This window comes from Camellia sinensis, chromosome 6, assembly GCF_055761805.1.
Source record: "Camellia sinensis isolate YWXY chromosome 6, ASM5576180v1, whole genome shotgun sequence".
NCBI classification, from domain to species: domain Eukaryota; kingdom Viridiplantae; phylum Streptophyta; class Magnoliopsida; order Ericales; family Theaceae; genus Camellia; species Camellia sinensis.
Window position 1 is genome coordinate 90,122,303 of NC_138966.1, and position 72,089 is coordinate 90,194,391.

Sequence of the window (72,089 nt, forward strand, 5' to 3'; positions counted from 1 at the left end):
GAGCATAAAAAGAATCAAGTGAACTAGAAACAAAAGAACCGAATAGATTAAGAACCGATTGAGTGATTAGACTATGATTGAATGTGTTATGCCTGAATGTGCTTCTGTAGGTCAGACGCTGCACCCTAGCTATGTGATCTATGAGCCAACTGTGAGTAACAACCTTGTAAAGATATGTTCAATTATAAGTATTTTCTGAATTATAAAATGTTCTGTTTCTGAAATGATACTTTCTGACTGATTGAATGATTGTCTTGTTTTATGAACTGTATTTGTGGCATCCATAGCATCTGTTACTACTACTGTTACTGTTATTGTTACAGAAATCTCTGTCAGTTCCAATTCTTGGAACTTCTATTTACTGCATTAATGGTACGTCCATCAATTCTGACTGTTCGGTTTTCATAACCGTTTTTACTATTTTTCTATTGGGTGTACCACGTATGACTGCTATGTTTTCTATATGAAATATGGACCTGCTATGCAAATGATTCTGATTTTCTATTTACTGCTATAATAGACCGATTTGGATTACAGTAAGGACATCATTCATAACCTCTTTACACTGTTGTTATTCATTGGGCTCTCGCTCATGTTTTATATATGTATGTAGGTGATCGAGTGTAAGAGGGGACATAGTGGCGTCAACCTAGCCTCCGTTTTGTCAAGACAACTTTTGTGCCTCATCGTGAGGTTCCTACTGATCAAGTGTCACAGCTTCTGGGTGGTTCGGGACCTGTCCTTTTGAGATTGGCTCTAATGATATGAATGTTTTCTTGACTTTTGTGCATCTTCTGTTAGTAGATCCAATGTTATATGTTTTGAGATGCAAGCTTGTCATGGACTAATGTACATATGTGTATATATAAAAGTTCTTTTCGTCCCATTTAAGTCTTCACAGCTCGTTGGAAGTTTTATTTTCTTATTAATCGGCTTCTGCCAGCCCCGTTACTGTATTACTGTTAAGTAGGCTTTTAGTAATCATTGATTACTGGCCAGTTACGACAGTAAACCTATAGGGGCAAGTTTGGGTCGTGATAGTCTGCAAGGGGTACATTACCTCCTTGCGTACCACCTGCACATCCACCCTTATCTCAAAACCAAATACCGATAAGGGTTCAAATAAGTCTCATGCCATTTAGGGTTTCACAACACAATTATGTAAAAATTATCAAAAACCAGGGCTCACCCTGAACTACCGGTATTAATCCTTAATCGTTAATTTTTTACGTGCCATTAATCATTTTAGTTAGTTTTTATATTAATCACAAATAATTACAAATTTCAATCACCATAAGTGTTAATTAAAATTCCCAACATAAAATATTACACGTATGTTATACAATAATCAATCAATGTACAAAATTATAATAAACGGTTAAATTAAACCATGGTATGAAATAATAATTTTAGATACTTAAAAGTGAACCACAACCACACACATGCATGGACTACTAATTTACAGGATTTAATTAATTGGACCAGCACAATATTTATTTTTAGTCCTAACAAATAATTAAGGTAATAATCTTGGTTTCTTCTCAATTTGCCCAAAAAATTTTAGAACATACTTTTCATAATTAAAATTATAAATAAATTATTTATACAATTCTAAAATTCATGGAATTACATAGAATATTCAACAAACATGTTATGGTCATTTTCCAAAAAAAAAAAATTCTCAAAAATAAGTTATAAATAATTCTATAAAATTTCAAGAAATTCCATGACACAAATTCATCACATTCTCGACAATTAAATTTATGAAATTCCATAATCTAAAAATTTATTATGAAATTAGAATTTTCAAATTTCATTTTTTATTTAAAAATTTCCAAATTTGGTTTAATATAGGATTTTTAGTGATTTTTCAAACATGTAGTAAAATCTGTCCATAGCTTCAGATCTAATTAAAAATTTGTATAAATTCGTACAAAACTAGAATAATTGTTACAAAAATTCCTAGATGAACTAGACATCATTCTTAACAACTTTGGAGAGAAATCATCTCAAAAATTTGAGTATAAAATTGTCTAAAAATTCGTACAAGTTTCTGGTAGATTCAAGAGTCATATAACCAAATCAAATAAAATCTCTAATCATCTCTTTAATGGCACAAACTACACATGCAAGTCTAAATTCCAAAATTTTACGATGATTTTAAGGCTACTAATAACCTTCAAATATTTGATATATAAATCACAAAATTTACATACAACTATAAATAAAATTCTATCTACAATCATATGAACACAAATCTAAAAATTAAAAAAAAAATAAAATGAAAGGGTTGAACATATTTTTTTTGCTCATAGAATTCTTTTTTTAAATTCTTCTCCGATCAATTGAGAAGAGAATCGCAAGCCATATATATATATATATATATAGCAATTTCATCAAAACACCTGAGGCTCTCTCTCTCTCTCTCTCTCTCTCTCTCTCTCTCTCTCTCTCATCATTTTATTACATCCCATCAAATTTTCTAAATCCAAGACTAATCATAATCGTACTAGTTATTGAATAACCATATGTTTCTAAATAAAACACCCTTCCATTCATCTGATTTGATTATACAAAAAGGTAACACATGCAGTTTTACATTCATAAGCCCTAACCCTATATCTATAACATGTCTTATAAGCAAAGATATGAAGTAAGAGTAAAACAAATATAAAAATACCCTAGTGGCTACATCTTTCCAAGGCAATGCTTGGTTACAACAAAAATGGACTTAAATCCAATACAGTTTAAGCCCTTTGCTTGTACAAAATAAAATACAACACTACTAAAAAAGAAGCCTTCAGCTCCATGTTCCTTCCAAGCTATGATCTTGGTGGAGTCATATCATCAGCACTTGAAAATGGTTTCCATATAGGGTGAGCCAAAGCCTAGTAGAGATAATTCAACACAGTATATGAATCTTAACAAAGATATAAGGTGAATGCATATGCAATGCTCGTGCCAAAACATTTTCATTTTGTAGCTTGCTTTTCGTGCTCCTTAGAGGGGTTTAGTCTCCTCAGATACGATGGCCCTAAAGTTTGGACTCCCGCGGTTCTGAATCTGGTTTCACAAGTGCAATATGAAACAGAAAGAACATAAATGAGTCCAAATCCTGCAAATCTTTTGAAAATCCATTTATCATCGAAGATGTCGAAAATAGATTGCATTGCTAGATTTCAAAGTCGTCACCTAAATATTTTTGAGAAATTTAGAAAACCCATGACTCATACCAAAGGCCACTTGTCCGTCATCACCAAAGTGTCTCGGTTCGGGAACTTAAGTATAAGAGGGGAAGGTCATGGATTGAGCACCCCACTCACCTGATTAAAGATCGACCTCTACTAATCATGATATGATTTTATGTACATTAATACTCTTGTTCTAATTATTAATGCTAATTTACTATGTGAAGCACACAAGTATAAACTATTTCACTCACTTTGGAATGCTTTGATTTCAAGGTGTTTGTTTTGAATATGTACCACTTGAAAAAGTGAACTCATATGTACATTAATCAAATCATTCAAACTTAAGCAAAATAGCCTTCATCCATAACCACTCAAGAGATATATCAAATAAGCACTTAGCCTCATGGTAACATACTTAATTATGGCAACACAAACATACATGCAATATGCTAAAGCGAAAACGCTCACCTAGTACTCAACCGAGGCAAGCCAAAATAGAATAAACTAGTTAGAAAAATGCATGTCCTAATATGCAAATGACTAATGCAACACACACAAAATGCAACTACTAGGTTCGGTTTATTACATGGCATATGGCTCAATTCAAAGCATACGTTTAGCGCACATATTTAAGTTAGTAAGAAATGGTAAAAATGTTAGAATGATGAACCGAACCCTATGCATGCAAAAAATGGATACAAGACATGGTAATGATATGAAAATATAAAACGTGATGCTACCATTATAAGCATATAAATAAAAAGGAGAAAGAAATGGGGGTTGGAAGACATACACAATATTACAAATGTGCCCTCATACAAGAGGGTCTGAATGTCCAAGTATCCGAATTAACTACTTATTACAAATCCAAATGAATACTATCTAATTTATTACAACAATTACAACAATAATATGTAAAGAATGAATAAGGATCCCACACGCGCGGACGAAGACAACCCTCAGAAATTGCTCTATCTGCCTCCTGGGAAACTATTCTATTTCACCCTCGGCCACTGCTGTCTGTTTCAACAAAAGTGCTCTGTTTACCAAACTTTGGAGCCTAGCCAGCCCACAATGAGGCCCAGCCTGGTCTAAACAAATCCGGCCATGCGGTTTTTTTTGTAAAAGACTGTTTGTGTGCTCTGAGGTGAAAACAATGCAAACAGAGTGTTCCTAAGCCATGTTTGTCCTTTCTTCCCTTCTCTATCATAGAGATGTTCAAGAGAGAAGTAGATTCGGGTCTCAAACCATCAAGTATCGCAAGTTGATTGCGTGATGATTTGAGAAGCAACCGGACAAGAATTTACTAAAAACTAAAAGACTAACAGTACCTCCCTCCTATCATGAAGTCGATTTCAAGAAAGGAGGTAGACACGCCTTAAGAACCATTAAACATCACGAAATTAGTATGCGATGACTCTAGAAGTGACGGATTCAGTATAATGTCCGACCGAATCCAACCAATTTTATTAGTTCTTTATGCTAGTTTCAATCCAAGTTTTAAGCCAATTTTTTCTTACATCTCCATTTCTTATCTTTTATTCCATTTTGTCCAAAAGTGATATTTATATCCACTAAGTCCAAAAGCAATAAAGATGAACAAGCATAGCTTAACCCGAGAAATGAACTTTTCAAGCCCTTTTCTACAGGGGAAATCACAAAGAAGAAATCAAACTTATTCGCGAGCGATAATGGACTCTGAGTCAAACCTGAGAAGGGCGATAATGACCTCAAATCCAAACTCAATGACAAGCTATAATGAAACTTTTCTTTGAGATTTCCAAGGGTCTAAGTTAAAAACTAGTCCCTTAGAAACAATGCACCGGCGATTAAGAGGAGTATCAAACAAGGGATCGTTCTCAACATAAGAGAGATGTAATGCCATAGCAATGAATCTCTGAAGAGATTAAACCATTTAGCACATATGGGGTCTCTTTCTTATACTTTGAACGGTAATCTCGTGTCAGATATAACTCTTAGTCAGAAAAAGCAAAGAAAAGAGGGAGGTTGTAAAGATGATTATGCGAAGTTGATTATTGCAAAAGTGAGATTGTTTACTTGAAAACTAAGTAAACAAGACTATCAACTCAAATGGATTGGTGTCCAAGGCCTAAACAACCAAATCCATGAGGACTTACAACACTACAAACATGATATTCAAAGCATAAACTAATTAAGCAAATTAAACAGCCCCTAAAACCAAAAAAAAAATATTTAAAACACTTCAAAAAGGGTAGAAAAAGTAAATGAAAATAAGGGAGGACAAGCTAGGCAAGCAAGCCTAAGGAGGGGTGGCTAACCCCTCCACTTGTTGTGAATTAAATCACATATTTCAGCCTTTGAAAGTAGCTTCCAACAGTGCACAAACTCAAAGAAAATGAAGAAAATGATTATTATAAATAAAGGAAAGAGATGGCAAGAGTTATACCTCTTTAAAGAGGATGTATTGTTGCAAATTAAACTTGACCCAAAGCACTCTCAAGCCTTTGAATTATGGTGTCAAAGTCTGTGACAACCGCCTCCTTAATTAAGTAAATTAATTATAATAATTATGTGCTTAGTGTTAATTGTGACTTAGGTGCCATGTATGACATGCATCGTCTTGATTGGTACCATATGTTATTGTGAGTAGACACGTATAGGTGTGACTTAAACCTGTCTGATTCGTTAATTTTAACAAGTAAGAATTAAGACATTGGATATGAATTAGAGCCTAATTCACCTTAGTATATTTTAATTTAGTGTAATTCAGATCATAAAATGATGAGAATTAATTTAAGTGAGTGAATTTAATTTACATTAATTAATGTGATTTATTATTAGCTTAAGTTCACTTTGAAGAATAAGATGATATATATATATATATATATAAAGAAATGAATAATAAATAAATCCCACTCATCAATGGACTAAAGCAGAGAACTTGTGGGGCTTCTTGTGCAATACATGTAGAGAGAGAAAGGGAGAGTAAACATTTAAGAGTTCAAAAAAGATTAGAAGAAGAAGAAGAAGAAAAAGAAATTGAAAAAAGGGTTAGGGAAAAACATTCAACATAACTCAATTGTTCACTCTAGGTAAGAACTCCTCTCTTTAATCTTATGGAATTGAAGTGAGGTACTCACATCTTAGGAAATTCAAAAACGCTTAAAGAATTCATAAGTTTATTTAAGATTTGTTGATATAGATAGGAATTGATACATGCATGGCAAGATTCTTAATTATTCTTTATCATACATTCATGTACTTGCATAAACCTTCAAAGTAAAGAGAAAACTCCACGGGAATTGAGAATTTGAAGCTTAATATGGCAAGGTTTATGATTATATATGACAAGTCTTGAAGTAAAATTAGAGGTGAGAATATATGAGCATAGAAATAAGAAATTAGATGAATTAATTTTAAACCTTACCATGCATGGCATAATTCTTGAATTTAATGATCATTAATGTATTTTCTTGTATGAGTTTTCAAAATTGAAGGGAATTATTTTTATGGGATTTGAAGATTGAAGCTCTAAGATGGAAAATTGTATGAAGTAGCATGAGAATTCAAGCCTTGAACTCTTACATGGGAATTTGAGTTTCATTCAAAGTTGTGATGAACATTTGTTATTGTAAAATAAGGTTTGAGTTGTGTTTCATGATCAAGGCTCAAGGTCTAATATGTTTATATGAGTTTTGAGAGAGAATTGGATGTTATTGTGATTGAAATTTTGCAAAAAGTGCACTGCCATAATAGAGCAATTTTTGGACTGGTTTTGTAGTAGCCCCGCACTTGCAGAAAATAGGGCAGTGTGAGTGAGCAGTCTGCTTAAATTGCACCTGCGGGAGCAGGTGTGGTGGTGGTCACCGCACGTATGGCTTTTTTTGGGCAGACTTGGTTTATTTTTTGCTTATCTGTTCCACCTTCCAGGCCTCCGTTTGCATGATTTTAAAGTGTTTTTATGTGCATATGCATCTCATGAACACGAGTGAATTAAAGAACAAAAGTGTACCCAAACGGTTAGCAACGGATAGGAACCGAAATAGTGAACATCAAATAGAAACCGAATAAATAAAGAACACATAGAACCGATTAAATGATTGACTGTTTATTGAGTAGTATTGTAAGAATGTGATTGTAATCGTGTTATGCTTGACTTTATTTGTTTAGGTCGGGCATCGAACTGTTAGTACGTGTATCAAGAAGCCCACTGTGATTAATGCTGTTGTAAAGATATGTTCAATCGTATTTATTTTCTGATTGATAAACTATATTATTTTCTGAAATGATACTTTGTATCGATTGAATAATGATCCTATAAACTGTATTCTTGGCATCCTTAGCATATTGCTATTGATATTGATATTGTTATCGCTATTGTTATAGAGATCTCTGTTAGTTCCAATTCTTGAAACTATTGTCTATTATTTGATGGCCATCAATTGATTGTTCGGTCTTTAAGACCTATTGTATTGTTGCTATTGGATGTACCACGTATGACCTATACGAATATGATTGATTGGATTGAACGATTGAACGATTGATTGACAAAAAGATATAGATTGAAAATGTTCTATTGATAATTGATTGTTTCAAATATTGTAAGGACATCATTTTTAACCTCTTTACACAGCTGTTATTCACTGGGCTCTAGCTCACTGTTTACTACATATATGTAGGTGATCGAGCACCGGATCAAAGCTAGTGGCGACGACCCAAACCCTTGTTTTGTCAAGCTAGCCATTGTGCCTCATTGCGAGGTTCCGAACCATCATGTGTCAAGGCTGGGGGTGGTTCAAATTCACCATTTTGATATTGCTAAGTGAAAAGAATGTTTTATGACTTTATTATTACTGTTTTTGATAATGGGATTTAATTCCCTAGCTTGCGTTTTGTTTTGTATATATGTGTTTTATAGACATAAGTGCTTGTGGATATAGCTATGTATATGAAAGTTTATTTCCATTCAGGTCCTCACAGCTCATTAGACAATGTATGTTCTTATTGATTGGCTTCCGCCAACCCTTTATATTGTATTATTGCCATTATTGTTAATTAGGCCTTCGGTAATCACGGATTACTGGCCGGTTTTGACACTAAATCTATAGGGGCGGGTTTAGGTCGTGACAGAGTGGTATCAGAGCACGAGTTATACCGTACATACGTGTCCAAATGAGCTATAAGATGTCCTAGAAAAGCAAGTAGGGCATTGAATGAGCATAAATTAGTGTGTGTGGACATGTTATGTGTGTATGTGCTAACATGAATAAGTAAACCATCTTTCCTATATTTATTATTCCCGTGTTTCATATAGTGCAATGGAGAATGAAAGAAATACAAATGAAACAGAATCATCCAAAGCAATAATTGCAAGATTGGAAAAAATGGTTGAACTCTTGACTGAAGCTCTGAGACACCAACAAAACCAACAGCTCCCATCTCCTCCTCCGCCGCTAGTACAACCTGAACCCAATGCCAATGATGATGTTATTGCTTTAACACAAAAGTTTACAAAATGAAGCCACCGACATTCCATGGTGGACTAGAACCACTGAAAGCTGAGGCATGGATCCTAGAAATTGAAAATTTGTTTGAAGTGTTTCCGTGTTTAGAGGCCCTGAAAGTGTTGTTGGCCACTTTTACTTTACAAGAAGAGGCAAGACGATGGTGGATGCTTGTGCTTGAAAGTAATAATACTATGGTTTAGGCTCAATTCAAGGAAGCATTTTATGATAAATACTTTCCTCAATGTGTCCGTGACTGCAAAGTATCTGAGTTTGGGGAATTAAAGCAGGGTACCTTGTCTGTGGCTGAGTATGAAGCAAAATTTACTGAGCTTGCATGTTATGCACCACACATGGTAAAAAGGCTTAAAAATTTGAGGGAGGACTTAATGTGGAGATACTTGACTGGATCAGCATTTTGAAATTACCCAAATATGTCAATATCTTTGACTGAGCTATCATGGTCGAGGCAAACATTGCAGCCTTGAAGCAGGCTAAGATGCCGGTGATTGAATGGCGGGGTAAGAGACAAAGTTCTAATTACAAAAAGGGCTGGAATAACTCACTGAGTAAGAAATAGAATACGGAGTCAACAAGTAGTTCCAGCCAAGGGAACAATTCCATATTGCCTTGTCCAGAATGTGGCAAAAGACACAAAGGGGTTTATTATAAAATCTCCGGGACATGTTATAAGTGTGGTAAGGTGGGCCATATAGTGAAAGACTGTCCTGTAGACACACCATTTTTGACCGCCCTTAAGACTTGGGTGCCACTGATTGATCACTTGATAATGAAAGTTGTGTTGTACAAATATTCGATTTCTTTAGCAAGAAGAGCTTCTAAATTCCAACCTTACACCCTATTTTGGATTGAAACTTTTTTTTAGACCTTAAAACCCTCTCTTTCAAAATATTTTTGAAAAGCTTCTACGATGTTCCAAGGCTCGAATTTCATTTAAAAGTTACACTTTGCGGTAAACCGGGCAAGGACAAAGTAGAAATTGTAATAACCCCGATCTGTAATTAGCTACTAATCCATATTTAAGGATGTTAATGAGAGGATTAAAATAAATTATGTGTTCGTTCCGTAGTTTGCATGATTTTGGCTTTCTATCTGTTACTTGTAAAAATATCTGTTTGGAATTCCGCTTTAATATGAAAATTGAAAGCCTTATCGGCATCCGAAACCGAAATTGATTACATCAATGTGTTATTTGGAATTTTTAGAATGCTATGGAAAATTTTATTAAAGATCGATTCAGAACGATTAATTAAGTTGTGTTTGGTTGGACCAATGTTCTAAGTGTTGTATTATTTAGCATTTCAACTATAAGTGGGCTTTAGACTCATTCTTGAACTCACACATATTTTATTTGAGTGGAAAATTCTGAGACTACATTTTAGAGAGAGAGAGAGAGTTCACCTTTAGAGTGAGAGAGTATAGAAATTGAAGAGAATTAAAGGCTTTGGCTTGAACTCATCAAGATTGTGCAAGGATCTAGTTAATTCAAGACTAGAGGTATGAATTCAACCCCTAATTTATGAACCTAAGTCATCAACATGAAGATTATGAGTTTAAATGTGCACATTGAGCTTAGAATAAAGATTTGAGTTACAATTCATACATACATGCCCATGTAGGTGTTAATTTACCATGTTAGTTTTGTATTTCACCAATTGTGTTGAATATGGAGGTTGAATCGTTACATGCATGCATATTTCATCAAGTTTTGTAAGTCAATCCCATGTTTTTGAAGTCTTGAAAGAGAATTTGGAAGAGAAATCCACATGCATGCATGAATATATGGAGTTTTGGTATGTTAAGTTTGATTTTAAGCATCTAAGTTATATTAGTAAGTTATTTGGTGCTTGCATGTTAGAATTGCCATGTTAATCACCTAAGTTCATGTTTTGCAAGAGAATTTCTTACATGCATGGGGCTTATGAGCTCAACTTGATAGTTTCTTGAGTTTTGAAGAAAAAGGTTTGAAAGATTTTACATGCATGCTTTGTTTCTTAAATTTCAAGATGAAATGTGAGCTTTTGACAAAACCTTGGGTCATGATTTTACGAAATGATCCTAAATTCTTCATGTTTTACAAGTTTATTATGTTATCTCAAGTTTTGGGGCCCAAGAGATGTGTCTTGGAAGATTGAATTCGAGTTTTGAGCTTGGTGATCAAATCTGAAAATTCCAGAATCTGCATCCACGCTCGAGCGTGGGAGTTCACGCTCGAGCGACCACTCTGAGTGCGTGCACTCCGCTCGAGCGACCAAAAGTCTGCTCGAGCGTGAATTGCAAGCTCCCAGAAGTTTCATGTCTTTTACAGATCGCTCGAGCGAGGGAATGTGCGCTCGAGTGACCCCTCTCATTTTGCATGTCCGCTCGAGCGTGGAAAGCTACGCTCGAGCGTGGACCTTATTTTTAGAAATTTTGCCTAAGTGTTCCAAGGCATGTTTTGGCATTCTCATTGCATCTTAGGCATTCCTAAGACCTAATTAAGCTTTGATAATGAAGTTATGGATTAAAAACACACTAAGTGAAGAATGTATTAAGTTATGAGATTCAAGAGTGTGTTTTGAGCAATGTTTTAAGCAAGAAACCTATGTAATAAGAAAGCTAAGCCGTGTTGGCCACATGAATGTGTAATGATAAGACATGCTTGTGTTATGTATTTTGTGATTGTAGGTCAAGACTCGAGGATTGATTGACCGCTTACTGGAACCACTGTGAGTAACGTTATCGTAAAGATACGTTTATATGAAATTATGTTCCAAATGAAATATGATAAGCTATGATTTCCAAAATGATATCTGTTTTCGTGAATGAATAGTCCATGTTTGAAATTTATTATGGCATCCATAGATAGTCCCAAGTCATGGGGGACGGCATGAAAATGCGGGTCCATGACATACAAGTAATTACGAGATCTCGTTAGCCACTTCATTGTGGTGATATGTGTTAAATCGATATCCGGAACTGATTACTCTAGTCGGAAGATGTTCTGTGATGTGTTCTATGGGATGTACCATTATTATGCTCTGATATGAGAATGATTATGCTCTGGTTTGTTTTCTGCTTATGATATATTCGGATTTCGTTCACTAAACTCTTTACCTTAATGTTATTCATTGGGCTTTAGCTCATTGTGTGTATATATATGTATAGGTGAGCATTCTGGAGCCCGAGCCTGAAGACTTTTGTCTGGATCTGTGTTCTGTTGTCAGCCAACCATTGTGCCTCACGTGGAGGTTCCCGAAGCGTCCAGTGTTTAAGATCTGTCGTTTCTGTATATATAAGACTTGATTTGATGTCGTTGGCTGTACTTAAAATACTGTAATGTGTGTGGGTATAATGTATGAATGATATTTGAATATGTATATAAAGTTTTAAATATTCTGTTCATATAAGTCAGCACTACTCATTGGACAACTATATTTATGTATTTGCTTCCGCTAGCCCCTTAATCTTGTTAATCTGTTCAGAGGCCTTCGGTAATCTAAGGATTACTGGCCGGTTACGATGCTAAACCTATAGGGGTGGGTTTGGGTTATGATAGAGTGGTATTAGAGCACGAGTTATACCGCACACACGTGTCCATATGAGCTATAGGATGTCTTAGAAATGAAATAGGGACATTGCATTATCGTGTGTAAGTATGTGAGCTATTATGACCATGTCCTTATTGAAAATACATTGAAATGAAACCTTTGTGCATGATCAAAGAAGTTAAGTGGAATAACATGTAATGTTAATTTCAATATCGAATGTGGAATCTATGTGAATATGAATTTATAAAAGTAAGGGATTATGTGACTGTATCTGAATTGAAATGAAAGTATAAACACATTTGATATGAAATGAAATGTGGAATCAATGAGAGTTTTCCTTATATTAATAAGCACCCTGTTTATGTGCAGCCCATGGAAAAGACAAGGAATATAGACAAATCTGAATCTTCTGACGCTAGAATTAGCCGGTTAGAAAGAATGGTCGAAGCCTTAACCGAAAATATGAAACAGCAGCAATAAGGGCAAATACACGTACCTGAACCAGCTAATTATGATATGATAACACTGACACAGAAATACAATAAGATTAAACCACCAGAATTTCAGGGGGGTATTGAACCGTTGAAAGCTGAGGCTTGGGTCTTAGAAACTGAGAAAATATTTGAGGTATTTCCGTGTACTGAGACACAGAAAGTTTTGTTGGCAACATTCACGCTTAAATAATAAGCTAGGAGATAGTGGATGTTAGTACGAAATGATAATGAAGGTGTGACATGGGATAGGTTTAAAGAAATTTTCTTCGAAAAATACTTTCCCCAATGCATCCGAGATAGAAAAGTATTTGAGTTTGAACAACTTAAACAAGGAAAAATGACTGTGGCTGAATACGAAACAAAATTTACTGAGTTAGCCCGTTACGTACCCCACATGATAGACACTGACTACAAAAGGGCTAGGAAATTTGAAGGTGGGCTTCACTTAGATGTGTTTGATCGAGTTGGTATCTTAAAATTGCCAAAATACGTGGATGTTCTTGATAGGGCCTTAATGTCCGAGGCAAACATAGCAGCCTTGAAAATGTCAAAACCAACATCATCAACTGAATCAGAAAGAATGAAACACAAGAAACAGAAAGTCGACATGACTAGTAATTCGATAACTTCTGCGAATGAAAAATCTAGGGCGAAAATTGTGAACAAAGAAAGCCGGGGAAGCAATGTGAACAATGGTATACCTACTTGTAAAGAATGTGGGAAACAACATAGGGGCATTTGTCGCCGCCTATCAGGGGCTTGTTTTAGATGTGGTCAGAAAGGGCACTTGGCTAAATCTTGCTCACGAACTCATCCGAACAACACCTAGAGGCAAGGAAGGGTTTACACCCTAGTTCCAGAAAATGCTCGGAATACTGAAAAAACTGACGCATGTATTACCTTAATTATGTGCAATTGTTTATATGGGAATTTGTGTGGAAAGTGTACATTCCTTAACTTGATATAGATTGTGGACATGTTAATTGAACCAATTAACTTATTAGAATTATGAGTCCCTAGTTATTAACTGTCTCGAAAACTTGTTAATTTTATGTGAGATGCTCGAAGCCCTATAACGAATTATCTGTGCTATGAGAATTGTTGGGACTTGTGAACGACGAGAATTTGCTGGATTAGATCTTTGTACCGTAGTGCAGCAATTCAATGTGAACTATTAGGTTTGACTTTTGGACTATGCTAGAACTATTGAACATAGGAATACGTTATGATTGACTATAATTGAGAACCTATGTTAGTTTGGAAGAACGAACTTTTGCTTGTGAATTGTGAACGAATGCCTAAATGATAATTGATTCTAGACTCGTATCCGTACACATGTGACCTTGCTTGTACACTTTGAGACCTACTGCCTGATGTGAACTATATGTGTGACACCTTAGACTCTTTTGTGTAACAACTACCTATGCTATGGAGAATGTTTGGACTTGTATATGATTATACCTTTGCTTGGGATGTTGATTGATTCAAACTTGACACGCTCTTTGTATCCAGACGGAGTGGACTTGCCTTAACTATCGTATTTGGAGAAATTGTTTTGTGTTCATCTGTACATTGAACTCGTGAATTCGTATTAGGAATGTTATTAGATTCTAAACATGCACCTATATGACTGTACCTTTGCTCGGAATGATCGATATGTTATTAGTTTTGATAACTTGACCATTGGGATTATGACTCTAAAATTGTGTGATTGAGTAAAGACCCCGAGCGACAAACTCTAAATTGTGAACTATGATTGTTGCAACTTGATAAGACTGTTGACTCGACTAGTGAGCCTATACTTTAGCGACTGTACGACCGATTTGAAACTTTTGTATAACGATCTGCTATTGTGTATCACCGAGAAACTTTATGTGATACACCGTTGTGTACCTTATGCTTACATGAAAACTCATTTGGGAACTTGTTATATTGACTGTGATGCTTACCTCGTGATATGAACAATTACATACCTGTGCACCCACATGTGAACTTACTTGGAGAATGTAACATTGTATATGACCTGAACTCTTCGATATGAACTATTGTGATACATAACTCTGATGTGATTTGAGAACCGAGGAACTTAGAACAACTGTAGAACTACTGACTATGCACGTAAGCGAATGGAGTATGAACTATAGAACCTAATGTGCTTCGCTTGGAAATAGTAAGGATAGAACTTTCACCCGATCTAACCTGATAGAACCGTGGTTTGATGAGACCTTTGTTTAACTGATGGAACTTCTGTTTGATGACTCATGTTTGAACTTTTATTTGATATGACTGGGTGGAACTTTCATCTGATATGACCTGATTGAACTTTTATTGATTTGATCTGAGGAGACCCTTATTGAGAGCTACTATCTAATTTGATTACATTATGGGGGGTTGTGAATTGCTTATGATCGAATAACAGGGCCGTGTTGCTAAGGAACTAACCGAATGAGAATTAGAATCAATCTTGAACCCCTAGGAAGAATGTGAACCGTCAACAGCAGACTATGTGATTACGAATAGTTTCTTACTATATACCTATAACCGATTAGGGAAAACACGTGAATGAGATTATGAAATTTGGTAACTTGTGCTTGGGGATATGGGAATACCGTATACATGACACGTGGTTAATTACTCCAGTATTTCCATTACTACCATGAACTTGGTTGACTAGAGCATGATTGTTTTGGTGTTACTGTACTCCAAAACCGATAGGATTTGTGGCAACAGACTGGTTGATTATAAACTCTGACCAACTGGGGGTATATGTAATCAGTATGACTGCTTCGGTGTTGACACATAGTACGATTGAATCTGTGAAAACTGAGGCTGGTGAATAGTATATGAATGATTACTTCGGAGTTTCGTTTACTGCTATGGGGTTAATGTACGAAATTGCCTTGTATTTCTGCTATACTTTGGGTGACCTGGACTAACTGTAATGGATTACCGAATTGAAAACCAAGTTGAACAAAGACTAGATGAATGACTCGAAAATGAATAATCAAATCTTTATAACTTAACGGGGGAAATTGCTTATGAAAATGGAAACAGTGTGAATCTATGACCCCGATAAGTACTTGATATAAGTAATGTGATTAATAACGTAGTAAAGTTGTGTTCAACTGTATTTGTTTCTTGTATGTCTAAAGGGGATCTGTTTTCTGAAATATTATGTGTTGTGCAATGAATAATTGTCTAACCTCTGATATGTATTCGTGTGACTCTTGGTATTATGTGATATCTGTTAGCTGTTACCCGGTATCGGAAGTTCCTTTATGGAACTTATTTCTGTCTGCACTTTATTACCCGTACCGGAGGCCCTGTCACAGGGGCTCAACTTCTGTTCTGTTCTGTTACCCGAATTCAGAGGTTCCTTTATGAAACTGGTTATTTATGACCATCACGTGTCTGTATCTATTCTGTATCTGCTATGTCTACATCTATTCTATATCTGCTCTGTTGTGCTAATAAACGCACCACGTATGTTTAAGCAAAACTTGTGACATCTGTGTATGATCTGGACAAGAATATGAATATGAACACGTATCTGAATCTGTTCTTGACTAAAATCTAGATGTGTATAAGACTCTGTTTTGTTACGAACCCTAATCTCTGTATATGATTTATGATTCTGTTTCTGTACGAAGCTAAGGTCGAGATTAGGTCATGAATATGGTTATGCTTCTGTTTTGTAGAGTTAAAGTTATATTTTTGTTGGACATCATTTCTTTGATATAAGATAACTCGAGTTTGGAGGACCAAACTTCTTAAGGTGGGGAGACTGTAATAACCCTGATTCGTAATTAGCTACTAATCCGTATTTAAGGATGTTAACGAGAGGATTAAAATAAATTATGTGTTCGTTCCGTAGTTTGCATGATTTTGGCTTTCTATCTGTTACTTATAAAAATATCTGTTTGGAATTCCGCTTTAATATGAAAATTGAAAGCCTTATCGGCATCCCAAACTGAAATTGATTACATCAATGTGTTATTTGGAATTTTTAGAACGTTATGGAAAATTTTATTAAAGATCGATTCAGAACGATTAATTAAGTTGTGTTTGGTTGGACCAATGCTCTAAGTGTTGTATTATTTAGCATTTCAATTATAAGTGGGCTTTAGACTCATTCTTGAACTCACACATATTTTCTTTGAGTGGAAAATTCTGAGACTACATTTTAGAGAGAGAGAGAGAGAGAGTTCGTCTTTAGAGTGACAGAGTGTAGAAATTGAAGAGAATTGAAGGCTTTGGCATGAACTCATCAAGATTGTGCAAGGATCTAGTTAATTCAAGACTATAGGTATGAATTCAACCCCTAATTTATGAATCTAAGTCATCAACATGAAGATTATAAGTTTAAATGTGCACATTGAGCTTAGAATAAGGATTTGAGTTACAATTCATACATACATGCCCATGTAGGTGTTAATTTACCATGTTAGTTTTGTGTTTCACCAATTGTGTTGAATATGGAGGTTGAATGGTACATGCATGCATATTTCATCAAGCTTTGTAAGTCAATCCCATGTTTTTGAAGTCTTGAAAGAGAATTTGGAAGAGAAATCCATATGCATGCATGAATATATGGAGTTTTGGCATGTTAAGTTTGATTTTAAGCATCTAAGTTATATTAGTAAGTTATTTGGTGCTTGCATGTTAGAATTGCCATGTTAATCACTTAAGTTCATGTTTTGCAAGAGAATTTCTTACATGCATGGGACTTATGAGCTCAACTTGATAGTTTCTTGAGTTTTGAAGAAAAAGGTTTGAAAGAGTTTACATGCATGCTTTGTTTCTTAAATTTCAAGATGAAATGTGAGCTTTTGACAAAACCTTGGGTCATGATTTTACGAAATGATCCTAAATTCTTCATGTTTTACAAGTTTATTATGTTATCTCAAGTTTTGGGGCCCAAGAGATGTGTTTTGGAAGATTGAATTCGAGTTTTGAGCTTGGTGATCAAATCTGAAAATTCCAGAATCTGCATCCACGCTCGAGCGTGGGAGTTCACGCTCGAGCGACCACTCTGAAATGTGAGCATTCTAGAGCCCGAGCCTGAAGGCTTTTTTCTGGATCTATGTTCTGTTGTCAGCCAACCATTGTGCCTCACATGGAGGTTCCCGAAGCGTCCAGTGTTTAAGATCTGTCGTTTCTGTATATATAAGACTTGATTTGATGTCGTTGGCTATACTTAAAATACTGTAATGTGTGTGGGTATAATGTATGAATGATATTTGAATAAGTATATAAAGTTTTAAATATTCTGTTCATATAAGTCAGTACAGCTCATTGGACAACTATATTTATGTATTTTCTTCCGCTAGCCCCTTAATCTTGTTAATTTGTTCAGAGGCTTTCGGTAATCCAAGGATTACTGGCCGATTACGATGCTAAACCTATAGGGGCGGGTTTGGGTTGTGACAGAAATAAAGGTAGAGAGGTGAACTCTTTAAAAAAATCTTTTTAAACCTCTTATTTTTAGGTTTGGAGTTGAAGAAACTTGGAGGAGAGGGAAAAAAACTAGTTGGGAAGAAGTTGGGTATGAAACCGTTAAGAGAGAGCTGAGCAGCCTTCACTAAATTAGGCCTATCTCTTTCTACACTTAGACTTTAGTTGTGAGGCCACCGCCATTGGAAAGTGGACTTCAGGGGCTTCATTTTAGACCTAAGAATCTCCTAAAGTCGAGTCTGGATGAGGGAGATATGACTGTTTGAAGTTAGGCATCAATTCGATTAAGCCAAAACTGAGCAACCTTCACTAAAATAAGAACGTATCTTTGCACACTTAGAATTTAGATGTGAGGCTACCACCATTGGAAGCTAGACTTTCAATGCTTCAATTTAGACTTAAGAATGACCTGAAACCGAGTCCGGATGAGGGAGATATGCCCATTTGAAGTCGAACCTGGAAGTAGTTTTTTCTTGTGGTCGGCAGGTAGCCGACAATCACCATTTGTGGACAGTCGGCCACCACTTTTGGCCTGCCAGCCACTAGTGTCCAAGCCGGCCACAAACCGACCACTAGTGGCCAAAAATAGATTTTTTGCAGATATTTCCTCAAGCTATGTCCACACTACTCCAACTATTTTTGAATAGATATTTTCGACCTAAGGCTCATGTTTTCTATAAATACATGGCCTATCTCTCATTTTTCAAGGTTAGAAAAACTTTGGGAGCAAAAATATCCTCTCTCTACAATTTTTTCTCTCTATAATTCTCTCTCTCTTGCAACTTGCATAGCTTATACCCAAACACTCTAAACCAAACCTAGAGGACTTGCTGAGATGATTAGAGCTTGAATTTGAGCTTTTGAAACACTTGAGAGTGTGAAATTGGTGGTTTTTGACTTAGGGGTTCATTCCTCTCCAAGAGGTATACCTTCTCTTGCTTTTGTACCATCTCTACACCACTTCTTTTCTATCTTTTGTTGCTGATTTTGAAGTGTTTTTCAACTATTTTTTTGGGCTAAATCTTGGGTTTTAAGGCCATTAAAGGTTGAGGGGTGATCCACCCTTCTTTGTACCTTGTTTTGGAGGCTTTTACCCTTGTGTTTCCCACCCTTGCATTATCTTTTTATGAGCTTTTAAATACTGATTTTTAGAGCTATTTTAGTGGCTAAAATCATGTTTTGAAGTCCAAAATTGGAGGGGTTAGCCTTCCCTCCTCGTGTCTTGCTTACTAGCCTAATTTGTGCCATGTTTTAGCATATTAATCTAGCTATTTTTAGCTCAATTCCAGTATGTTTTAGGGCTTACTTTAGATTGTTTTAGCACTATTTTGGATTGTTGTTTACATTTAAGCTTTGTTTTGCATGCTTATAGTGTAATTGTCCTTATGAGTTTGGTGTTTTAGGCCTTAGACACTATCTCATTTGAGTTGATAGCATTTATTTATGCAGCACTAATAATTTATGCAACCTCCCTCCTTTCTTGGTTTTTGTTTTGCTTTGAGAGATGTTTCAAGCCTCTTGTTCTTTTAAGCATAAGATTGAGGTTGTCATACTTAATGATTTAATCCCTTTTAGGGGTTCATTATCAACGGCATGGCATCTCTTTCATGTCTTAAGTTAACTCTTGGTTTGGTACTTCACTCCATTAGAGGACTTAAATTCATTATTGGGCTTAATGAATTAAAGGATTGAAAGGTAACTAAAATGGAGTAACTAAAAGTGGAACTAAAATGGTACAAGATAATAATTTGGTTGTGTTCAATCAGACGTTAATTGATCACATGGAACTTGGACCATTTCATACTTGCTAGTGATGAAATGATCCAAGTCTCCAAGGTCAACCGCTTCCCTTGATCTTTCATGAAAGGGAGGAGGTTTGTGTCTTTTTTTCTTACATTTATTGAACTTGCACTCTTGGGTTCATAAGCCATCATGCAATGAAATTGTTTGAATTGGTGGTTTGTGGCTTAGGTTCACCACTCCTTGGATTTGTTCATGAAAATGAGGGGTGAGTTGTGTAGACAATCCTTGAAAATACCCTGTATATGCTCTTTTTGTCCTCTGTTGCAGCAAGATGAACCTGGGCATCAGTGGCCAGCAGACCACTTTCCATGGCCGGCAGACCACGTCCATAGCCAGCTGGTGGCCGAAAACCTTCATCTTTGGTTGGCTGGCTACTGATGCAAATTTCAGCAGAGTGTTGGTAAGATGGGGCAACGTTGTTTTGGAAATGTTCAACTGTGCAAACAGAGGCATTCGGGAGCAAAACAGTGGTCTTTTCGAGTGGAATCCGAGCATGTGCATGCACATCCCTCGTTTTCCGAGGCAAAGTAGTTAGTTGCTTAGTTTAATTGCCTATTTTTAATTACACTTTTGTTGTAATTATGTAATTAATTAGTTTTAACTAGTTAGTTAATTCAAGTGTTGTAATAACTAGTTAAGTAGTCTAGCTAGTTTATTAGTTTTGGTTTGTAATAGTTAGCCTAATTAGCTTAGCTTAATTAGTTGCTAGTTAGCTTAGTTTATTCATTCGGACTCTCCTTCGTGAGAACATAATGTAATAATGTGTATGTCTTCCAACCGCACGTCTTTCTCCCGTCTTTCTCCCTTTTATTTACTAGCTTACGATGGTTAGTTTAGGGACATCACGTTTTCTTTAGCATACTCCATGTTTGCATCCATTTGTATCGCATGCACCGAGGCTCGGCGCATCATTCTAACTGCATTGTTGTTTAAACACATTCTTTGAATACGTGCTTAGACCGCATGTCTTGAATTGAGTCATATGCTATATTAGTAGCCGAGCCTATTAATTGCATATCGCATGTGTTGCATTAGACATTTCACATAGTTAGGAATCATGCATTTTTCTAACTAGTTTCTTTTTTGGCTTGGAGTACTAAGTGAGTTTTTAGTGCTTTAGCATACTTGCATGAGTGTGAGTGATTTCCATGACTAGCATGCTTGCCATGAGGCTAAGTGCTTAATTGATAAACTGTTTGAGTGCCTGTAGATGAAGGCTTGTCGCTTGAATTAGAATGATTCAATGAATGTACATTTAAGCCCACTTTATCAAGTGGCAAATTTACAAAACTTTAAACCTACTTTGTTAAGTGGCAAAATCAAACCCTTTTCGAAAAACAAACATGAAATTGAATTGTTCCAATTCGGGCAAACTAGTCTATACTTTGTGTGCACGCATCACATAGTAAATGCTAGCCTAATAAACCGGAACAAGAGCATATAATGTTGATAAAAATCATATCATGATCAGTAGAGGCCGATCTCTGATCGGGCGAGCGGGGGTGCTCAATTCATGCCCTTCCCCTTTCGTACCCAAGTTCTCGAATCAAGGTAACTTTGGTGACGACGGACACGTGGCCTTTAGCACGAGTCATGGGTTTCCTAGATTTCTCAAAAATATTTAGGTGGCGATTTTGTATCTAGCAAAGCAATCTATTTTTTAGCGTTTTTTATTCAAAATCAATTTTTCAAACGATTTGCTGGATTTGGACTCTTTGGTGTTTATCAATTTCACATTGCACTTGTGAGATTAGATTCAGAACTGCGAGAATCCAAATTGTAGGGCTTCATTCAAACTTCTGAAAGGGGGTGCGAAAAAGCCGAGCTACATGTCCTCTCGCATCTCAAAACCTTACTAGACCCATTACAAGTGCTGCAGCATCGACCACTACACCAAAGCCCAATTCTAAAGCTACCGGGAGAGAAACCTTGAGGCAAGGCCTGGTGTTTGCACTTGTACCAGAGGATGTGCAAAATGCTGAGACAGTGGTATCAGGTATACTCCTTAGTTATGCTCAAAATGCTTATATTCTAATTGATTATGGGTCTACGCATTCATTTGTATCGCATGCTTTTTCGAGAAAATTATTTAGACCATTGGAACCCATGAATTATTTGTTAGTTGTATCTTCACCTACTGGGGGGTCCATGACTTGTGCTTATGTGTATCCTACATGTGAGATTATTATTGGGGATGTGATATTATATGTTGATTTATTACCTCTGAATCTTGATCACTTTAATGTAATTTTGGGGATGAAGTGGTTAACAAAATATCATGCCTTCATTGATTGCATAACAAAACAAGTCGTTTTTCATCCACTTGGGTTGCCTGAATTTATATTTAACGGAGTTGGTGTCGCACCTCCCCCGTACTTGATTTCAACTATGAAAGCATGCAAATTGATTAAAAAAGGGTGTAAAGGGTATTTGTGTTGTATAATGACTATGCCTGTTGATAATAAAGTTAATGTGGACAATATTCCTATAGTCAGAGAATTCTCGGATGTTTTTCTAGATGATTTGCCAGGGGATTTGATTGACAGGGAGATTAAGTTTACTATTGAGGTCATACTGGGGACACAACTAATTTCCAAAGCTCCGTACCAAATGACACCTACTGAATTGAAAGAATTAAAAATACAGTTGCAAGAGTTGTTGGACAAGAAATTTATCAGGCCTAGTACATCACTATGGGGCGCTCCAATTTTATTTGTGAAAAAGAAGGACGGTTCATTGAGGCTTTGCATAGACTACCATGAACTGAACAAAGTGATAGTAAAGAATAAGTATCCGTTGCCTCACATCGATGATTTATTTGACCAATTGCAAGGGGCCCAAGTATTTTCCAAGATTGGTCTTAGATCGGATACCACCAGGTAAAAGTCAAAGCCGAAGACGTAGAAAAGACTACCTTTCGAATAAGGTACTGACATTATGAATTTCTTGTTATGCCTTTCAGAGTTACTAATGCACCTACTGCATTTATGGATCTTATGAACAGAATTTTCAAGCCATTCCTCGATGACTTTGTGGTTGTTTTTATAGATGACATTTTAATTTATTTCGTAAGTAAAGAGGAACATGAACATCACTTGAGAATTGCTTTGCAAACCTTGAGAGAGAAGAAATTATATGCAAAACTGACAAAGTGTAACTTCTGGCTTGATAGTGTTTTGTTTTTGGGGCATGTAATTAATAAAGATGGCATTTCAGTTGACCTACAGAAAATTGAAGCGGTTGTGAATTGGCCTAGACCAACTAACGTTTCCGAAGTCTAACGTTTATTGGATTTGGCCGGATAGTACCGATGATTCGTGAAGGACTTCTCCAAAATTGCTTTGCCTTTGATTCAATTGACTCAGAAAGGGGTACCGTTTGATTGGACTGATTAGAGGGAATCAACCTTTCAAGAATTGAAGACTCAACTTGTGACTGCACCAATTCTCACCTTACCCTTAGCTACGGATGGATTTACTATTTTTAGTGGTGCTTCTTATAAGGGTTTGGGGTGTGTATTGATGCAGAATGGTAAAGTGATAGCATATGCTTCTCGATAACTAAGGCCACATGAAAAGAATTATCCAACTCATGATTTGGAGCTTGCCGCAGTCGTATTTGCATTGAAGATTTGGCGCCACTATTTGTATGGAGCAACATGTGAGGTTTATACAGACCACAAGAGCTTAAAATATTTCTTTACCTAGAAAGAGTTGAACATGAGACAAAAGAGATGGTTGGAATTGATAAAAGATTATGACTTGCAAATCTTATACTATCTGGGGAAAGCTAACACTGTTGTCGATGCACTTAGTCAGAAATCAATTGGGAATTTAGCTTGCTTACTTACTGGGCAAAGAGAATTGCTACATGACCTTGAGAAATTTGAAGTTGAAATTGTTTTGCCGGAACAAGGTGGGACATTAGCTGCTATTTTTGCTTAACCGGCAATTCTAGAAGAAATTAAAGAAAAACAGTAACAAGATGATTTTTTGAAGAAGATTATTGATGAACGGGATTCCAAGCTGAGGGGCAGATTTCTTTTTTGAAAATGGTGTATTGAAATTCCAAGGAAGATTGTGTGTACCAAATAATGTTGAGTTAAAACGACGAGTTTTGCACAAAGCTCACAATTTAAAACTTTCTATCCACCTAGGGAATACAAAAATGTATCAAGACTTGAAACTTAATTTCTGGTGGTCGGGAATGAAGAAAGAAATTGTCGAATTTGTGTCTAAATGTTTACAATGCCAACAAGTTAAAGCTGAGCATCAACGACCTACAGGATTGCTCCAACCACTGCTAATACCGGAGTGGAAATGAGAGCATATCACTATGGACTTTATTGTCGGACTACCTCGCTCCAATAGAGGTATGGATTCCATTTCGGTTATTGTTGACTGTTTGACTAAATCTGCTCATTTCTTACCTGTCAAGACAATTTATAATGCGGATAAGTTGGCTACAATTTACATTAATGAGATCGTTAGATTGCATGGAGTGCCTGTGTCAATTGTTTCTAATAGGGACTCGAAGTTGACATCAAGATTTTGGCAAAGTCTGTAAACAACATTGGAAATCGAGCTGAGATTGAGTAGTACTTATCATCCAAAAACCAATGGCCAGTCAGAAAGGACAATCCAAACTCTGGAGGATATGTTGCGTATGTGTGTGCTTGATTTTCAAGGGAATTGGGAAACTCACTTGCCTTTAGCCGAATTTGCCTACAATAACAGTTTCCATTCAAGCATTGGTATGGCGCCTTTCGAGGCTTTATATGGCAGAAAATGTCGGTCTCCTATTTGTTGGGCAGAAGTTGGAGATGGGCCTTTACTTAGGCCAGAGATTGTGCATGAAACAATGAAAAAAGTGAAGTTAATTCAACAAAGATTGAAAACCATGCAAAGCCGACGGAAAAGTTACGTGGATAGGGAATATAAAATGGGTGACCATGTTTTTATTAAAGTGACACCAATGAAAGGACAAACTCGCTTTGGAACCAAGGGCAAGTTAGCACCAAGGTATGTTGGGCTATATGAAATCATTGAAAAGATTAATCCAGTGGCATATCACGTAGCACTTCCTCCCAAAATGGAACATATGCATAATGCCTTTCATGTTTCAATGTTGTGGGATTACCTTCGGGATCCTTTTCATGTTATTGAGCCTACCCATGTGGTATTGAGTGATGAGTACACTTATGAAGAACAGCCTATTCAGATTGTAAACTAGCGAATCAAGAAGTTGAGAAATAAAGAAATTCCGTTAATGAAAGTGGATTGGCAAAATCATGGTGGTATTTATGCAACTTAGGAAAGGGAGAATGATATGAAGAAAAGATATCTGGACCTCTTCCCACTTGATCCTATGTTCTTTCCAGAGGAAGGTAATTGAGTTTGGAGGACCAAACATCGTAAATGGGAGATGATGTGACAACCGCCTCCTTAATTAAGTAAATTAATTATAATAATTATGTGCTCAGTGTTAATTGTGTGATTATGTGTTAATTGTGACTTAGGTGCCATGTATGACATGCATCATCTTGATTGGTGCCACATGTTGTTGTGAACAGATACGTATAGGTGTGACTTAAACCTGTTTGATTCGTTAATTTTAACAAGTAAAAATTAAGACATTGGATAGGAATTAGAGCCTAATTCACCTTAGTATATTTTAATTTAGTGTAATTCAGATCATAAAATGATGAGAATTAATTTATGTGAGAGAATTTGATTTACATTAATTTATGTGATTTATTATTAGCTTTAGTTCACTTTGAAGAATAAGCTAAGTATTGGAAATTAAAATAATTCAATTAGTCCATTTCATCTTCTTGAGCCACTTAAGCTTTTAATTTATATTTTCAAAATATCTCTTTTATAAAATTACATACGAATCAACACCAATATTGTTCATCAATTTCGTAATTAAATTAAAATAATAATTAATTAAAATCCAAATCACCTTGATTAATTAAATATAAAATATTATATGTGGCAGGCTCGTCACAATCTCTCCCCCCATAGAAAGTTTGGTCCTCCAAACTTAAGACACTTGTATTGCAAACAAATCATACAGCTTTGTTTCATTCCATTTTTTTTTGGTTCCCAAGTAACTTCCTTACCACTAAAATTCCATCGCAGGAGTTCAACTCATTATCATATAATTTGTAATAACTCGAATTGTGATTCGTCTCGTTTCATATTCATATTGTCGTGAAAAGTCATTCTGTAACATATAATAGACTTGAAGTCAACCTCATAATAATAAGCCACAAAACATATTAATCATGACATACTACTCTAATCAATCACATAACTCATATACTTTTATTTAGGTATTCACATATCTTGTAATAGTCCTTATATTTCCAATAATCCACATGTCTCCAAATAGTCGAGGATTAATCACAAATGATATTCATGATCTCACTTAGATTTAATAAGTCAAAGTACTCCTCTATTGACATCCCATATGAAGTCTTTGGAATAGGTTAGGTATGTGATACAACCTCAATAACGAATTCAAATCCACAATTTCTCTGACCACAATAACCTTATTAACAAATCAAATAGGGTGGGGATTTGTTCCATTAGTTCCAGAAGAAAGTCATTTACTTCTGAAAGTCAAAGACAATTCACTCAGGCATATGGCCAACGTTCACTTATCATACTCAACATTACATCCCAATAATCCATATCAAAAGCATTGAGTCAAATTCATAGTATAACATTTCCAAATAATATAGATCCTCTGGATTACGAAGAAACACTTATTATATAACATTAATCCCAATAATCAACTCATTTATAACCAAATGGGTCGAAATAAAAGAACAGGTTGTGAATCAATCATTATACAAACATTTGTTCACAACTAGTAAGGGTGCTCAATAGTGGTCTTGGCAAACCGAAGCATTCTCATCCCAATTGTTTCAACAACCTCAAATTAAGTAGATGAGTTCTAAATTTACCATAATCAATAAACAAACATAGGAATATCAATTATAACTCAAGACTTTTTGCATTTAGTAGACATTCTACCACAAAACTTCCGAACACATTCTTTGATTCCTTAGTTGGCTAGTACTATATTGGCATAGACAATCTACAATTCATTATTTCCATACTCATTCAAATTCTCATGAGCGTATACATATTAATTTATTTCAATCTTGAAGTGGCATTAAATATATCATCAAATTATTTTTAAAACTAAACTTTGACCTTCTCGATCTTTTGCAAATTAGTCAATTCAAATTCTTTTGTTCCAGGAGGTTCTTTAAGAAATATACATTAATAACTTTGACGAAGAATAGTATCTTGCTTTCTATTATGCATTAACTATTTTGACTAACACTAGAAGTGAACTTCATTTCCAACGTTAACAATGCAATCTTAGCTAATAGAATCGTTCTCCTTCTAACATTAAATAGGCCAATCTTCATTGGTTTAGAATAGGCCAATCTTCATTGGTTTAGCCCTTAGTCACATTTCATTAATTCTAGTAATTTCGATCAAGTTTTAAGTAAACAAATCCTAAATTTATCAAACTTTAGGTAGGAGAAATTCACATAACCAAAACATATATAATATAACTACTCAAAATTCCATACACATGCTTAAAGTACTCCTTCACTTAACAATTAGGTCAGGTACTAATCTTTAAACTGACTAGCTAACTTGAAATCTCCTTAAAACTTTATTATTCCCGAATAATCCTTCGTTTGTTGTTCTATCTCTCTATATTTGAAGTATGCTCTTAAAATTCGATAATATACCCGTTATAATATTTGCAACAAATCGAACGTTTGGGGAATGAACTTATATCTTGTTTAAAATTACTTATCTCTCCAAATTTTTCTTAACACATAACATTCTACTTCTTAGACATTATGTGATTCCTTCTTTGACTTAACACTTTACTTTTTCTTCTAATCTTGCGGTTTCCCATAGCATTGTTGCATAGTTTTCATCATATTTCTAGCACTTCTATTTTTCTCAATTACTCTAACAAGGACTCAACTTCTATTTCATTCTTAAGTCTCATCATTTTTTTTTTAAGTCACAAGACAAAGGTGGATAACACTTGGGATAATACTGGTTAGCTTAGAGCATAACATCAGAAATTCGACCATAAGTCAAACAATTATACAAGTAAATCCCACTCATCAATGGACTAAAGTAGGGAACATATGGGGCTTCTTGTGCAATACATGTAGAGCGAGCAAGGGAGAGTTAACATTTGAAAGTTCAACAAAGATTAGAAGAAGAAGAAGAAGAAGAAGAAGAAGAAGCAAAAGAAGAAATTGAAGAAAGGGTTAAGGAAAAACATTCAACACATCTCAAATTGTTCACTCTAGGTAAGAACTCCTCTCTTTAATCTTATGGAATTGAATTGAACTCTTACATGGGAATTTGCGTTTCATTCAAAGTTGTGATGAACATTTGCTATTGTAAAATAAGGTTTGAGTTGTGTTTCATGATCTAGGCTCAAGGTCTAATATTTTTATATGAGTTTTGAGAGAGAATTGCATGTAATTGTGATTGAAATTTTGCAAAAAGTGCACTGCCATAACAGAGTAGTTTTTGGACTGGTTTTGTAGCAGCCCCACACGTGTAGAAAATAGGGCAGTGTGAGTGAGCAGTCTGCTTAAATTACACCTGTAGGAGAAGGTGCAGTGGTGGTTACCGCACGTGTGGTTTTTTTTTTTTGGCAGACTCAGTTTGCTTTTAGCTTATCTTTTCCACCTTCCAGGCGTCCGTTTGCATGGTTTTAAAGTGTTTTCATGTGCATATGCATCTCATGAACACGAGTGAATTAAAGAACAAAATTTTACCCAAACAGTTAGCAACAGATAGGAACCAAAATAGTGAACATCGAATATAAAATCGAATAAATAAAGAACACATAGAACCGATCGAATGATTGACGATTTATTGAGTAGTATTGTAAGAATGTGATTGTAATTGTGTTATGCTTGACTTTATTTGTTTAGGTCGGACGTCGAACCATTAGTACTTGTATCAAGATGCCCACTGTGAGTAACACTGTTGTAAAGATATGTTCAATCGTATTTATTTCTGATTGATAAATTATATTGTTTTCTGAAATGATACTTTGTATCGATTGAATGATGATCCTATTTTCTGAATTGTATTCGTGGCATTTTTAGCATATTGCTATTGCTATTGATATTGTTATTGCTATTGTTACAGAGATCTCTGTCAGTTCCAATTCTTGAAACTATTGTCTATTGTTTGATGGCCATCAATTGATTGTTCGGTCTTTAAGACCTATTGTATTGTTGCTATTAGATGTACCACGTATGACCTATACGAATATGATTGATTGAATTGAACGATTGAACTGTAAGGACATCATTTTTAACCTCTTTACACAGCTGTTATTCACTGGGTTCTAGCTCACTGTTTACTATAGATATGTAGGTGATCGAGCAACGGATCAAAGCTAGTAGCGACGACCCAAACCCTTGTTTTGTCAAGCTAGCCATTGTGCCTCATTGCGAGGTTTCGAACCATCATGTGTCAAAGCTTTTGGGGTGGTTCAAATTCACCCTTTTGATATTGTTAAGTGAAAAGAATGTTTTATGACTTTTGTTATTACTGTTTTTTATAATGGGATTTAATTCCCTAACTTGTGTTTTGTTTTGTATATATGTGTTTTATAGACATAAGTGCTTGTGGATATAGCTATGTATATGAAAGTTTATTTCCATTCAGGTCCTCATAGCTCATTGGACAATGTATGTTCTTAGTGATTGGCTTCCGCCAACCCCTTTATATTGTATTATTGCCATTATTGTTAATTAGGCCTTCGGTAATCACGAATTATTGGTCAGTTATGACGCTAAACCTATAGGCCGGGTTTAGGTCATGACAAAGTCTCAACAAAAGCTCTAGGTCCAAGCTCTAATGGTGTATCTAATGTGTAAGTATAACTCAAAGGTGATACCAGAGCAAAGGATGCCTTGCAATGGAAGGAGGAGCTCTCAAATGCCTTTTAGGCTATTTGAAAATTCTCTAACTCTCAAAACAGAGGTGAGGCCTCGTATTTATAGAATTTGAGGCAAATAGGTCATAAATATCTTCAAAAAAGGACAACTAGCGGATTCTCGCCCAGACTCTGTTTGTCACCCAAAAGACCCGGCCGGGTCCAAATAGCCACAGCCGGGCCCTAATGAGACACAGCCGGGTCCCAAAGTGGCTCCCTTGGCTCCCTATTATGGGTTCAATGTAGGTTGGCACAATGTTCCAACAAAAAAAAAAAAGGATCCTAAGGTCTAAAACATTTTTTTGGCATAAAGGGTTAGGGTTTTAGAGCCCAAATTCGGATTTCTTCATTGAGAATTCAAACCGTCGACACGGCATAACTTTCATCATCGAGTGCTCGGGATAAAGCGCCCAAGTCTTATGGGTGGTCAAAAATGGGGTGTCTACGCATTTTCATTTCCAAAACTGCGCAATGCCAAGTGTATATCTCAATTTCCTTTACAATATAAAATAGGGCAATGAATACAACAATATGAATCTCTAGGACGTGTTTGCAAGTAGGCTACAAGCACTAACAAATTATTATTTTTACTAGTATTAACCAGAAGGGTCGACACCTAACCGTCCGGGTTTCTAGACTTTCACTAAGGACACACAGGCCAACTTAATACCACAACTACACTTCTACCCAGATTCACCAAGGTATTCACCTATTTTTCTCAAAACAACAACATTTTCAATGTGTTAAATATGCAACAATGCTCAATGCAATGGAGGAGAAAATAGTTTCAATTCTCCTAATTCTCATATAATTTCTACAACAATCATAGCTATCCTCCACTAATAGCCCAAAACAAATATCTCTAAACAGATAATTAATTTTCATAAAGATAAACTTTCCTAATTCCAAAATGTGAGTGGTAATACACACCAAACTCTACCATCCTCATCAGTAACAATCCAATTTCACATTTCCAACATTAATCCCAATTATTTATATAAAATCAACTTTTGAGCTAGTTAGGGCTAAAACCCTCATTTTCTTCCAAAATCAATTCCAAGTATCTAAACCAACCATTTTCACCCCAACTTAACCTCATTTCCCATCCCACAACCATTTCAAGATTTCATTTGAAAACCCCTCTTTTGATTTTTTTTTAAACCAAAACCCTAGGTTTGTTCAAAAATCCCCAAATCACAATATTGTTTTAGAAATAACAAATAACTAAGTTAAAAATCATAAGAAAGTGCGGAGAATCCTTACCTTAAGCTTAGAAGAGGAGAGAGAAAATGGAGAAACTTCAAAAATGCCGAAACCTAACTTTGTTCCGATTAAAACGAAGCTCTAGATGAACTCTATCTTTTTAACAAAGGCAATAGGGTAAAGAAATCAATAGATGAGGGTGTATTTGTAGAGAGAATGTGAGTTTTAGAGAGAGAAGCTCTAGATCTAGAGTTTTTTGAAAGTTTAGAGAGAGAGAGAGAGAGATATGAAAAAGTGAGTCAAAAATTGACTCCCTCAAACTGATATACGCACAAATCACTTGAGCGCAAGAATGGTCGTTCGAGCGACCAAACACAACAAAGACACCGCTCGAGCGCAAGAATGGTTGCTTGAGCGCACAATGCATACTCCCAGTAACTCAGACCTACAAAAGTTCGCTCGAGCGTAAGAAACGTCGCTCGAGCACAGATATTAACCTCTCAGTAGTTTGTGGACTATAAAAGACCGCTCGAATGCAAGAAGTGTCGCGCGAGCAAACAAATAGAAATTTGGGCAATCAGCTCTTTGGAAAACAAGAAACCAACTTGTTCCAAACACGACAATGATACTCCAATAACCAAACTCAATGAGAAATAAGGAGAAACAAAACATGATCAACTATATAAGACAATAAAACTCGGATCCAGAATATCAAATGGGTCGGGTCTAAACCAGAATCGCTATAACCTCCCTCCTTAAGGAATTTCGTCCCTAAAATTTGAATAAAACAACAAAACCATGTTTAACGCAATTACAACAATGATAGTAAATCAAATTCAACACCATGACCCATCCATTGGTCATTTATTCCCATCACCAAGATAAACACATGCTCGTTACTGAATATACAATTCACATTTCCAAAACATATACAATGTTTATAATACATTAGCATAATTAAAATTTCAATACATGTTCAAACATCAACACATAGGTCCGGATACTTCTCATGGACTTCCAACTCACACTCCCAAGTTGCTTTCTTAGTCACGTGATGTCTCCACAATGCCTTTACCAAATGGATTGTCGTGCCATACAAGACTTGGTCTCAAGTATCTAAAACTCTAACCGGTCTCTCCTCATACAAGGCATCCTCATCTACCTCTAGCTCGGTTCAGTCCAACACATGTGATGGATCTAGCTTATACTTCTGGAGCATACAGATGTAAAACACGTCATGAACCCCGAAAAGTTGTGGTGGCAAGGCCAAACGATAAGCTACCTCCCCAATTAGCTCTAGGATCTCAAAAGGTCCAATAAATCTAGGAGACAACTTCCCGTTCTTCCTAAACCTTATCAAACCCCTTCTAGGTGATATTTTTAAAAAGATGTGATCTCCCACCTCAAATGATAACAGTCTCCTCCTACAGTCGACATAGCTCTTCTAGTGACTCTGAGCCGTAACCAATCGTTTACGACTCTGGCACATCGTTCTCTGTCATTACCCGAAGCAACTCAGGACCCATCATAGGTGCATCACCCACCTCGGCCCAACACACAAGAGATCTACACAGTCGGCCATATAAGGCCTCGAAAGGTGCCATGCCAATGCTCGTCTGGAAGCTATTGTTATCGGCAAACTCTACTAAGGGCAAGTGTCTCTTTCACGACCCCTTAAAGTCAAGAATACAACCCTAAAGCATATCTTCAAGGATTTGAATAGTACACTCTGGCTGCCCGTCAGTCTGAGGATGATAAGCGATGCCAAAAGTCTACTTAATGCCCAAGGCATTTTGTAGGCTCTATTATAATCGAGCCTTGAAACGCGAATCTCTATTTGAAACAATAGTCGCAAGGACCTCGTGGAGTCGAACAATGTCCCTAACATACAGGTTAGCAAGATACTCTACAGAGTCATCCGTGTACATAGGTACAAAATGCGCTGACTTGATCAATCGATCAACTATCACCCAAATGGCATCATTACCCCGTTGAGTCCTCAAAAGACCCACAACAAAATCCATCGTAACATGCTCCCACTTCTACTCAGCTATAGGCAAGGGTTACAACAAACCCGCTGGCCTCTAATGCTCAGCTTTCATTTGTTGGAAAGTAAGGCACCTCGATACAAACAAGGCTACGTCTTTCTTTATCCCCTTCCACCAAAACTAGCGACTAAGGTCGTGATACATCTTTGTGCCTCCTGGATGTATCGTAAGGCATGAATAGTGAAACTCTCGGAGTACCTTCTCTCAACAAGACTCCGGCACGAAGAGACGGTCAAGATATCTAACACTCGAGTCAGAATACACGTTCAAGCCCTTCTATACCTTCCCACTAGAGATCTTCTCTCGGAGGGTTTCTACCTCAAGATCACTCCTCTGTGCTTCTATAACTCGGCTCACAAGTGTAGGTTATACAATTAGGCCCCGTTTGTTTGGGGTTATAGGGAGGGGATTGGGATTGATAGTGAGGTGAGATTACTATATGGGGTGTTTGTTTTGAGAGATGGGGAAGAGACTCCTAATCCCTTGGTATTAGTTAAGGCCTTGGAAGGGGGATTAGGATGGAGGAGATAGAGATGGTATTAAAAAAATAGTGAGAGGATTAGAAATTTTTTTATTTATTTTATTTTTTATACATTGGGAATTTTTTTAAAAATATTAATGTTTAATTTTTTATAATTTTTTATTTGTTTTATTATTTATATAAAAATAATTTAACAATTCCTACACTAACAACTATCATCAAAACAAACACAATTTTACTTAATCCCCTCACTAACAATCCCCTCACTATGAATCCCCTCTATTCTACCTCTGAAAACAAATGGGGCCTTACTGTTAATAAAGCTGCCGACTCAACAGACTCAGTAAGATGCAATTCGAACTCACCAATAGCACCCAACATCTCCCATTCTTGGATGGCAATACTTGCTACACTGCTAAAGGACTTTTTACTCAAGGCATCGACCACTACATTGGCCTTTCTCAGATGATAATACAACTCAAAATCATAGTCTTCCTTGAACTCTATACATCTTATCTGTCTCAAATTCAAATCTTTCTGTGAAAATAGATACTTAATACTTCAAATCTCTCACCATACAAGTAATGCCTCCAAATCTTTAAGGCAAAGATCACCACTGCTAGCTCTAAGTCATGAGTAGGATAGTTTTTCTCGTGTGTTTTCAACTAACGTGAGCTATAAGCTACTACCTTCCCCTCTTGCATCAAGACACAACCCAAACCTTCCCGAGATACGTCACAATACACAAAATAGCCCAAACCTCTCTCCAAAATAATCAACACTAAAGCTATGGAAAGTCTAACCTTAAGCTCTTGAATTGATTTCTCACAAGTCTTATTCCACACAAACTTAACTCTCTTCATCATAAGCCTAGTCAATGGCGAGGCTAACCTAGAGAAATCCTTAAAAAACCTACGATAATACCCAGCTAACCCCAAGAAACTATGAATCTCCAAGGTGTTCTTAGGTTGTTCCCAATCCTGCACTGCTTCTATCTTAGAAGAATCAATAGTCACTCCTTCCTTGGATACCACATGGCCTAAGAACTTCATTTCTTTCAACCAGAACTCATACTTCCTGAACTTAACATACAACTTGTGGGCTCTAAGCAACTCAAGCACAACTCGCAAGTGTTCCTCATGCTCCTCCTCAGAGGGTGAGTAAATCAAAATGTCATCAACGAAGACAACAACAAAACGGTCTAGGAACTTGCGAAAGATTCGATTCATCAAATCCATAAACAAGGTCGGTGCGTTGGTTAACCTAAAAGGCATAACTAGGAACTCATAATGGCTATACCGCGTATGGAATGCCGTTTTCTAGATGTCCTCCTCCTTCACTCTCAACTGGTGATAACCCGATATCGTAAAATACCATCATTCTTCTTGGAAAAGAGAACCGGTGCTCCCCAAGGCGATGTACTAGGGCGGATAAAACCCTTATCTAACAGTTCTTGGAGTTGAACCTTCAACTCACTCAACTTAACAGGTGCAAATCTATACGATGCCATAGAAATTAGTGTCGTGCCAAGCACTAAATCAATAGAGAACTCTATCTCACTGTGAGTTGGCAAACTAGTGAGATCCTCGGGAAAGATGTTCGGGTATTCACAAACTACCTTCGGTAACTTAACTCGGACCACATCACTCTCAGGCCCAAGAATGTAGCAAGAAGGAGACTAAGCTCACCCTGACCACGCGGATCACGCATTGGCAACAAAGCTCTATCAACTTAGTCCCCTAAGAAATAAAAACAGTCACTACTCAAGGTACATACAGTAACCCTCTGACGGTAACAATCTATAACAGCCCGGTACGAAGGCAACCAACCCATACTCAACATATCAATCAACACAAATGCAAAAGGAAGTCAGTGACCGGCAACTTCTATCTCACAACCTAACACCCCTAATCCAGCACAATCTCACCATCAACTGATAACTTTACTCTGAGTGGAGATACTAACTGAGCCACTTCTAACCCCAATGCCAATGCAAATGCAGACGAGATAAAAGAATTGGATGCACCCATATCAATCAACACATTAGCAATAGAATTACACAATAAAAAGTTACCCGTCACTACAGACGGCGCTAGCACTAAATCTGGCGTGGTAATAGTATACATACGCCCTGTAGGTCTCTACTCTACCTGCTCACCCCTCGGAGCATAAGTTTGATACACGGATTGAGCTAAAGAGGCTCCCTGATTGGGGCTCCCTAATTGGCCCTCCAGGCCTGAGTTGACTGCGTAGGCTGATGGCTCTGTGTTTGCCTCCGGCCAGACGCACTAGATATGCCACCCAACTGAGGGCAAAACCTCATCACATGCCCTGACTGCCCACAGTGTTAACAGGTGGCAGCTGCCCTCTCTCCTAACTCTGGCTCTAAGAATGAGCCACAGACGGTGCAAACTGTTGCCCTCCTCCCTTCTGCGGGCAAATTACTGACTTGTGACGCAGTTAGCCACACTTGAAGCAAGTGATCCCTCCTTGGCCACCTCTCTTTGACCCACCTCTCCCTGACCACCTCTCCCTTATCCTTCCCTCACCACTCGAGGTATATATAGTAACCCTCTGACGGTAACAGTCTATAATAGCTCAGTACGATGACAACCAATCCATACCTAATATAGCATCAAAACTCAACATATCAATCAACACAAAGAGGAAATTGGTGACCGGCAACTTCTATCTCACAACCCCAACACCCCTAGTCCAACACAATCTCACCACCAATTGGTAACTCTACCCTAAGTGGAGATGCTAGTTGAGCCACTTTTAATCTATATCTTGCTTTTCGTGCTCTTTTTGTATACGATAGCCCTACAGTTCAGACTCCTGTGGTTCTGAATCTGATTTCATAAGTGTAATGTGAAATAGATAAACACAAATGAGTCCAAATCCATCAATTCTTTTGGAAAATCAATTTTGAATCACAAATGCCAAAAATGGACTGTATTACCAAATTTCAGAGTCGTCACGTAAATATTTTTTTAGGAAATTTAAGAAACTCGCGACTCGTGCCAAAGGCCACTTGTCTGGCATCACCATAGTGTCTCGGCTTGGGAACTTAGGTACGAAAGGGGAAGGTCATGAATTGAGCACCCCACAAACCCGAACAAAGATCGACCTCTACTAATCATGATGTGATTCTTATTTACATTATATGCTCTTGTTCCAATTTATTAGCTAATTTACTATGTGACGCACACAAGTATAGAATAATTTGCAAAAGTTGGAACATTTTGATCTTATGTTTGTTTTGAGAATTGTTTGAACATGTACCACTTGAAAAAGTGATCTCATATGTACATTTAAACAAATCATCCCAACTTAAGCAATTAGCCTTCATCCACAGGCATTCAAACGGGTATATCACTTAAGCACTTAGCCTCATGGAAGATATGCTTAATATGGCAACAATTACACACATGCGATATGCTAAAGCAATAAGTGCTCACCTAGTACTCGAGGCAAGCCAAGAAAAGCAAAAGAATTAGAAAACATGCATGCCCCTAACTAATCCAATATGACTAATGCAACACATGCAATATGTACTTTAAATAAGCTCGGCTACTAACATGGCATGTGAATCAATTTGATAGTATGCGGTTTAAGCATGTTTTCAAAGAAGTAATAAATAACAATGTTAGTTAGAATGATGAGCCGAACTTTTATGCATGCAAGACACATGGATGCAAAGCATGGAAAATGCTAAACGAACTATGATGTACTATACTATCCATCATAAGCAAGTAAATAAAAGGGAGAAAGAAATGGGCATTGGAAGACATACACAACTTATTACACATTTGCCCTCGTACAAGGGGGTCCGAATAAATGTCCCAGCTAATTATTACAATACCAAACTAAATGAATCAACTATTCTAGCTAATTATTTACAAGTTAGAAACAATTGACTAATTACAACACAAAATTAATTAACTAAGCTATTACAAGCACGAAGGAACTACACTTAATTAATTACAAGATACTAATTAACGAGCCACAAGAAGGAATTGCTCATGCATGAAATGCTGATTTACCACCCGAAAATGCCCCTGTTTGGCTGCCAAAATGATGTTGTTTTGCAGTCAAAAAATGCACTGTTTTTCACCTCAGCCTCTGCTCTATTCTGCAGGAAAAAGGACACTACCTTGCTGAAAAAGGTGGCTGGCCGGCCAGAAGAAGTGGTTGGCCATACAGTAATGTGGCCGGCCGGCCACTAATGTTTGGCACTGCCCTGCTGCAACAAACATGAAACAGAGCACAAACAGAATATTTTCAGGGTAGGGATGTAAGAAAAACCGAAAAAATCGACCAAACCGATTGAACCCGACCAAACCGGCTATATTTGATCTATTTTTTAACAAAAATCGGTCTGTGCGGTTTTAAAATTTGAATTTTTTCAATTTTCGATTCGGTGTCAGTTTAAGCACCTTCTGCATCGATCTAAACTGAAATCGACCGCTTCAACATATATTGTATTTATAATATATATAATCTAACAATCTAATGATATTAATAAGTATAATAAATTATTATTCTTAATTAATTAACCTTATCATCTTTATAACCTAAGTTTGTAAAATCTTATTATATATAATCTTAACTCTAACTCATTATTCTTGAAACCTTAGTATTTTTAAACTTTTTTTTTTGTTTTTATTTTTGTTAATTTAGGAATTAAAAGTATGTATTAAATGGATGGATTGGATATGTTTGAAATGATAGACAAATAGCTAATTTAATATTTTTATATAGATTAATGATTATACTTAAAAGTGGCTCAAGTTGGAAAAATTCTAAACCGATTAAACCGTACAAAATTAAACCATTTCAATTGGTTCAGTTTGGTGCGATTTGATGTGAGAAACGGTCTGTATCGGTGTTCAAAATAATAAAACCGACATTATCGGTTTGGTGTAATTTTTTACCTAACCGAACCGATTACATCTCTATTTCAGGGGATGTTTGTCCACCATGCCTCTCCCTATCATCAAACAGATCAAGAGAGGGATAGGCTTGATTCACAAGCCATCAATTGACGCAAGCGCATTGCATGATGGTCTATGAATCAAGGGACAAAAGCTCAACAAATGAAGCTAAAAGACCACAAAAACCTCTCTCTATCATGATATTGTTCAAGGGAAGTGGTTGACTTGATATTTTGAACCATTATCATCACAAGAGAGTATGAAATGGCTCAAAACTCAATGAGTTCAATTAACATCCGATTGAACCCAAGTTGATTTTATTATCTTGTTACCTCTTAGTCCAATTTTAGTACCTCTTTTAATTACCTTTCTATTCATTAGTCATTTTAGTCCAATAATGAAGATTAAGTCCATCAATGGAGAGGAGTGTCAAACAAAGGGTTGCTTTGGGCAAGAGAGAGATGTCATGCCTTTGGTAATGAACCTCCGAAGAGGTTAAACCATTAAGCATGGAGTGACCTCTTTCTCAAGCTTAAACAATACTCGGTTGACACAACTCTCAAAAGAAATGAAAAGCCAAGAAAAGAGGAAGAGTGCAGAGATGATTAAAGGTGAACACAAGTATGGAAAACTTGAAATAAATGCTATTAACTCAAATAGGTTGGTGTCTAATGCCTAAATCACCAAACCTATGAAGACCATTACACTACAAGCCTACTATACAAAGCATAAATGAAATCAACAACCTAAAATAGTCCTGAAACAGTTAAAAAATAGCACTAAAATTCTTATGGGAAGGCTTGAAAAAAGCTAGCTAAAATAACAAGGACATGAAGCTAGTAAACAAGCATAAGGAGGGGAGGCTAACCCATCCATTTTTGGGACTTCAAAACCATAGTTTTAGCCACTGAAAAACTCTGAACTTCAGTGGTCAAAAGCTCCAAAAAAAAAGTTAATAAAGAGATGGGAAACACAAGGGCAAAAGCTTGGAAGACAAGATACAAAGAATGGTGGTCCATCCTTCTACCTTGGATAGCTTTCAACCACAAGTTTCAGCCTATAAGAACAGTTGAAAAACAACCCAAAAACAATAAGAAAAGTAGGAAAGAAATAATGTAAAAGAGCTAAGAGTTATACCTCTTGAAGAGGGGTGACCATTTGAGTTATAAACCACAAATTTCTCACCCTTAAGAGCTAATATTCAAGCTTAACAACCTTAACAAAGAACCCTAAAAATTTGGTTTAGGAGGTCTAGGTAAGGTATGTTTTGGTTGCAAGGTAGAGACAGAAGGATATTTTTTCCAAGAATTTTGCTTTACCAAAATTTTCTAGCCTAATTTTATGAGAAGGGGTCAAGTATATATAGAAAATTATGTTACTCCCTCAAAAATATCAGCATAGAAACAGCTGGTGTAGTGCATGCACCTGTGGAGACAGTTGGTATAGCTAGCAAAAATATCTGTTTTTACTGACACAAGTGGCTGACCGGCCACTAAGGGAACGGTCGTACACTCATTTGTGGCTAGCTAGCTACTAAGTGGCCTACAGGCCTCTGGGTGGTCAGGCTTGGAAAACAAAACTATTTTGATCCAAAAATGGTGCAAGGTTTGTAGGTTTTTGAGGCTTAAAACCGAGGCTTCCTGTTGAGGAAATCAAGCGTTTGACAAGCTTGAAATTTCATCATTGGGTGATCAATCGGTGGGGCCCAAGTCTTAAGGGATGTAAAAAAATGGGTTGTCTATAATTGCCCCTCTTTGACAGAGCTCGTAGTCATGAAATGACGTAAGACAATGTCAAAGCCCAGAGACGACCCATTTTGACAGGGCCGTAAGACTTGGGCAAACAATCAAGGCATAAAATTAAATTGGTTGAACCCAAGGTTTGCCTACGTATCCCTTTGCAAGGAATCAAACCAACGTAGTTCAGGGACAAAATGCAAAATGATACAACAGTTGAGAATACAAACGAGCATACCACTCGAAAAAAGAGATCCAATGCAATGCAACAATTAGCATAAATAACAAGAAACAATCTTAACTACGCTTTCGCGTACAAGAAACAAACCCAACTATACCCCCGTGCAGAAAGGTTAACAAACTACACTACCGCGTAGAGTGGTTAACAAGAAACAATCCTAACTATACTTCCACGTAAAAAAGAACAAAACAACCCCAACTACACTACCGTGTAAAGGAGTACAAGAACGAACCAAGTTACACTTCCGCGTAGTGAGGAACAAGGGCAACCAAACTACACTATCGTGTAGCACGGTGATCCTAACTACACTTCCGCGTAGAGAGGAGAACAAAACAACCCAAACTACACTACCGTATAGAAAGGTAATCCTAACTACACTTTCGCTTTCACGTAGAGAGGATAACAAAAACAACCCAAACCATATTACTATGTATAGAGGTAATCCTAACTACACTTCCGTATAGCGAGGAACAAAACAAACCAAGCCACATTGTCGCGTGGCGAGATAATCCTAACTACTCTTCCGTGTAGAGAGGACAGGAGCAAACCAAGCCACATTTCCGCGTGGCGAGGTAAAGGACCAACCAAGCCACACTACCGTGCGGCAAAGTACTCCTAACTACACTTCCGTGTAGAAAGGACAAGAGCAAACCAAGCCACATTTCTGCATGGCGAGGTTAATGGAAAAACCTAAATCATACTCTCATGACAAGGGTGGACACCACAGCGCACATGAATACAACACAATGCGACGTAATGTAATACAACACAATACAACACAACGTACATTGAAAATTAGTATGATGACAATGCATGTTTTATGCAACATAAGATGTAATGCAAGTACTATGCAAACAGGATAAGTATATGAGTTACGATGCAATGCACACGTGCAACGTAAGAGGTATGTGAGAATGCATCTTCAATACAAAAGATATGTGAATTGAAAAGACAGACAAAAGCGATGTTTGACAACGACCTCCAACTTAGCACTTGAAGGCTCTACAAAATGCTCCAAAAGGATATAACTTGCTTACATTTGAAATTGAGGCACATTCACGCACTGGAGACACAACGGGATTTAGAACGATGCAATCGGAACATAAGTTCGAGATCCTCGGAAACCAAATCCACTTCAAGTACCTCAATCCTTCTTCCTAGACCCAAAGCAGGACCTCCAATACACTGATTGGGCAAAAGGGCAACAAAAACTAGCTTGGGACCACAAATGGGGCTGGCCGGCCACAAATGGGTGTACAGCCGGCCAACAAGTGGACGGCCAGCCACTTGTGGCAGATTCAAGAGCAAAACGGTACTTTCTGTTTGGGCCTTTATAAAACAACACCTAGGCTCCATTTTACATATACACACACAACCGAGAATCCTCCCCCTCTCTCTTTAGGTGTTTCCTTTCTCTAGTTTTGCGCTTTGTACACGTTTTCCAACGCCCCACAAAAATTTTATTCGTAAAACCTCTTTGATCCTCTACATTTTGAACCGATCATATTTTGTTTTTGTTGATTTTTCTAGGTTTTCATCACTTTGGGCTCATTTCCCTCAGGTTTTTCTTGAGTTCCGCGAGTTTTCCCGGCTTTTGACTTTCTTTCTTTTTCTCTCTCTCCTAAGGTTGACTTTTATGAGTTTTCCCTCTTTTTCCTCATTTTCTCCATTTTTCACCACTTTTCAGATGGTAGATGATGTCCCATATGACAGTGCCCCTCCCAAGGTACCTGTGCTTCCACTTGTAGCCAAGATAGAGGAGTCAGCAGTTGCCAACGTCGGTTGGGCGGCGGAGGATATCGTTGCTGATTTTGAGACCGAGGCAGAGGCAATCTTTCCACCAGAGCCCGAGCTCGAGCTGCAGCCAGTGAGGCTGAGGCCATTTGATCCGGCCACTTACCGCCCACAAACGCACTCGATGTCCCCCAACGGCATGCTGCACTTCGATGATTTTGTCGGTGGCATGCCGGTGGATATTTTGTTAAGGAAGCGGATGTAGACACCCCATTTTTTACCATCCTAAAGACTTGGGCACTTTATTCCGAACACCCGATGATGAAAGTTACACTGTGCAATCTTTTGAATTCTCAACGAAGAAATTTGGATTCAAGCTCTAATCCCAAACCTTATACCCCGTTTTGGCCAAACTATTTTAGACCTTAAAACCCTCTTTTTCAAAATATTTTTCCAAATGTTTCTACGATGTTCTGAGGCTTGCTTTTCGTTTAAAACATTGCACTTTCGGTAAACCGAGTAAGGACAAAGTGGAAATAAATGGAAGGGAGGTGACCTCTTTGAAAAATATTTAAAACATCTTATTTATAGGTTTAGAGTTGAAGAAAATAAGAGAGGAGCGAAGAAAACTAGTTTAGGAAGAAGTTGAGCATCAATCCGTTAGGATAAAAATAAGCAGTTTTCACTAAAATAGGCATATCTCTTTGCATACTTAGAATTTAGATGTGATGCCACCACCATTGGAAAGTAGACTTCTGGGGCTTCAATTTAGACTCAAGAATCCGAGTCTGGATAAGAGAGATATGCCTGTTTGAAGTTGGGCTTGAAGTGCAACTTTTTAGACCCGGCTGGGTTAGGTCCATTTAGAACTGGCCGGCCCACAATGAAAACTTTTCCTGGGTTGCTTTTTAGGCCCAGCCGTGTGTTTTTAGTCCTGGCTGGGTCTCAATGGTGCCAGACAGACAGCTGGCGGGAATTGAACAAATATCTTTGTTTGAAGATATTTTCAACCATTTTGGCTCAAACTCTATAAATAGAGCATATTCCTTCAGAATTCAAGGTTGGCAAAATTTCCAAAAGCTTTAAAGAGCTAAAGAGCCCCTCCTTCCATTCAAACCTTCTTTAGCTATACATACACAATACATACACCATTAGAGCTTGTTCTTGAAGCTTTTTGTTGAACTTTCAAACCATGTTTCATAAACTTAAGGATGTTTGGAATCAAGTTTGATCAACAACCAAAGCTTGCTCTCTTCAAGAGGTATAAGCTTGTCACCTTTTCCTTTCTTTCATTTCCATTTTTTTCCTATCTTTTTCTTGAGTTTTTATATTGTTTTGGATCCATTCCAAGTGTTGAAACTTGGGGTTAAAGAGCTACCAAAGGGTAGAGAGGTTTAACACCCTTTCTTACACCTTATTCCATAGCTCATACCCTTTGTTCTTGTACTTTTTTCTTTGTTTTTTTACACTAATTTTCAAAGTTTAAACGGGCTGAAAAACATGGTTTAAAAGTCTCAAAAGTGGAGGGGTTAGCCACCTCTCCTTGATATTGCTTACTAGCTTTATATCTCTTGCTTTTGTCTATCTTTTTGTGCTCTTTAAACACACTTTTAGCCACTGTTTTGGGGGTTGAAATATGTGATTTAAAATTGCAAAAAGTGGAGGGGTTAGCCACCCCTCCTTAGGCTTTGTTCCATAGCTTTTCCTCTACTCTTTTTTACTTACCTTCTCTTGATTTTAGCCAATGCTTTTAACATATTAGGGGCTATTTTAGGGCTATCCTAATTTTTTAATTAGTGTATGCTTTGAATATATAGCTTGTTGTGTTGTAAGTCCTCATATCTAGCTTGTTATTTCTTTGGTTAATTTTCATATCAAGAGTCTCATTCTAATAATCAAATTCATATGTTCATTTATGCAACCTCTCTCTTTTCTTCTTTTCTTTTGTTTGAGAGTTATTTCAACCGATTGATGGTAATTCAAAGCATGAAAATGAGACTTATGCTCAATGGCTTAATCTCTGCGGAGGTTCATCGTCAACGACATGGTCTCTCTTTCATGTTTAGGATCACCTCTCGTTTGACGTTTCTTCTCATTTAGTGACTTAATTATCACTTTGGACAAATGGACTAAAGAATGGAATGGACTAAGAAAATTTCTAAAATGAACTAACCCACATAAAGAAAATGAAGTATCTTGCTTGAGTTTGGCCGGACGTTATGCTGAGTCCAAGTCATGATGTTTTGATGAACCTTGAAGCGTCTCTACCTCCCTCTTTGAGTTCACTTTATGATAGGAGGGAGGGGTGGCTATTGATTCATTACATTCAATAATTTTTGTCCAAAATCATGCCCTAACTCATCAAGCAATCAATTTGCTCATTGATGGTTTTGGAAATGACTTCATTATTCTCCTAAAGCTTACCATGAGAGAGAATAGTACAATGGACAAACAGAGTTCAGAATAACTCTGTCAGCACTGTTTTCACTTCAAAACACAAAAACAAGATTTTGCATAAAACTAAGGCACGACCAGACTTATTTAGGCTCGGTCGGGCTTCATTGAGGGCCGGCCGACCATCAGTGTTTGGTCAGCAGTGTGTTTTGCAGAAAATAGAGGGCAGTGGCTCAAGGTGAAACAGAGCAGACCTAGGCAGACAGAGCAATTCTTGGATGCTGTGAATGCAACCATTGTGCATCTTTGCTTGCATCAATGTTATAAATTAATGCTCCAAGTATTGTTGTAATTAATTATTATTATTGTTGCAATTAGTCTTATTGTAATTAGTATTGTTTTTTGTAATCGTTATAACTAGTTAACTTAGATAGCTAGTTTATTTCCCATTATTATCATTGTTGTAATAGAATAGCTAGCTAGTTAATTCTTTGCTTATTTATTCATTCAGTTATGTAATAATTAGTTTAATTCAGACTTTCAGACACTCATTTAGACCCTCTTACACGAGGGCCAATATGTAATAACATGTATGTCTTCCAACCCCACATCTTTCTCCCTTTTACTTATTTGCTTTCGATGGTTAGTTTAGAACATCATGTTTCTCTTAGCATTTTCCATGTTTGCATACACTTGTCTTGTATGCATCGAGGCTCAGTTCGTCATTCTAACAAGCATTGCCATTTATCACTTTGTTGAATACGTGCCTTATTGCATGCTATCAAATTGATTCACATGCCATGTTAATAATCGAGCCTATTTAAAGTCATTTTGTATCCATAGGATCATGCATTTTTTCTAACTCTTTATTTTTTTTGGCTTGCCTTGGAGTACTAGGTGAGTACTTATTGCTTTAGCATATAACCACATGCATGTGATTGTTGCCATGATAAGCATGAATACCATGAGGCTAATTGCTTAAGTGATGTAACTCTTTTAATGCCAGTGGATAAAGGCTTTTTTACATAAGTTGGGATAAATTGATTAATGTACATGCAAACTCACCTTTTCAAGTGACGAGTATCAAAAACAATTTTCAAACAAACATGAAATCAAATGTCCCAACTTTTGCAAATCGGTCTGTACTTGCGTGTATCACCTAGTAAAGTTAATTTAATAATCGGAACAAGAGCATATAATGTAGATAAAAATCACATCATGATTAGTAGAGGCCGATCTTTGATCGGGCAAGTGGGGTGCTCAATTTATGACCTTTCCCTCTCGTACCTAAGTTCCCGAGCCGAGACACTTTGGTGATGCCGGATAAGTGGCCTTTGGCACGAGTCTCGGGTTTCCTAAATTTTTCAAAAAATATTTAGGTGGCGACTCTGAATTCTGGAAAAGCAGTCCATTTTTAGCATTTGATTCAAAAATCGATTTTCCAAAGAAATTGCCAGATTTGGACTCTTTGGTGTTTTCACTGTTTCACATTGCACTTTGTGGAATCAGATTCAGAACCACAGGAGTCCAAACTATAGGGCTGATTGTATCCGAAAAGAACACAAAAAACAAGCTACAACAGACCTCCCACCTTTCTCACGATGCTTCTGAGGTACAAACTTTGCTTTCATGCACTTTGCCTGTTTAGCCATTTCATTATTGTCTTTCATCTGACTGTCTTTTATTTGACTCATTCTTTCCTTGTCACATGAGGACTCTCGCTCCTAGAGAGGTTACAGGACAGTGACGGCCAGGGACTGGTATCACGAGCTCCCCTCTCGGGTCAACAACCTTGTTGACAAGACGAGGTTTGGCTTATTCTGCACTGGGCTCTCACGCCACATAGCCAGTTGAGCCTTACTTGGAGCTTTGGTAGAGAGGTGGTGGAACACCACCAACTCCTTTCACTTCTCTTCCATCGGGGAGATGACGATGACCCCTTATGATTTCTCGATGATCATAGGCGTGGAAGTTGGGGTGATCTGATCCCCTTTGATATGGATATGGGCTAGTGGGAGGCGGACTGGATCTACCTACTTGGAGTGAGCCCGCCTTTATACATGCCAGCTATGGTCAGATATAGCTGGTTCCTTGACCACTTCCTCAAGAGTCAGCCCAAGACTCAGCAAGAGGTAGGGTAGTACACCCGGGGCTTCTTCATATACCCGGGGCTTCTTCATATACCTTCTTGGTACTACCTTGTTTGCGAACAGGTGGAATATCGTGGGGTTGTATCTGTTAAGCGCCCTTGTGAGCTTGCCTTAGGTCCGGTCTTATGACTGGGGTGGAGTTGGCCTTGCCACTCTTTATGGCTACATGAGCTCCGGTTCCTGTATGATGGGGATCAATGTCAGAGGCTATTGGAGAGCTTGGGAGGTACACACTGCACTTTCAGTTTTTGTTTCCTTCTTATGCTTTCTACTTTGCATTTTCTGTTAATATCTGTCACTGCATTGTGCTTTTTGCTTTGCGTTTTCTATTTTATCACTGGTCACACACTGTGCCTTCTACTTTGCACTTTTTGCTAATATTTGTTCGCACATATTTATTCACACCTGGTCTCTCCTCACAACTCTGGGCTTATGCTTATTTCTCGGCCCTCGCCTCGATGCCGGTAGAGAAGGTAGCACCAGCCATGCCCTATGCACGGTGGTATGATAGCAGATGCCGCACCGGCACCACGATGACATGACATTCACTTACTTTCGCCGATATTTCGACATAGTGGTGGCCCATGACGTAATTCAAAACTTACAGTCATTTCTTCTTTATTTCCATTGCTACTATTCTGATTCATACTCTGACAACTGACAACAACTAATAACTTGTAAATTCTCCATTCACAAATCACGTAGCAGCCATGGGCAATGATGCCAGCCAGAGTCAGGGACCAGTCCGCTAGGGCTTGGGCTACCTCCCGGTACCAGATCTTGCTGGAGGACCCATTCTGCCGGACTTGGTTTCTAGGTGAGCGTTTCGTATGCCAGACCATGGGCCTACCTGCCACAGTCGTTCTTGCTCCACCTCCAACATCTATGAGGTCAGCCGATAGCCTCCTAGTTGAGGCTATTACTCAGTTCATGGCAAGGCAGGATGCAGACTACTTCCGGCGAGACGGAGACTACACAGCCTTCATCAAGACTCACCTCATGCCACCCTTGACTGGAGTTCACACCGGCGATGCTGCAGGTGCTCCTTTTGCTGGAGAGACTGCCCAGGAGGTCGATGCTGATTTTGGAGAGGCCTCTCCTATTGTGCATGCAGCCGGTTGGCCAGCGAATCCTACCGTGATTCCTTGCTGGTGGTCAAGTGGGACAGCCTATCAGATCTTGATAACTCCACCGAAGGCAGGACACGGGTATGTCATAGCCCCGAGTGCACCTCAGGTATAGACCAGACATGATAACTTGCATCCCGCACTTTCCCTTTCAGATACTGAGCATTCAAATTCACTTGCAGGCGCCCACAGAGTACACGGAGAGCCTCATTCAGCTGGTTGCTTCTCTAGTCCACATGGTGCAGAGGAGAGAGACGTTGCTTGCTCTTCACAATATCCAGGTATATTTTCCTTTCTCTCACGCATTACATTACTTACCACACTGTACTGACATGCCATACTCTCACTGATACACGATACTTATACTGCAAACTGACATGCATTCTGGCACTGGCTCACACTGCACTTATGCACTACACCTATACTGAATCTGTCTTCCGCATCATACTCATACTGCATACTACATTCTACAACAATACATATTGTGTCTGATCCTCTGATGCTTGTTTTTCAGATCCCACTTACACCGAGGGAACTAGCGGCAGCGACAGCATTGGCGGCACCTCTTCCAGCAGTAGGGATAAGAGATATACAGGTCCCCGCATATGGTCAAGATGAACGTTGAGGTTGAGGCAAGGGTAGAGGTGGTCGGGGTCGGAGCAGCGAGTCCCAGACAGAGGAGACCTCCTCTTCCTCGGAGCCGATTTTGAGAGGGGATAATGCTGAGACCAGAAGAGGCAGTGAGCCGACACTCTGAGCCGTCTGAGAGTGGGGATGATGATGTTGGCTCGGGGTCAGGGAATGAGGAGGGTGTCGATACTGGCTCTGGCTTGGAGTTCAATTCTAATAGCGGCGCCGATGGAGACAATGCCCCTGAGTACCCTCCAAGGAAAAAGACGAAGAGGGCCTCTCAAGCTTGATGTGATTGGCACAGATTTTTGTATTTTTGTATTTTTTTTGTTGCTTAGTTTCTTTTATTTTGGTAGCTTAGCACATGTATAGCTTTAGATAGGTTTTTACATTTTCGAAAACATGTATTCTCTTTTTGTAAAAACTATGATCGGGGTTAACCTCTGCAGTTTTATAAAAAAGAGCTTTGTTTTTGCATCATGAACACCACACTTGCATAGAATGAAAATGGAATTGAATTTTAAACTCAAAATGCTTGTATTGGAATGATGTTCTTAATCGGATAATGAGCAAACCAACGACCAAAATACAAAACACAACTCAATAAACGGAAAACAAAGTAAAAACAACCTAAACACAACTATTTAAACTTGCTAAAACCAAAACACTCAAAATAAGACCCCAAAATACAAAAGACTGGAACAAAACCAGATTGTCAAACTGCCAGGCCCACAATAGTGGACGACCGGCCGGCCACTAACGTTATGTTTGGATTGAGTGATTTGGAGAGAAAGGAAAAGAAATGGAGAGATATGTACCTCTCTTACTTGTTTGGATAACTTAAGTAGAGAGAAATGGAGAGAAACTCATTTCTCTTATAACCTTCATTTTCAATCTTTCCAAAAGTGGAGAGATTAGAAGAGAAAAGAAACCAATATTTTCATAATACCAATTTTGTCCCTGTAAAAATAAAAGAAATAAAATGATTGAAAATATAAAAAAGTTATTTTCGTAATATAACATAAAATAATTTCTTTTATTTTCTCTTATAAAATCTAACCAAACAAGAATGAGAGAAATTACAATCATTTATTTTATTTTATTTTTTACTTATCCAAACAAGAAGGAGGGAAATCACAATCATTTTTTTTATTTTCTTTTCTCTTATAACTTAAGTGATCATTTCTTTTCTTTTCTCTCCTAGGTTCCCAAACATAGTGTAAAGGGGACGGCTGGCCGGCCAGGTGTGGTGGTTCATCAACCAGCTGACAGCTAGTATCCACTCACAGCCTTATCTTTTACAAAAGGTCTTCCTTTATAAATTCTTTGACAGAACCTCGTTTTTGCTGCTGTTTCTTCCACAAATGGAGATATTCCTGGTCGAGAAGCTTAAAGATTAGATAGCTACTTTGGACGGCACAGAAAAGGTAAATTTTTGAGGTTTCGGCATAAATGCGCTTTTTTTGTTGAGCCGTACTTCACTTTGTTTTCCATTCCTCCATACCACGATCCGATGTTGGGACCCAATTACACATGTATTTTGCTTCGACGCACAAGAAATGTGTCAGACTCTCAAAATGTTTCAAGCATTCATGGAATCCCGACGCGATGAGAAGATTATGCCTCAGCCTTGTTTTGGCCATGCCCAGGCTTTGGAACGAACGCGTGGGCTAACTTTGCATGAAGCTCGATCTTTAGCTCACGGCAGGCAGATAAATATACCCAACTTAATTAGTCGATTTTCTGACATCGGCAATAGAGGTGACCTCCTCTGGCAAGGTTATCGACAACATGCCCTCTGTTTATGTATGCTCGCGCACTTCCTTCTAGACCCTAGTTATGGCGGAGCCAACATTAAGCTGATCAAAGTGGTCCAATGTCAGAAAGAGGGTAAGAGTTGCATTGGTTTGGCCCTGGCCGAAACTCTGATGGGTTTAGATGCTTTGCATAGGTAAGAGACTACTCGGTTCACAGGGAGTCCACTGCTACTCCAAGTAATGTTTCCCACCTTTTCTTATTTATAGTTCTCACATCACTCGGCAGTCACACTCTATTTTTCCCTCTAAGCCCTTTTCTTTACTTTTCTCTTAACGTACATCTCTCTATTTTTTAATCTCTCTTATTTTTCATCCCTTCCCAGGTATGGCTAATGGATAAGCTGAAAGTAGTGGACCCTTGCCCGGAGTATTCAGCCCAAGCCTACTTATTCCGCCAACGGCTAGTAGACTTTCCCATTGAGGGACGGTGGTGCAACTGGATGTGCAGCAGATCTGCAGCTAACATAGCTTGGCGTTGCCCCTAGCTTAATTTGGTTAAGATGTGCTACAACATATCCTAATAACCGGGTATATAGTTTATTGGTCTTACACACTGCATGTTCTACTTCCCCTTTCGGTTCAGACGCCAGTTTAGGCATGATCAGACCCGTCCAGATGAGGGGGTAGAATACCCGACCCCATTCCCAATTTGTGCGTCTAACCTGACTCGGTACCTCGCTGCTTGGAGGACGAGAGAGCTTCTAGTTCCTTCGGTCAGCTTCAATTATGCCCTTTCCGGCGAATGCTTGTCTTGGCTTGAGGATAAAGCACAGGCCAGGCCAACTTTGACTGTAGAGACTTCTGCGAGCACGAGCAAATGACGCAAGAACACCTGACTCATCTATGTCCCTAATTTATTGCTTTGATTTTTCTTTTCAACTTTATGATGCAAAAGCAACTTTAATTTAATCAGATAGTTGGAGAACGTACTTGTGTTGAAATCAATGGAATTAAAGTTGTGAGCACCAAAAATTTTTCTTTTGGTCCCAAAATGATCTAAGTTGTAAAAAGTAAATTTTGAGAAAAATCAACTTTTATTAAAACTTTTCAAAACCATTTTCAAAAATGATCACTGACTAACACGCATGGAATCAGTCCTTAAGATTCACAGCCCCGAATCAAAAGATCACAATTGCCCATAACTGCATTCACCGGCATTGCTCTGTTTTTCAACCGGCCTTTTTGCCAAAATGAAGATCACGCAACTAGGTTAACAAATAATGGAGAAAAACAGCCTGATCAAAATAAATGAATAGGACAGTTGGAGATGGAGATGGTTACAGCCGAACTCCAAGGTAAAGTTACCTACATATCCCAAAGATGGGAATCAGGCCTTACGTAGTTCGGTTCAGGTTCACTCGAGTATTAACTCTCTCCTTTTGCGCTCTAACTTTTGCCAAAGTCTCCCTTCTGGGTTTTCGACCTTGTGAGCTCAATTTTTCTTTATTTTTAATTTTTCATGCTCTAACTTTTGCCTAGGTCGCCCTTCCGTGTTTTCGGACTAGCGATCCTTTCAGGGATAATATTTCTTTAACTTGTCCATTTTATTCGACCGTGCTAACTCAAGACCATCTAGGTCCATAAGGATAATCGCCTCTCCTGACCAGATAGATTTGATGATGTAAGGACCAATCCAATTAGGTCTGAACTTGTCCCTAAGGTCATGGGTGGGAGCCCGGTTGTCTTTTAGCACCATATCTTATTCCTTCAGATTCCTGGATTTAACCTTCTTGTTAAAAGCCCTAGCAATTCTGTGCTAGTAGCCCTGAATGTGATACAATGCCTTCAACCTCCTCTCATCGAACAACATCAATTCCTCAAACCTGCTCTGTTGCCAATCCACTTTTGCTATCTGACACTCAGCCATAATTCGTAGTGACGGTACTTCAATCTCATTTGGTAGAACAGCTTCTATCCCATATACCAAAGAATAAGGGCTGCCTCTGTGGATGTGCGAATTGACGTTCTGTAATCCCAAAGAGCAAACGACAGTTTATCCGGTCAATCCTTATAGGTCTCTACTATCTTCCGTAAGATGTTCTTGATATTCTTATTGGCGGCCTCAATAGCTCCATTGGTCTATGGTCTATATGTCGATGACTTATGAAAAACCACGTTATATTTCTCGAGCAGATCCACCACCTCTTTCTTGAAATGTGAGCCGTTATCTGATATGATCTCGTTTGGAACCCCGTACCAGTAGGAATGGCAACGGGGCGAGGCGGGGCCGGGGACCACACTCCCCGTCCCCGATCCCCGACGGGGACCCCATCAGCCCCCCCGCCCCCGCCCCCGCCCCCGCCCCCGTCCCCGATCGGGGATCGGGTTTCCCCGACCCCAAAAATCCCCGACCTGTTCATTTTTATTTTTTTTAACACAAAAACAACAAAAAAAAAATTCAATCTGTTGTATTCAGTTTCAGTAATCTATCATCATCATCATCATCATCGTTAAAAATTTCAATCTGTTGTATAATCTATCATCATCATCAACTTTAAAAAAAAAAAACTCAAATTCTTCATTACACAGATATATATCATCATCAACGCATATATATATATATATATATATCAAAAATCTGGCGACGATTCGACGAAGATATATATATATCTCAAAAAAAATCTCAAACCTCAAAAATCTGAACTTGTTCATGTCACACACACGCATATATATATATATATATATCATAATCATCATCATCAACAACAACTTTAAAAAAAAAAAAAACCACAGATCTATTCGTCAAGCTGTGTTGCGACGGAGCTGCAGCAGAGGCCGGACAGAGGCGGTGTTGCGACGAGGAAGCCATGGCGACGAAGGTGGTGGTGGAGGATCGGCGGATCTGTTCAAATCTGTTTAGATCTGACCTAGATGATGATAACGGAGGCGGTGGTGGTGGAGGATCGGTTTAGATCTGTTCTAGATAATGAGAGACGTGGTCTGAGGGAGAGAAATTTGAGTGAGGAAGAGGGAGAGAGAGATGAGAGACGTGGTCTGAGGGAGTAGAGAGAACGGCAGTGAGAGTGAGAGATTGAGAGAGACAGCAGCCCCATTGTTGTGTTTGTTTGTGTTGGGATTGTGTCAACAAACCCTAAACACACACATATATATACACAGGGGCATACACGTAATATCACTTCGGGGAGATACGAGGACGGGGCCGGGGACGGGTCGGTTCCGGGGCTGTGAATGTTATCCCCATCCCCGGCCCGAAATGCTTCGGGGATTTAATTTTAAATACCATCTCCGTCCCCACGAGGGTATTTTTCGGGGAAAAACCATTGTGATCGGGGTCGGGGGGTCGGGTCCCCGTCGGGCCGGGATGAAATTGCCATCCCTACGTACCGGCAGATGATGTTGTTCTAATGAACTTGGCTACATGTGATTCTTTCAACACAGCATAAGACTAAGCTTCCACCCACTTCGTAAAATAGTCAATCGCCACCAAGATGAACTCATGTCCATTTGAACCTTTTGGCAAGACTGCACCAATAACGTCGATCCCAGACTAAGAAAGGCCATGGCGAAGTCATGTTGTAAAGCTTTGATGGCGGGATATTCATGTGATTAGCATGGATTTGACATTTATGGCAACGCCATATAAAACCAATACAATCCTCCTCCATAGTTGACCAATAATAACCTTGCTTGAGGATCTTACTGGCTAGTATCGCACCATTCATGTGTTCTCCACACTCCCCTCCGTGGATAGCCTCCATAAGCTACTTCGATTCCTCTTCTTCCACACACAACTTGTGTATTCCCAGATGACCTCTTTTGTACAGCTTACCTCCGCGCATGATGAACTGGACAGCCAGACACCGTATTCTCTGTTTGTCTTTGGCGTTTGCCCCTGGTGGATATGTCTCATTTTCTAGAAAATTTCAAATATTATAATACTAAGGGTTTTTGTCTTGAACCTCATCTATCGCGGCGATGGTCTCATAAGCCGACATGTATTTGTGTTCGATGATAATCGGACGCATTTTGACTCCAAGCGGGATATCTACCATAGAAGATAGAGTTACCAAAGCATCAGTGAACCGATTGTTCTCTCTCAGTAGATGCGTAAATGTTAGCTTTTCAAACCTCGGAATCAGAATATCCAGGGTCTGATGATAAACCTTCATTTTCTCCTCTTTGACTTTCTAGTCTTCGTTCGCTTGAGAAACAAACAAGTTTGAGTCTCCGATGACATTCAACCTTATTGCCCTTAGTTCTAGGGCAGCTTCTAAACCAGCAATACACGCTTCATATTTTGCTTCATTATTGGACACTTTCAATCAGAGTTTAAAGGCTAGGGGTATATGGGAATCATCAAGTGTTATCAGCAACACACCTATCCCATAACTATATTGATTGGACGCTCTGTCAAAGTACATCGTCCAAGTTTCCTCTTCCACTTGTAGAATGTCTTCATCTGGGAACATGTATTCCACTGCCTCATCTCTTTCTACTGGGTGATCTGCCAAGGATTCCACTATAGCTTTCCCTTTAACTGATTTGCACATGACATACTTGAGATCAAATTCAGAGAGAATAAGCAACCAACGAGCTAGCCTACCTGCAAGTGCCGGTTTTTCAAAAGGGATATTTAATGGGATCTAATCTTGAAACCAGAATTACGGAGTGAGCTAACAGGTAGTGCCTCAACTTCCTGGTAGCCCATACCAAAGCTAAGCAAGCTTTCTCCAGGGGAGTGCAACGGGTCTCATAGTCCAGCATCTTCTTGCTCAAATAATAGATGGCCTTCTCCACCTTATCCTCAAATTTTTAAGTGAGCATGCACCCCATGGTTGTATCTGTTACCGATAAGTATAGAATCAAAGGTAGTCGCAGCCCTCTGATAGGTAGCCCCAGCATTTTTCAACCCAAAAGGCATGACGCAGTAACAGTACATACCCTATAGCATGGTAAATGCGGTCTTTTCTCTATCCTCTGGTGCCATCAGAATCTAATTTTACCTTGAAAACCCATCCATAAATGATAGCAATGCATGGCCTGCGGTGAAGTCTACCAGCTCATCAATATGCAGAAGTGGAAAGTCATCATCTGGACTAGCTTTGTTTAAGTGCCAAAAGTTGACACAAACCTGGATTCTATCGTCTTTCTTCGGAACTAGGACGATATTGGCTAACCAGGTCGAATACTCGAACACTAGCAAGAATCCTGCATCAATCTGCTTGGTGACCTCTTCTTTGATTTTCAGTGCCCAATTTGAACGAATTCTGCGCAGTTTCTATTTGACTGGTCGGGACTCAAGGTCAAGAGGGATCTGGTGCTGTACAATCTCAGAGTTGATTCCAGGCATGTCTTCGTAGGATCACGCGAAAACATTTTTGAAATCTTTTAATAAAGCGATTAAACGCTCGCGTTCCTCCGAAGACAACGTGGACCCAATCTGGACCAAGCGCGGATCCTCATTACCCACATTAATGGCAATGATTTCATCAACACAGGGCTTAGCATGCCTTTCCTCCTCTCGATGAATCTAGTTTTTCAAAGCTAAAGGAATTTCTTCCTCTTCGTTTTCATTAAAATTCTAAAAATCTTGGTCAATGTAATAAATCAGCGGCACAGAAAAGTACATAGAATCAGTAGAGTTCTCATTCAAAAGTTTCGGCTCTTTGGTTACAACCGACTCAAAAGAGAAAGGAAAAGAGGACCTCGACAGGACCTTGGCATCCGAGTTTCCACCCCCGGGAATGCCAAACTCAAACTCCCCGGACTGACTTGAATCTGATTCTGACTCCACAGACTCAGTGGAATCAAATTCTGGCTCATCACTCGATTCAAAACTAGAAAGAAAACCTTTCTCCAGCTACCAAGTAAGGCATAGTGCCCTTGATGCATCCAAAATACCACTAGTTAGGTCCGCACCCGGTTCTTCCCCGATCATGGAGATAGTAAAGTTATCCCCCAAGTTCTCCAGGTCGGTCGCTGGATCTGTTAGGAGATTGGCCAGTGCTACCCCTACTTCGGCCTCACTGTTGTTTGAGTCATTTTTTTGTGCTCTGGCTAGCTTTGATGTTTGGTTTAGCCCTTTCCTCATCACTGTTCTATAGCTGTAGAACAAAGAAGGTCTCAAATCCGAGGACACACTTTTTCGAGGAATTTACCCAAGGCTTAGGACAGTCACAAAAAGGGAAATCCCCTCACTCTCGAACAAAACAGTCATTCAACGTCCCCCGAATTGGCCTGTGGACGAGCTTATAATGCTTCCCAGCTCTCTTGTCCTTGGCACTGTCCCTCATCTCTTCCCTCTTTCTTACCTAGTCCTCTTTGCTGGGCATATGGCCCTAGTCTAAAGACATGCGGGTTGTATAGCACCTCTACCAATGCTGTAACACTTTTCCGACTGCTCTGTCTAAGTCCCATTCCCGGAATATGCCGCAATTTGTTCATGAAGTAGATGGACTGGGCACTGATGTACATGCCTTCCTCCACGGCCAGAATGGTCTGCACTACTCGGGCTTCCGCCAGAGTAAATCCTAAGAGGAATACATCTTCATCGCCATGATTGATCTCTAGCACTGGTGTAGTCACCTCTGGTAGTGGGTGGATAGATGAGTTCCCAAAAACGGTTGCTACTCCTCCCTCATGAGGATACTTCAGCATTTAATGAAGGGTGGAGGACACAACCTTCACGTGATGCAACCAAGGCCTCCCTAATTGTAGGTTAAAGGTAGTTGACACATCCAACACATGGAATTCAATCTCTTGCTCTGACGGGCCCATCTGGACTCGAACTTTCACTATTCCCATGACCTTTCTGCTTGTATTGTCATATGCCCATATCACCTAGGCTGTAGGGATAAAGTCTGTCGGTTTGAGGCCAACCACATAGACAGTACGAGAAGGACAGACATTAATGGCAGAATCAGTATCTACCAACACCACTGACACCCACTTCTCTCTGCATTCCACAGATATGTATAATGGCTTGTTATGAGCCGAGCCTTCCGGCGACAGCTCTTTGTTAGAGAAAGTGAGCATTGGCTTGGCACCACTTGGAAAGACCAAGCCCACAAGTTGCTCAAGCGTAGTGTCAATGAACAATTTAGCTTTGTCCATTGTCGACAATACTGCTTGTTGGCGCACCCGTGAAACCATAAGGAGCCCCCAGATAGAGATATTAGCTTGGATTTTCTTGAGCTTCTTCAGAACTAACTCTTCTTCTAGTTGCTTCTCCTTCTGTTTCTCGACCTCCTTGTCCTTTCCTGATGGCTCTGCTTGATCCAGGTGTGACAGTTTAAAGTATCATCCACTTCGGGTAAGATGGTCTATCTTCTCAATATACCATGTATTATCTGGGATGCAATCCCCCAGTCTTCATCAATATGGGCCAGATACAAATCATTGTCGTCCCATCACTCGCCATCAAACAATTTTCTGACTCTACTTGAATCATTTTCACAGTATAAGTGTCCCCCTTAGGGCGACACACAGTTGCGATTTTCTGGCTGTCTTCAATTCTTTCTCTCTCAAACTGCATTAGCGCAACTTCCTGCTCAGTACCTGTAGCTTTCACAACACCCACTTCTCGGATTGTTTTTTTTGTAGATGTGCCCTCTAGTAGTTTTCCTTTCTCATCAGCCTTCCTAGTCGCTACAGTTACCTCTATTTCCTTTCCCTCCAATTTTATCTCAGTTTCTTCTTCCTTGTCTGGTTCATCACTCAGCCATTTGGTATTATCAGTCGATCCGTTCAGGCCAAACCACCCGATCTGTACATCTTCTTGATCACTCTCATCAAAGAACTACAAGTTGTCTAGATCTTCTTCAAGATTTGCCAAGTTGTTCAACCCTTGGCTCGGGCCATCCTCATTAACCACATTAATTTCCACCGAGGTTGGTAACACCACTTCAGGCTTGGTATGATATAGCAACTCGGATCATATGTCCTTTCAAATAGGTCCGCAAGACACCCCGACGACAAACTAGTACTTCCCTCCGAGGCCAAAACCTCCTTTACTGTAAGTATTGTTACCACATTTTGAGGCTCAGGTTGTGGATTAGATTTGCCCACCATGCACAAATTTATGCCCTCAGGAATGAACAACATCGGCTTTAATAGGTGGAATGGGGCAATATATACGCTGCGGTTATAAGAGGTAGCCAGTGTATGGATAATGTTAAGGTTTCAAGGTGGGGGGACTTGATTATGGGCTGGGAGCGAATTTGTGGATAAGGTTAAGGGGCTGTTTTTCTATATATAGAAGGCCTATCTTCTTGCTTTCAAGGTTAGAAAACATTAGGAGTGAAGAAATATTTTGAAAAAATATCATCTCTCTCTGCAAGCCTCTCTTTGTTTTGCAACTTGCATAACCTATGCCCAAACACACCAAACCAAACCTAGAGAGCTTCTTGCTGAGGTGATTTAAGCTTGGATTTGAGCTCTTGAAGCACTTAAGAGTGTGGAAATTGGTGGTTTATGACTTAAAGGTTCACTCCTCTCTTAGAGGTATACTTGCTCTTGCCTTTGTACCATCTTTACACCATTTGTTTTCCATCTTTTCTTACTGTTTTTAAGCTCTTTAAAACCTATTTTTATGGGCTGAATCTTGTGGTTTAAGGCTCTTAAAGGTAGAGGGGTTAATCATCCTTCTTTAAACCTTGTTCTCTAAGCCTTTCCACTTGTGTTTCCCATTCTTTCATCAACTTTTTTTAAGCTTTTTACCACTAATTTTTAGAGATTTTTAGAGGCTAAAAAAGTGGTTTTGAAGTCCCAAAAGTGGAGGGGTTAGCCACCCCTCCTTTGGCTTGTTTACTAGATTAAAGCTTCATGTTTTAGCTTATTGTTTTAGCTACTTTTGTCTTCATTCCAGCATATTTTTCAACTGACTTTGGGTTATAAAAATTTTGTGTTTCTGGGCTGAAGCTTGGGTCCTAAGACCATTAAAGGCTGAGGGGTTGATAACCCTTCTTTGTACCTTGTTATGGAGGTCTTTACCTTTGTGTTTCCCACCCTTGCATCATCTTTTTTAGAGCTTTTAAACACTATTTTTCAGAGCTATTTTAGTGGCTAAAAGTATGTTTTGAAGTTCAAAATATGAGGGGTTAGCCTCCTCTCCTTGTGTCTTGTTTGCTAACCTAGATAGCTCTATGTGTTAGCCTATTTTTCTAGCAATTTGTAGCTTAAGTCCAACATGTTTTTGTCTCTGAAATAACCTATTTTAGCTCTATTTTGGGCTGGTTGTTTCATTTGAGCCTTGTATGGTATGGTTGTAGTGTTAATTTCTTCGCTAGCTTAGTGTTTTAAGGCTTTAGCTAGCATTGGTGTGAGTTGGTTGCATGTTTTTAGTGCTTTTATCACTCATTTTCAGCACATACAATCTCTGCAATCTCTCTCATTTATTCACTTTTTCATTGTTTTAAGGGTTGTTTTAACCTCAAAGTTGTTTAAGCTTGAGGTTGAGGCTCATGCTTAATGGCTTAATCCTCTTTTGAGGGTTCATTACCAACGGCATGAAGCTTCCCTCATGCCTTGAACTACCCCTTGGTTGACACTTCTTTTGCTTTAAAAGACACTCACCAATGGAATAATTGACTAAATAATGGCTTGGTAATTAAAATGGGTAAACAAAATTGGACAAGTAAAAGTGTGCAAGATAAGCATTCTTTGTGTTGCATTGCATGTGTTCAAATCGGACGTTAATTTGAACACAAGGCAAATGGGACATTTCATACTCAAAAGTGATAAAATGTGCCATTTTTCTTCGTCACCATTGCCCTTGTTCATGCATGATAGGGTGATGGTCCTTTGGTCTCATTTTGCATTCATTGAACTTGCACTATTGGTTTCACAAACCATCATGCAATGAAATTTCTTGATTGATGGTTTGTAAACCCAAATTTTTTTCCCCATGAAAACGAGAGCCAAAGTGTGCAAATAATCTATGAGAATACACTGTTCTGCTCTGTCTGCTCTTTGTTGCAGCAAAAAGAGGAGTTCATGTCATCAGTGGCTGACCGGCCACCACTAGCAGCCAACTGGCCACCATTGGTCGCCGACAGGCCCCCTGTTGTCCCCCAATGAAATTTGCACAGTGTGTTCCTGAGGTGGAGCAGAGGTATTCTGGAAGTTGGCAGAATTTTTGGTGTTGAAATGTGCAAACAGAGGCTCGTAGCAGCAAAACGGTGGCTTTTCGAGTAGAGGAACCGAGCATGCATGCATCCCTCGTTTCCCAAGGCTGTTTAGTTAACTTGTCTAGTTAATTAGTTGATTAATTCGTGTTGTAATTAATTAACTTTATTGCTTTGTAATTAGTTAGTTATGTATTGTAATATTTAATTAGCTTAGAGTAGTTAGTTAAATATTGTGTTGTAATAATTAGCTTAATTATCGTAACTAGTTAGTTAGCTTATTTATTCAAACCCTCCTTCACGATCGTGTAATGTTGTAATAAATGTGCGTGCGTGTGTGTATGTCTTCCAATCCCACGTCTTTCTCCCTTTTATTTAATCGCTTTTGATGGTTAGGGTCATGTTTCGATTAGCATGCTTGCATGTTTGCATCCATTCATTTGTCTTACATGCACCGAGACTCAGCGCATCATTCAAACTGTATTGCCATTTCAATACTTCTTTGAATACGTGTTTTAATCGCATGTTGTTCAAACTGATTCATATGCCATATTAGTAGCCGAGCCTATTAATTGCATTATTCCATACGTTGCATTAGCCATCTCACATAGTCAAGATTATGCGTCTTTCTAACTAGTTTTTTATTTTGGCTTGGAGTACTCGGTGAGTCTTTACGCTTTAGCATACTTGCATAAGTGTGATTGCCATGTTGCCACGTTTCGCATGCTTGCCATAAGGCTATGTGCTTAAATGCTAAACTGCTTGAATGCCTGTGGATGAAGGCTTGTTGTTTGAATTTGAACAATTCAACGAATGTGAGTTTTAAGCCCACTTTGTTGTGGCAAATCATGTTTTAAGCCCACTATATTTGGTGGCAAATTCGCATCTTTAAGCCCACTTGGGGTGGTAAATTCAAACCATTTTCGTAAACAAACATGAGTTAAATTGTTCAAAGTCTTGCGACTAGTCTATACTTGATTGTACGCATCACATAGTAAAGCAAGCTTAATAACCAGAACAAGAGCACATAATGTTTATGAAACATCATACCATGATTAGTAGAGGCCGATCTTTGATCGGGCGAGCGGGGGTGCTCATTTTAGGACCTTCCCATCTCGTACTTAAGTTCCCAAGCTGAGGCAACTTTGGTGATGACGGACACATGGCCTTTGGCACGAGTCAGGGTTTCCTAAATTTTTCCAAAACAAAATATTTAGGTGGCGACTCTCTATCTGGTAAAGCAATCTAATTTTGGCATTATTTGATTTAAAATCGATTTTCCAAAATGATTTGCCGGATTTGGACTCTTTGGTGTTTATCAGTTTCACATTGCACTTGTGAGACTAGATTCAGAACTGCGGGAGTCCGAACTGTGAGGCCTTCTTTTTAACCTTCTGAAAGGCAGGGCGCAGAAAAAGGCGAGTCCACAGATGGGTTCTATTTGAGTTGGGAAAATCGGAACACCCTCAGTTTGTGAATCTTGAGCAGTGGTAATATTAGTTGTGGTACCGGGCACAGGGATAACCGCCTTGGGTGCATGTGATGTAGAGGCCGCAGTTGGCTACTGCTGTTGTTGTCGTAGTCTAGTTATGACCTCGGCCTTATGGGTCACATCATGCTGTAGTGTCTCAACTGTCTGTTGCAGTTAGAGCATCAAGTCTTCCATATTTGTCGGAGGATACTGCACCATTAGAATTGGTGATTGTTCTTAAGCTGGACTGGAAGTAGACGACTGTTCTTGAGCTGGACTAAATATAGGTGAACCGAGAGGTGGCTGCTATAAGAACTGGACTGGTGAATTCTGTCTTATTCTTCTTTGCCTTGCAACTGATGACAGTGAGGCAAACACAGGTTATCCCCGAACAAGATCTTCGACCTTGCAAAGTCTTCTAACGCAAGTCCAGAGTACTTGGGGATATCAGAACCTTCTGAAGCTATGGTTTTTAAATACCTAGCAAAAGAAATAAAGCAAAAGAGCAGTAATCAGAAACCGCACAACACCTCAGCTAAGATATTATCAACACAGACATGATCAAAGCTGTAAGACTGTACTCCACATTGAATTCTGTCCCAAAACAGATACCAACTTTGCAACTGATATGCAGGTTCCTGTACAATTTCACTGTAACGCACATACCAGTTAAGGAGAGCCAAAACACCCCTATAAGGGGGGTAGGGTTACCCTGTCCTAGTTTTTGTCATGAACTAGGATTCACTACTTCAATCAAGAGGTTTCATGCAATCCTGCATGTGGGTGAGCATCATGTCCTAGGTTGGAACAGTCACTATAGCTTACTACATGCAGCGAGGCCAAATGGTCAAAGAGGGGTACCTTAGCAAGACTACCTAATATACCTCTCACACCTAACACTGAGAAGTGAAAGGACGATCAAGCGGTACAATGATAGTCCAAATCCAAGGGTTGTGTTTCCAACATGGCAGAGCCCATGACCAGTTAGCCTTTTGGCGAGCATTTTAGGCAAGCCTCCGATAAACCATCAGGAATAGTAGATGGAAAATGCAGTGACTTACAGTGATAATACAAATTCAAAGAACATATCTTTGTAGATAAAATTTCACATCATAAATTTCGAGTCAAGTTCTCTAATTTCCCTAGTAGAGTCGCCAGAAATTGTAGCTTGCTTTTCATGCTCCTTTCAGATATGATAGCCCTACAGTTCGGACTCTTGTGCTTCTGAATCTGATTTCACAAGTGCAATGTGAAATAGATAAACACAAATGAGTCCAAATACAATAATTCTTTTGAAAAATTGATTTTGAATCAAAAATGCCAAAAATGGACTGCATTGCCAGATTTCAGAGTCGCCACCTAAATATTTTTTTAAGAAATTTAGGAAACCCGTGACTCGTGCCAAAGGCCACTTGTCCGTTATCACCAAAGTGTCTCAGCTCGGGAACTTAGGTACGAGAGGGAAAGGTCATGAATTGAGCACCCCACTCGCCTGATCAAGGATCAACCTCTACTAATAATGATGTAATTCTTATTTACATTATATGCTCTTGTTCCGATTTATTAGGCTAATTTACTATGTGACGCACACAAGTGTAGACTAATTTGCAAAAGTTGGAACATTTTGATCTTATGTTTGTCTTGAAAATTGTTTGAACATATACCACTTGAAAAAGTGCTCTCATATGTAAATTTAAGCAAATCATCCCAACTTAAGCAATTAGCCTTCATCCACAGACATTCAAATAGGTATATCACCTAATCACTTAGCCTCATGGAAGATATGTTTGATATGGAAACAATCACACACATGCAATATGCTAAAGCAATAAGTGCTCACCTAGTATTCTGAGGCAAGCCATGCAAAGCAAAAAAAAAAATTAGAAAACATGCATGCCCCTAACTAACGCGATATGACTAATGCAACACATGCAATATGCAATTTAAGTAAGTTCGGCTACTAACATGGCATGTGAATCAATTTGATAGCATGCGATTTAAGTACGTTTTCAAAGAAGTAATAAATAACAATGTGAGTTAGAATGATGAGCCAAACTTTTATGCATGCAAGACATATGGATGCAAAGCATGGAAAATGCTAAACGAAATATGGAGTACTATACTATCCATCATAAACAAGTAAACAAAAGAGAGAAAGAAATGGGGATTGGAAGACATATACAGCTTATTACATATTTGCCCTCGCATAAGAGGGTTCGAATAAATGTCCTAACTAATTACCAAATTAACTAATTATTACAATACCAAACTAAATGAATCAACTATTCTAGCTAATTATTTACAAGTCAAAAGCACTTAACTAATTACAACACAAAAATAATTAACTAAGTGATTACAAGTGCGAAGGAACTACACTTAATTAATTACAAGATACTAATTAACGAGCCACAAGAAGGAATTGTTCATGCATGAAATGCAGATTTACCACCTGAAAATGCCCCTATTTGGTTGCCAAAATGATACTGTTTTGTAGTCAGAAAATTGCATTGTTTTTCACCTCAGCCTCTGCTCTGTTCTATAGGAAAAAGGACACTACCTTGCTGAAAAAGATGGCCGACCGGCCAACAGAAGTTGTCGGCCGTACAATAATGTGGCCGGCCGATATTGTACGACCGACCGACCACTAATGTTTGGTATTGCCCTACTGCAACAGATATGAAATAGAGCACAAACAGAGTATTTTTAGGAAATGTTTCTCCACCCCGCCTCTCCCTATCATTAAACTGATCAAGGGAGGGGTAGGCTTATTTCGCAAGCCATTAATCGACGCAAACGCATTGCATGATGGTCTATGAATCAAGGGACAAAAGCTCAATAAATGAAGCTAAAACACCAATAAAAACCTCTCCCTATCATGATATTGACCAAGGGAATTGGTTGACTTGATATTTTGAACCATTATCATCACAAGAGAGTATGAAATGGCTCAAAACTCAATGAGTTCAATTAACGTCTAATTGAATCCAAGTTGATTTTATTATCTTGTTACCTCTTAGTCTAATTTTAGTATCTCTTTTAATTACCTTTCCATTCATTAGTCATTTTAGTCCAATAACGAAGATTAAGTCCACTAATGGAGAGGGGTGTCAAACAAAGGATTGCTTTGGGCAAGAGAGAGATGTCATGCCTTTGGTAATGAACCTCCGAAGAGGTTAAACCTTTAAACACTAAGTGGCCTGTTTCATATGCTTAAACAACACTCATTTGACACAACTCTCAAAAGAAATGAAGAGTCAAGAAAAGAGGGAGAGTGCAAAGATGATTAGAGGTGAACACAAGTATGGAAAGCTTGAAATAAATGCTATTAACTCAAATAGGTTGGTGTCTAGTGGCTAAAACGCCAAACCTATGAGGACCAATACACTACAAGCCTACTATACAAAGAATAAATGAAATGAATAACCTAAAATAGTCCTAAAACAGTCAAAAAATAGCACTGAAATTCTTATGGGAAGGCTTGAAAAAACTAGCTAAAATAACAAGGACATGAAGCTAGTAAACAAGCATAAGGTGGGGAGACTAACCCCTCCAATTTTGGAACTCCAAAACCACAGTTTTAGCCTCTGAAAACCTCTGAAATTCAATGGTAAAAAGTTCAAAAAGAGTTAATGAGTAGATGGGAAACACAAGGGCAAAAGCTTGGAAGACAAGGTACAAAGAAGGGTGGTCCACCCTTCAACCTTGGATAGCTTTCAACCACAAGTTTCAGCCTATAATCACAATTGAAAAACAACCCAAAAACAATAAGAAAAGGTAGGAAAGAAGTAGTGTAAAAGAGCTAAGCGTTATACCTCTTGAAGAGGAGTGACCCTTTGAGTTATAAACCAGCAATTTCTCACCTTCAAGAGCTAATATTCAAGCTCAATAACCTTAACAAAGAACCCTAAAAATTTGGTTTAGGAGGTCTAGGTAAGGTATGTTTTGGTTGCAAGGTAGAGAGAGAGATATTTTTTCCAAGAATTTTGCTTCACCAAAATTTTCTAACCTAATTTTATAAGAGGGGGTCAAGTATATATAGAAAATTATGTTACTCCCTCTAAAATATCAATATAAAAACAACTGGTATAGTGCATGCACTTGTGGAGACAATTGGCACAGCTGGCAAAAATATCTGTTTTTACTGACACAAGTGGCCAGCTGGCCACTAAGGGGACGGTCGTACACTCATTTGTGACTAGCCAGCCACTAAGTGGCCTATAGGCCTCTGGGTGGTAAGGCTTGGAAAACAAAACTATTTTGGTCCAAAAATGGTGCAAGGTTTGTAGGTTTTTTAGGCTCAAAACAAAGGCTTCATGTTGAGGAAATCGAGCGCTTGACAAGCGTGAAATTTCATTATTGGGTGATCAGTCGGTGGTGCCCAAGTCTTAACTGTGGTAAAAAATGGGGTGTCTACATAACCCAAATGCCGATGCAAATGCAAACGAGATAAAAGAATTGGATGCACTCATATCAATCAACACATTGACAATAACAGTACACAATAAGAAGTTACCTCTCACTACCGAAGGCGTTGGCACTAAATCTGGCGTGGTAACAGTATACATACGCCCTGTAGGTCTCTACTCCACTTGCTCACCCTCCAGAGCATAAGTTTGATGCACAGATTGAGCCGAAGAGGCTCCTTGATTGGCCCTCGAGGCCTGAGTTGACTGTGCAGGCTGATGGCTCTCTGTCTGCCTCTGGCCAGATGCACCGGATGTGTCACCTGACTGAGGGCAAAACCTCATCACATGCCCTGACTGCCCACACTAATAATGGATAGGCGGCTGCCCTTTCCCCTGACTTTGGCTCTGAGAACGAGCCATAGACGGTGTAGATTGTTACCCTTCTCCCTTCTGTGGGCAAACTACTGACTTGTGACCCAACTGGCCACACTTGAAGCAAGTGATCCCTTCCTGACCCAGAACTAAGAACAGGAAAAGTGGACCTAGACTGTACTCCTTGGGACTGTCGTGGGTTAGAACCCATCTATCTCTTATTGTCCCGAGTATCTCCTTGAACCTCCTGACTCATTTGCCTTGAGTCTTTCATCATCTCCTCCTCATTCTAAATCACGGTCTTTAAGTGAGCCACTGCCTCAACAAGACGACCGTAATCCCTAATCATGGACGCGACCACCTTGTAAAGGAGTCTGGTCCTCAGCCTCTTCTCAAACTCCAAGCAACGACGTTCCTCCGTTGCTACCAACTCCGGTGCAAACCTTGACAAGCAAGTAAAGGTAGCCTCAAACTTCGCTACCAGTGTGTTAAGCTACTTGAGCTTCAAGAACTACTCTCTCAAATTCTCCCCAATAGTGAAAGGCAAAAACTTGTCCTGGAAGGCATTGACAAATGCCTTCCAAGTCACCCCGATAGGCCTTGCACAAATTTCCAACACTAACCCGCATCTCCCTTCAACTAGAAGGATGCCAAGGTCACTCTCAACCCATCGTCCTCAATGCCGAGCATCTCGAACGTCTTCACCATTTGCTCGAGCCATTTATCCGCTTTCAAAGGCTCTTTAGGATCTCCTAGAAACTCATCTGAATTCGACCAAAAGAACTCCTTCTTCAAGAAAGATGGCCCTGTCTTAGCAACATAAGCCTGGACTTGATTTTCAGCCCTAAGAATGTCCATAGATTCCCACAAAGCTCTGGCCATTTTTCGGGCCAAAGCGCCCATGGCTTTCTGACCAATCGGTTCGACCACATTGGCCTGACCAACTTCTTCATTCTATGCCAGAATTTCATCCGGTAATGGCACCTCCTAACATCTAGGCTTGCCACGCCTACTACCACCACATCTACGTCCTGACATCCTAATAAAAGTAACATCAGAGATTAGCACATTTACAAATGTGTCGAAGCTAACTCACTCGTGTCCTAAAGCGATGGACAACAATTAATTCACTCCACATAATCACATAATCACATAATCACATAAACACATACGAATTTCCTTTCTAGATAATGACTGTCCCACAACGTTGCTAGAGTTCCAGTTAGAAATAGCAGTGATCAAGTGTTCTTCGAACAAGACTTTTAGAAACTCGTAGACCTAATCGCCATCTTAGAAATTAAACTTTATCCCAATTAGCCACATAGCCATGCTATCATATAGCATATCATGCATACAAATATCTCTATCAAGCAAGATAAACCTATCGTGGTAAGAACCACCTCCCATATACCTAAAGTATTCAAACCCGGTACACTCTAATACCAAGTTGTAACGTCTAAAGTAATAACCATAATACAACCCTGTAGCTCAACTTTTTCATGCTCCTTTCAGAAGACAATAAAGCCCTACAGTTTGGACTCCCGTGGTTCTGAATCTGATTCCACAAGTGCAATGTGAAATAGATAAACACAAAAGAGTCCAAATCCGGAAAATCTTTTGAAAAATCAATTTTGAATCAAAATGTCAAAAATGGACTGCTTTGCCAGATACAGAGTCGCCAACTAAATATTTTTAGAAAATTTAAGAAACCCATGACTCGTGCCAAAGGCCACGTGTCCGTCATCACCAAGATTGTCTCGACTTGGAAACTTAAGTATGAAAGGGGAAGGTCATGAAATGAGCACCCCCGCTCGCCCTATCAAAGATCGGCCTCTACTAATCATGATGTGATTCTTATTTACATTATATGCTCTTGTTCCAATTTATTAGATTAGCATTACTATGTGATGCGCACACGTACAAGTATAGACTAATTTGCAAAAACTGGAACACTTGATTCATGTTTGTTTTTGAAAATTGTTTCAAATATGTACCACTTGCAAAAGTGATTGCATATGAACATTACTCAAATTATTCCAATTCAAGAAATTAGCCTTCATCCATAGGCATTCAAATAATTTATCACTTAAACACTTAGTCTCATGGTGAACATGCTTAGCATGGCAACAATCACACGCATGCAATATGCTAAAACAAATGAAAGCTCACCTAGTACTCCAAGCCAAAAAAGATGACAAAGTTAGAAAAATGCATGCTCCTAACTATGCAATATGACTAATGCAATGCATGTGATATGCAATTACTAGGCTTGGCTACGAATATGGCATATGAATCAATTTGATAGTATGTGGTCTAAGCACGTATTCAAAGATTGTTAAACCAATAATGCAAGTTAGAATGATGCGACGAGCTCAATGCATGCAAGACAATGGATGCAAGGCATGAGAGATGCTAATGGAAACATGATGCCCTAAACTAACCAATGTAAGCTAGTAAATAAAAGGGAGAAAGACATGGGGTTGGAAGATATACACATTATTACAAGTTTTCCTTGCCCTCACGCAGGAGGGCCTGAATAAACTAACTAGCTAAACTAATTAACTAGCTATTACAAAACGAATTAACTAATTATTACAACAACAAATGAATAAATTAGCTAAGCTACTTAACTAACTATTACAACAACAAATTAATTAACTATTCTAGCTAACTAATTATTACAAGACAAAATTAAATAACTAGCTTAGCTAACTAATTATTTACAACACTTTACAAAATTAACTAGCTACCACTAATTAATTACAACAAATATCTAAGCTAAGTACTTAGACTAAACAGCCCCAGAGAGTAAGGAGTGCTCATGCATGCGTGGATTTCCACCCGAAAAGCACACTGTTCTGCTGCCAAGAAGCCTCTGTTGCACAGTTAGAACACTTGCACTATTTTTCACCTCAAAACCAACTCTGTTTCATTTCAAAAAAGCTACTGCTAGATTTTGCAAAGGTGGCTGGCCGGCCACTGATGCCTAGTTCTTCCTGTTGCAACAGAGAGCAAACAGAGCAAGCACATGGTATTCTCAAGGCCTGTTTGCATAACTTACCCCTCATTATCATCAAACAGCTCAAAGGAGTGGCAAAATTTGATTCACAAACCATCAATTGATGCAATTTCATTGCGTGATGGCCTATGAACCAAATGGTGCAAGTTCAATAAATGCAACAAATAAAGACTCTCAAACCTTCTCTCTATCATGGATTGATCAAGGGAAGTGGTTGACAATGACTCTTAAACCGTTTACATCACTAACAAGTATGAAACGATGCAAGACTTGAGGATTCAATTAACGTCCGATTGAACCCAACCAAGTTATTATCTTGAATCATTTTTTAGTCCTTAACTTTATTACTTCACTTTAATTACCAACCATTCCTTAGTAATTTAAGTCCAAAGATGAATTTTAAGTCCTCTAATGGAAAGAAGCGTCAAACCAGAAGTTGTTTTAGACATGAGTGAAGTTTCATGCCATTAAGCATAAGACCTCAATCTCACGTTTTAAACAAGCAACTAGTTTGACCCAACTTTCAAAGCAAAGCAAAATGCAAGAAAGGAGGGAGATTGTAAAGGTGATTAAAGGTGATCACAAGTATGGAAAGCCATAAATAAGTGCTATCAACTCAAATAGGTTGGTGGCTAAGGCCTAGACCACCAAACCTATGAGGATAATTACACTACAAGCATGCAATACAAGGCTCAAATGCAATTAACACTTAAAAACAGTCCTAAAATAGTGCTAAATAAGTCCTAAATCATGCTGGAATTAAGACAAAAATAGTTTGAACAATAAGCTAAAACATGGAGCATGTTAGGCTAGTAAGCAAGACACGAGGAGGGGAGGCTAACCCCTCCAATTTTGGACTTCAAAACAACATTTCAGCCACTAGAAAAGCTCTGAAAATCAATGTTTAAAAGCTCAAAAAAAGACAATGTAAAGGTGGGAAACACAAGGGTAAAGGCTAAAGAAGCAAGGTGGAAAGAGAGGTGAACCACCCCTCCACCCTTTAAGGCCTTAAACCACAAGTTTCAACCCAAAATTACAAAGTTTAAACAGCCCAAAAACAATAGAAAAATAGTAGGAAAACAATAGGAAAATAGCAAACAAAACGAAAGAAACAAACTAAGCCTTATACCTCTTGAAGAGGAGAGCACTTCCAAGCAACAATGCAACACAAACACACCCTCAAGAGCTCAAAGAGGGCTCAAAAGTATCTCAACTCAAAGATGGTAAGGTTTGGTTTAGAGTGTATAGGCAAAATGTCAAGAAATTTGCAAGAGAGAGAGAGAGAATTATAGAGAGAGAGAAAATAATTTGCTCCAAAAGTTTCTAACCTTTAAAGCAAAAGGAGAGGTCCTCTATATATAGAAAAACATCACACTCTCTCTGAAATATTAATACATACACGTATAAAAAGGTGCATGCATCTGTGCCAACAGCTGGCACAACTGGCAGAAAAATATCTACAAAACACCCCAGTGGCCGGTAGGCCACACCAGTGACCAGCAGCCAAAGGTGGTGACCGGTAGGTCACAAGGGTCTGCAAGCTTGAAGAACTCTGGTTTTGGTCCAAAATAAGGCAAGAGGTGTGTAGGGTTTGAAAGGCTCAAAGTTGTGGCGTTCCACTGAGGACTTTCGAGCACTTAGCAAGCATACACACATTCATCATTGGGTGTGCAAGGGGTGATGTCCAAGCCATAAGGGCGGTTAAAAATGGGATGTCTACAAACCCGAGATAGTTATTGAATAACCATACATTTCTAAATAAAATACCCTTTCATTCATCTGATTCCCTTATACAAAAGGGTAATGTGGACTCGCCTTTTTCCTGCGCCCCCACCTTTCAGAAAAGGGTTTGAAAAGAAAGGCCCTCACAGTTCGGACTCCCACGGTTCTGAATCTAGTCTTACAAGTGCAATGTGAAACTGATAATCACCAAAGAGTCCAAATCCAGCAAATCGTTTTGGAAAATTGATTTTTGGATCAAAAGTACAAAAAATGGACTGCTTTGCCAGATACAGACTCGCCACCTAAATATTTTATTTTGGGTAAATTTAGGAAACCTTGACTTGTGCCAAAGGCCACGTGTCCGTCATCACCAAGTTGCCTTGGCTCGTGAACTTAGGTACAAGAGGGAAAGGTCTTGAAATGAGCACCCTTGCGCGCCCGATCAAAGATCGGCCTCTACTAATCATGATATATTTTTTTATAAACCTCATGTGTTCTTGTTCCGGTTATTAGCTAACTTTAC

The 72,089-nt window shown here is 38.5% G+C and overlaps 1 protein-coding gene across 1 annotated transcript; it reads left to right on the plus strand.

Moving 5' to 3' along the window:
- Window positions 1-24,920: 24,920 nt before the first annotated feature.
- On the plus strand, window positions 24,921-25,547 carry LOC145793409 (uncharacterized). Its single transcript, XM_082876231.1, has 3 exons — window positions 24,921-25,202; window positions 25,293-25,365; window positions 25,498-25,547. The coding sequence occupies exons 1-3, from the start codon at window positions 24,921-24,923 to the stop codon at window positions 25,545-25,547; spliced, it is 405 nt and encodes a 134-aa protein (XP_082732357.1).
- The last annotated feature ends 46,542 nt before the right edge of the window (window positions 25,548-72,089 follow it).

What these genes read in the sequence shown, in the direction of transcription:
- LOC145793409 (XM_082876231.1), top strand. Translation starts at nt 24,921, where the DNA reads ATGGGTGACCATGTTTTTATTAAAGTGACACCAATGAAAGGACAAACT. An exon ending in AAGAACAGCCTATTCAGATT is followed by an intron (nt 25,203 to 25,292) that starts GTAAACTAGCGA and finishes TATGCAACTTAG; the next exon opens with GAAAGGGAGAATGATATGAA. An exon ending in TATGTTCTTTCCAGAGGAAG is followed by an intron (nt 25,366 to 25,497) that starts GTAATTGAGTTT and finishes ATTGTGACTTAG; the next exon opens with GTGCCATGTATGACATGCAT.